At 39.0% G+C, this 72,089-nt stretch overlaps 1 protein-coding gene, 1 long non-coding RNA gene and 1 other non-coding gene across 8 annotated transcripts; 2 read left to right on the top strand and 1 right to left on the bottom strand.

Moving 5' to 3' along the window:
• Positions 1–16,598: 16,598 nt before the first annotated feature.
• LOC137210724 (uncharacterized) lies at positions 16,599–20,625 on the bottom strand. Its single transcript, XR_010936676.1, has 2 exons — positions 20,442–20,625; positions 16,599–16,879 (listed from the first exon to the last, which is right to left on the bottom strand). It is a non-coding gene; the product is annotated as an uncharacterized lncRNA (long non-coding RNA).
• A 70-nt stretch (positions 20,626–20,695) lies between these two features.
• Positions 20,696–63,981, top strand: NDUFAF6 (NADH:ubiquinone oxidoreductase complex assembly factor 6). Of its 6 annotated transcripts, none has more exons than XM_067711733.1 (9): positions 20,696–20,908; positions 25,531–25,630; positions 37,882–38,004; positions 42,801–42,857; positions 46,616–46,718; positions 50,103–50,236; positions 51,501–51,602; positions 54,110–54,166; positions 58,781–63,981. In XM_067711733.1, the coding sequence occupies exons 1-9, from the start codon at positions 20,712–20,714 to the stop codon at positions 58,907–58,909; spliced, it is 1,002 nt and encodes a 333-aa protein (XP_067567834.1). In that variant the 5' UTR covers positions 20,696–20,711; the 3' UTR covers positions 58,910–63,981. The 6 variants fall into 6 exon arrangements, with proteins under 6 accessions (XP_067567834.1, XP_067567835.1, XP_067567836.1 ...); XM_067711736.1 differs by having other exon boundaries at positions 20,768–20,908; positions 25,531–25,634; XM_067711734.1 differs by lacking the exon at positions 42,801–42,857.
• Positions 52,209–52,333, top strand: LOC137210809 (small nucleolar RNA SNORA14). Its single transcript, XR_010936738.1, has one exon. It is a non-coding gene; the product is annotated as a small nucleolar RNA SNORA14 (small nucleolar RNA).
• Positions 63,982–72,089: the final 8,108 nt, after the last annotated feature.

Genomic DNA, 72,089 nt, shown 5'->3' with positions numbered 1-72,089 from the left:
AGATGGAATTCAGACTCAAACCCTCCTTTCACCCTTGTGCCCTTTGTATCTTTTTTCCCTCTATTCTTCTCTAAGTGTCCTTAGACCAACTCCAATTGGTCTCAAAGATATAATTTCCCCACCCCAGCTAGGCAGCTGGCTTCATATTTCAGTCCCCAAATGGTTGTCTCCAGTACTCTGGATTGCAGCTGTCCCCAAACTTTTTGGCACCAGGGACCAGTTTCATGGAAGATAATTTTTCCACGGACAGGGAGTGGGGTGGGGGTGGGGGTGGGGGTGGGGGTGGAGGGGGGCGGGTGATGGTTCAGGCCGTAATGTGAGCGATGGGCAGTGACGCGGAGCGGCAGAGGAAGCTTCGCTGCTGCCCACCGCTCGCTCCTGCTGTGAGGCCCGGTTCCTAACAGGCCAAGGACCGGTACCGGTATGTGGGCTGGGGGCTGGGGACCCCTGCTGTACTGGATTTGCTGAAATAACTATGAATGCTTCCCCAGGAAACAATGCAGTTGTGGGAACTGGGCAGATGAGAGGAAGAAGTTCCCTTTCAAGATATTTATAATTCAAATAATGACCTCTGTTGACCTGCTACCCAGAATTAACCTTCCCTTCTAACTCAGGAGAGTTGACTTTCCTACTGTTTTAGTTGTCACCCCTTTCTCCTTTAATGCATCTCGGTAAGACTTGTGTTTCAAAGAATCTTACATATCAGGTTTTATTTTAGCACTCCAGGCTTCAGTGTTCAAGAACACTTCTCATCATGCAGTTTACTCTGGTTGAACATTCACAACTTCACACACATGCCATTTCTGTAAGATTACCAAGGTTAGTTGTGACTTCGAAATGAGAAAGCATGCTTTAAAGTTGTAAATATTGGATATATTTTTAATATGCATTGATAGGTGGCATAGTAAGACTTCTTGAAGTCCGTAAAATTCAGCATAGAGGAAAAACAAAAAGGTATGCATTGAGTTTTCATTTGATACATGTAACTCATTCTTTCCTACAATTTCCTTGTTTCCAGATTTCTTCATCACAGTTCCTTAGGCTTATATGAAAATGCTCCTGTACCTCATGGAAATATTTGCATTCTAACCAAATAATTTCAAGGCTTCTCAAAGGCTGAGGGAGATCCAGGCTGCCTCCATTATTTTTGAGGTTCCCAGTATATTAAACTTTTTAAAAATACTAAAATAAAGTTTTAAAAATTGGTGGTGTTTTGAACGCTTAAATTTTAACAATTGATTACCTTTAACACAAAAACTTTACAACACAAGACAGCTGTGCTGGTCAGAAGATAATTAAAAGATTTAACTTAAAAGTCTGTAGTACGCTAAAGGTGATGTGGTTTAGTAAGGGAATCTCAGTTTTGAATTTGGATGGGGGTATCTTCTTTCAATACCATCAGAATATTGTTGTGTTACCTCCTTTGGAGGTGAATCAAAAGCCTAAATTCCAGGCCCTTTATAAATGTGGGAACTAAGCCAGATAGCCTTCCAGCTCTGCGCTCTCTCCTCTTCCTCTCCCTCACATTATTATTTAGTAATACATCATGAATTAAAGATGATCACCGTTGAGTCTTATCCATTCCAGTGGTGTAAAGAAAAACTTTGAATAATCCTAGCTTGGGTAAACTCAATAAAGGGCAGATTCTAAGGCCAGTTTCTCCCCCCAAATGCGGAAGCCTAGGTTTTTCTAAGCTCATTTTTATAGGTATTGGTTTGCTATGTCTTACTTAGATCACAAGCTCCTTACAGAGAAACTCTATCTTACTAAAAAGGCAATTAATACTATTGGGTAATTCCCATTTAAACTGTTTAAGATTTAAACAGAAAAACAATTGTCTGTTTATTATATGGGCGACACTAAGATTTACACACATATATTTATAGTTGTGGGAATATCCTGAACCCCATGCTTCTGAACACAGACAGCATCACTGTTAGCCAACATATAATACACATATACACACATACATACATATATAAGTAAATATCATTCACTCAAGTGATTGCCTTTGATTTAAAAAATTCTGTCTCAATTTTACTAGCACAGAAAAGATACTTGACCATCTGCATGTAATTTGTAGCTGAAACCACCCTTTTGTGTAGACAAGTTGGCTGTTCCATGGGGTCAATAGAAACCAGATATGGTTGGACTTAGATCATCAGCCATTTTGCCCTGGGAACTACTAGGTCAGTGGGTCATAGAAGAGAGAGGGTGGATGGTGCAGCAGGATCCTCAAAGCAGCAACTGAAATGTCTAGGGACTTTGGTCTTCCTAAGACGCTGAGAAATCTCACCATAACCTCATAAGCTCCGGGCCAGCGCAGGTAGAAAGCCGATTAATGAAGGTTAAGCAGCCTGGGTCTGCAGGTGAGCTTCTCCTTTTTGTAAAGGAGAAAAAGCCAAGTGGAGATGTAATTTCAGCAGAGATGGCGAAAGAGGGCAGAGAAAGGAGTGTTTAGAGAATAAACGGAATTGACAAATATATTCCCTTAATAAACACTCAGAAAAACCATTTTGAATGTCAGCTTCCTCCTTGATGTATTTAAAAGTTTATTAAACAAGTAATAACTATCTGTTTCTTTTAAAAGTGACAGATTTTTAAGCTGTTTTGCTCTTCTTAACAAAACACAGAATGCCCCTCCCCCAATAAATACACTGCACTGAATTCGTATGATTGCAATTTCCCCAGCACATAGACCAGAAATGCCAAGTGGCCTCACGTGTTGTTTTTCTGAAAAAGAAAATGGAATTGCCCCTTTAACAAATACAATCGGTAAGTTGAAAACAATGAAAAGAAAAATATATCCAATTGAAAAAAACATTAGATCCTAAACACTGAGCTTTATCTACTTTAATAACATAAATGCTAGTTTATCTAGATGGGTGTTACCACCTAGTATTACAGTAATTCTGAATAATGCAAACCCAAGTTATAATTACCTGGAATGTTAACTGTTTTTACTAAGACAGTCGCAAAGTTTTTTGTTGTTTACTTGTTTACTTTTGTAACTGGAGATCTAGATTACAATTTTCAAGGGCTCTGTGGACCAACCGTCTGATGCAAAGCTAGGGTCTTTAATTAGGATAAACTGGGTGGTCCTTTTTTATCCTAAAGTTAGGACTCCACTGCTCATCAAAGTTAGAAGTTTTTGTAACAACGTTTGCAGGTTTTCTCCCCCCAGAATTTCTTTCATTTCTCTTTAACAACAAAAAAAGAAAAGGAATGTATTCCTGAGGGAATTTGCGATTGTTCCCCCAGACAAAGCCAGTCATCACCTTAAGTGAAGCAGTGACTGTGTGGGGGAGACAAACTGGCAATTACTTGGTTTTAATTCCTGAACTTGAAATTAAAATGAGAAGTATTTCCTTTCAGCGTCTTTTAAAAGAACACTCACTGGTGTGAAACTTGGGCAGCGGCAAATGAGGGGTCTCTGGCAGTGCCAGCCAGGCTCTCCAGGGGAGCAGGTACTGACAGAGGGAAGGGGTGGGAAAGGGGAGGGAAGCCGGCTGGGCAGGGGAGTCATCCGACCCAGGCGGACTTGACAAAAGCTTTGTCAGGACCAGGGGCGCTCAGGCCACCGCCTGCACGGTTAAGTAGTCCTCTATCTGGTGGAAACATCTGGGCCCTGTGCACCGCCCGCCTCACTCCCTGCTGGAGCGGCTGGGGAAGGGCTATCAGCCCCCGCGCTGCTCCGTGCAGGGCGCATGGGAGCACGGCCGCGGCCTCCGGTGTCCCGCTAGCCGAGGGGAGCCTTTGTTTTCCCTCCCAAACCCCTCAAACCTCTCTTGTTTCCCCGGTCCTCACCTCCTCCCTATCCCTGGGAAAAGTCTAGATTTTTCTCACTTTGTTAGGCAGAGCACTTCAGTATGATAAAAATAACTTTTCTTTTTTAGTGGGAGGAGTCATCTTTTCTATTCAAAGAGGCCAACCTGGTATCTTCCCTGGATATAAATATAAAATATTAAGCTACTCCCTTAGTATGAGAAAATAGTTGTGTCAATTCTTGTTCTAAGTAGCACCTTCCCCTTTTTATTATACACACAAACAACTAGGGATGCTGGGAGCAGAGTGACATTTGGAAGCAAAAGCAGAGACTTTTACTGCCTTACATGCATGCCCATTTGACTTCTCACCTTCTAAGCTCGCTTTTGGGGCTTAATGGTTCATGTACATCAGAGACTGGTTTAGGGTGGTTTAGACCAGTAGAAGCTGAGGAGTTACTTTCTTAAATAGTCATGACTAAACAGAATGCTAGGGAATCAAACAACACCCTTTGCCTACAACACCACCCTACAAACAACACCCTTTGCCTACAGTTGACATTTGATAAATGTTGCTTTTCTATTTAATTGGTAATTAATTCTGTTGAGAGCAGGAACTTTACTACACAAACTCAGAAGTACAAAAATATCATATTCTTGATTTGTTTAAAACCAAATGGTAGGACTTTCCCGGTGGCGCAGTGGTTGAGAGTCCACCTGCCGATGCAGGAGACACGGTTCGTGCCCCGGTCCGGGAAGATCCCACATGCCGCGGAGTGGCTGGGCCCGTGAGCCATGGCCGCTGAGCCTGCGAGTCCGGAGCCTGTGCTCCGCAACGGGAGAGGCCACAACAGTGAGAGCCCGCGTACCGCAACAACAACAACAACAACAAAATGGGACCCCTATGTCTTTCCCATGTTGAAATTCTGGAGCTTTATTGATATGTATGATCTTGAAGCTTGCCTTTTTTGTAGGATAGATTCCTAAAAGTGGGATTTTTAGGTCAAAAGGTCAGTGTATTTTGAATTTGAACATATAGTTCTGTGTACTATCTCACAACCAGAAGTATGAGAATGACTGATTATCCACACCCTCACCAGCCTGGAAGTTATCAATCTTTTCAACTTTTGCCAAGCAGATGGGCAAAAATTCAATTTTGCTATTATTTTAATTTGCATTTCCCTGCCTACTGGCAGCTGCACTTCCTTTGATCCATTGACTCATCTGTCTTCTTATTGATTTCTAAAAAACCTATGTAAGTAAGGGCTCTTAACTCTTTTTGTGTATGTGTATGCTGCAAATACATATACACTTAATTTATCACTTGTCTTTTGACTGCCTGTGGGCTAACAAAGACACAGACCCCTACCCCTCAGCTCATATTCCAATGGGGGCATCAGATGAAAGACAGATAATGATAATACAACTTGATAAGGTTGTACACAGATAGTACATCTTAATAAATGCCTGAGGGGGCACTTCTAATATCTGCAGCAGGCAAAATTTGTTTTCACATTAATATTACTTTTCAATTGGTAATGGAAACAGTGTAACTCTATTGAAGGCCACTGGCTTGCATTTATCATGAAGTCAGGCCAAAAGGTTGCTACTGTTAATTTTGCCAGAGCTTGACCACTCTTAACCTTATTCAACTTCTAACACTTCTCACATGTCCTCTCTCAACCTATCACTCCCAAATTCCATTCTTCCTCAGAGTGTTTCTATCCACCCTTCTATTTTCATAGGAATGGTATTTGCTAGTTTGTGATATTTTTTTAGACGTCTCCAGTGAGTGTTAGACTCTTAATATACACATTAAAGCCATCTAAGAAGCATTAATTTCTTCAAATAGCTGACTATCCAAAAAGAAGTTTCAGACTTTATATTTTAAAATAGGAGAGCCCATTTTCCTGTATAGTATTAACTTATTTAACAAAGTTTGATTACTTACCTCCTGTATACTAGGCACTGTTTTAAAAACTGTGGTTATAATATTACATCTACATGTTCATGGGACTTATGCTGAGGGAGAGAGAGACATTAAATCAGTATAAACATAAGTTCATAATGTCAGATACATACTATAAAGAAAAAATAAGATAGCATAAGAGAGTGTTATGGGTTGAATTGTGTCCTGCCAAAAGATGTTGAAGTCGTAGTACCTGTGAATGTGACCTTATTTGGAAATAGGATCTTTGCAGATGATCAAGTCAAGATGAGGTCATTGGAGTAGGTCTTAACCCAATATGACAGGTGTCCTTATAAAAAGGGGAAATTAGGATACAGTCAGTGATAGACACTCACACAGGGAGACTGTCATGTGAAGATGAAGGCCAAGATCTGAACGATGCTTCTGTAAACCAAGGAACACCAGTGATTGCCAGCAAACCACCAGAATCTAGGAACAAGGCATGGAACAGATTCTCCCTCACAGCCTTCAGAACAAACCAACTCTGCCAACACCTTAATTTCAGACTTCCAGCCTCCAGAACTGTGAAACAATAAATTTCTGTTGAATCAGCCACCCAGTTTGTGGTACTTTGTTATGGAGCCCCTAGGAACCTAGGACAGAGAGGGAAAGTAAGATTTTTAGATGGGGTGATGAGGGAAGTTCACATATGAACAGAGAACTGGGAGAAGCATGTACCAGGCAGAGGGAACCTCAAGTGCAAATACCCTCTGGTGGGAGCATGCTTGGCAGGTATAAGGATCACCAAGGTCAGGATTCTCTTTTTTTTGCGGTACGCGGGCCTCTCACTGCCGTGGCCCCTCCCGCTGCGGAGCACAGGCTCCGGACGCGCAGTCTCAGCGGCCATGGCTCACGGGCCCAGCCGCTCCGCGGCATGTGGGATCCTCCCGGACCGGGGCACAAACCCGTGCCCCCTGCATCGCCAGGCGGACTCTCAACCACTGCACCACCAGGGAAGCCCAAGGTCAGGATTCTTGATGCACAGTGAGCAAAGCGGGGGAAAGTGGGGAGGAGATAAGGGCAGACCATGTAGGGACCGACTGGCCACGTGTGGACTGTTGGCTTTTTCTCTGAGTAAGATGAGAAGCCATTGGAGGACTGTAGGCAGAGAAATGACATCATTGTTGTCACAAGTAGCATATTTAGTTTCTGTTAAGTAGAAAACAAGGTCCAAGTTCCTAATTTATGGTTTCAGTTATGTATCTGTATTAGCCAGTAGTCTTGGAGTTGTAAGTAACAGAGGTTCAACTCAAACTCAACTAAGCAAGGGAGGGAACTTATTAGATCACATAACCAAAAAGCCCATGAGTAGTTTAGGCAGAGCTGGGGATCAACCCCTATCATCAAAAATCTCTTTCATTTTCTCCTTCTTTCAGTTCTGCCTTCCTCTATGTTGATTTCACTTGCAGATAGGTTTTTATTGTTATGTGGCAAAAGAACCCCTAGCAGCTCTAGACTTTCATGCTTCTTAGTATTGGAAATCCCAATTTATATATAGTCCTACAGTAAGCAATCGTGATTTCTAGAGAGAGCTTTTTGTTTTGTTTTGTTTTGCGTTACGCGGGCCTCTCACTGTTGTGGCCTCTCCCGTTGCGGACGCACAGGCTCAGTGGCCATGGCTCACAGGCCCAGCCACTCCACGGCATGTGGGTTCTTCCCGGACCGGGGCATGAACCCGTGTCCCCTGTATCGGCAGACGGACTCTCAGGAAGCCCCTAGAGAGAGCTTTTTGATCGACTGGATTGGATCACATGTCCACCTCTTTGGCAAGGAGCTGACCCACAGGTTGAACGATATGGTGGTTGAGGAGAGTTTACCAACAGAAAGCGTTATGTCAGGGCCACCATTCTGCACAGCTTCAGAACTCTAATTCATCTTATAGTGTATGTGAACGGGACCTCTTGGAGTTGGGGAGTGCACAACCCAGGAGAGGCCACAGATGGTGGTCCTTGGTTCTGTAACCTAAAGAAGGGAGAAAGGAAGCTGTGTGGACAAAACCAGCAGGTATACCCTAGTACATCTAATTATAACTTTAAGAAAGGACTTATGTTTTTTTAAAGACTATTTATGGCAAGGTCTTGGCTGGGCTTTTCCCTTCCTGGAACAAAATATGACTCATAAAATGCAAATCTACAGTAGATATCTAAATACATTTATTTTAACTTATCTAGGGACATACTCTTGAACTTAAGGAATGCCAATAATCCACCTTTGATAACAGCAGTATAAATCGACTTATAATTCATAAATTCAATGGCTCTTCCTTTCTAAGAACTTTGTGCATTCATTTATTACATGACTATTTGTTGGGCCCCTAACATGGATAGGCACTGTGTTAGAAATTGCAAATATAGTGCGGGAACCAAACAAACTTGGTTTCTGTGCTCATGGGTGAGATGGACATTGGACAATGAACACATATATAAATATATACTTTATGTTGTGATAAGTATGAAAAAGGAAAAGAACTGGGTTCTATCAGAGAGACCTGACAGGAGGTGGGAGGTTAATTTAGATTAGGATCAGGGATTTATCTGAGGTTGTGACATTGAAGCAGAATGCTGAAGGGTAAATAGGAATTAGCCAGATGAAGAGTGGGAGAGGCAGGGAGAGTATTCCAGGCAGAGGGAATGGCATGTGTGAAGGCCTTAAAGAGTTTGGGTATCGCCAGACATCCCTGGCCAGCCTCAGGGACATTAACACAGACACTTATAATTCCATTGTTTGCTGCTTTCCATAAATTTCTTTTCTTTTTTTTAAAGTCTTTATTGAATTTGTCACAATATTGCTTCTGTTTTATGTTTTGGTTTTATGACTGTGAGGCATGTGGGATCTTAGTTCCCCGACCAGGGATTGAACCCTCACCCTGGAAGGCGAAGGCGAAGTCTTAACCACTGCACCACCAGGGAAGTCCCCGTTATATTTCAAATTAAATAAATCACACACATTCCCTTTTCATCATTATATGGTAGAATGAATATTTAGATTTCCCCCTCTGATTATTATTTGCATATATTAGTGTATTAAAATATGAAGATCACAAAGTGACAAAAAGTGATCAGAAGGTAGAATTTATTAAAGGATGATTGTAATTATATCATGCTGACAATATGTTTTCAAGTGTTTCATAGTAATTTAACATTTTGGCTTCTATAACTTTGTGGTAGGAAAGAAGATGATAAGATTTAGAAAGGAGACTTACCTGGTGGCGCAGTGGTTGAGAATCCACCTGCCAATGCTGGGGGACATGGGTTTGAGCCCTGGTCCGGGAGGGTCCCACATGCCGTGGAGCAACTAAGCCCGTGCGCCACGACTACTGAGCCTGCACTCTAGAGCCTGCGCGCCTAGAGCCCATGCTCCGCAACAAGAGAAGCCACTGCAATGAGAAGCCCACGCACCCCGATGAAGAGTAGCCCCTGCTCGCAGCAACTAGAGAAAGCTTGCACACAGCAACGAAAGCCTAATGCAGCCAAAAAAAAAAAAAAAAGTTTAGAAAGAGCTGAGGACACCAGGTATATACAGGAGTTTAGTATTTAAAGGTAATTCTCTGAAGTTCTCTCCTGGCATCTGCTAAGTGAAGGACAGAAACCTGGGTACTAACCACTGGTGAAGAGGTAGAACTTGGACGTGTGGTCTAGGCCCTTGATTAATCAGACTCCCAACGGAAAACAGACGGCACACTCAGAAGAGGCTAATTTGGGATGTTTTATATACAAAGGGACTGTTTTCAAAGGTGTGTGTGCGTGCAGGCATCTGGCTCTTCTTTTTTTTTTTTTTTTTGGTACGCGGGCCTCTCACTGTTGTGGCCTCTCCCGTTGCGGACGCGCAGGCTCAGCGGCCATGGCTCACAGGCCCAGCCGCTCCGCGGCATGTGGGATCTTCCCGGACCGGGGCACGAACCTGTGTCCCCTGCATCGGCAGGCAGACTCTCAACCACTGCGCCACCAGGGAAGCCCCTGGCGCTTCTTAATGAGCCTTTAATACCCAGGCCCAAAGAGATGAGGAGAAGAGATGTTTCCTGGACCCAAGAGACAGACACAGAGAGAGAGAGACAGAGACAGAGACACAGAGTCATGTAGCGCTGCCACTCTATATGAGAGGAGCAGTGACCTTTATTTGAGAAACACAGCCAGCTGGAGGCAACTTTATAGGAAGGAAACAAAGGAATTAACCAACCTGACCTCCTTCTCCTTCCCTTCCTTTGACTTCTAGCTGAACCCAACCAGAAAGCAGAGTCATGAGCAGCTACTAATGTGGTCCATACAGGGTCAATATTCCAGGCAGAGTGTAGGATGGAGAAGAGGAAGAGTAGACCTGTTTGGCCTGAAGGAGTAAACAGAGATATTTTTCCGTAGTTCTCAACAGGCTTTCTACCAACCCCCAGGTATATAGCTAGCCAATACCATGCTGCCTAGATCCATCTAGTTCTTATTAACTATATTTCATAGTTCATAGAGGCTGGATATGTATTAAAAAATACCAGAAGTGCTTACCTGATGATTCCTAGGATACGCTGCAAACTGGACAAGTAGTGTCAACTCCTGCTTTTCTAGGTTGACAGTTATTTGCTGCTTTTTTTTTAATAGGTAGCCAGTCAACTCCTAAAAATGCACAGTCCAATAGACTTCTGCAATCATGTGCTCTTAGAACAATTCCCTAATTAAGTGATGAGATCTTTGAAGAAAGGCATTTTTATCATAATGCTACCACCTTCATTACTCATCCTAGCTTTTAAATATTACAGAAAATTTCGAATATGAAAAATATTATGGAGAATAAGATAATGTATACTCATGTCTACCACCCTAATTTAGAAAATGTTAATATTTTGATGTTTGTTTCGGAATTTTTAAATAAACCATCACAGAGTGGAAGGCTTCTTGTCACTCATTACCTCCATTCATTCGTTAATGCCTTCATTCATTAACTTTCATTTAAAAAAGACGTATTGAGCAACTACTTACTCTACTATAAATCCAGGGAGTAAAAATAAATAAGATCGAGACTTGTTTCCTTTCCTGAAGGTGCTCCCAATCTAGTAGTGTGGGAGCAGATAAGAAAACACCTGGGGAGAATGTGTGTGGAAATGGGAAAGAAGGAATGTAGATCCCAGACACCGGGATCAAAACACATGTGTAAAGATGCTCTTTAAATACAAATTGTATTGAACTGATCTTGGAACAGTTGTGGGTGGCAACCCAATGTGGGTGCCAAAAGAGAAAAGAAGAAGAGAAGAAACAGGAAGAGATGAAGAAAGAAGACAAGAAGAAAAATAAATGACATCATAAGCTCTTGGGGTACTAACTATTTCCCCCTACCTATCCATGGCATTGTTCACAAATACGCCATTCCCACAAGGGCGCTTGATTTAGGGACTGTGGCTTAGGAAGGTATTTGCAATTTCTGGTACAAAACTGAAACTCCATTCTTTTCTCTCCTATATTGGAATGACATTATCATAGGGATAACCTGGAATCATCTCTAATATATATGAAAAGCAAACTGTTTTCAAACTTTGATTTTTTAATTCTGATTCAAAATAATTTGTGCAGAGGCAACTCACCATAACCACATGACAACCATGACAGGACATGTCTGCGTCCTGTGCAGGGGCCACCATCTATCTTCCTTCTTCACAGACATAATTTTGTGGAGTATTTAGCCGTGTTATCCCCAGAACGGTTGACCGTATATTTGTGGTAGGTGGGTGAGAACACAGAGAGAAACAAACAAACAAACTAAAGAATCAGCAGCTTCTGCGTTGAAAAATTGGCAATGTGAGGCCACAGTGGAAACTGAAGAGTAAAATGGATAAAACTGCAATTGCACTAACACAGTGACCATTTTGCCTCTTATTTCTCCTTTGTTTTGTTTTTTGTTTGACTTTGGCCAATTTGATTACAATCTCTAGTGCCTAGTCCATAGTAAGCATATAGCCAGCATTAAAATGCTCAGAAAAAAAATCAGTAGATAACTTTCTTTCAGGACTAAAACTGTATAGTTGTGTATTTAAAAAAATAGTAATTGAGGATAAATACACTACACTGAGAAGCATGATGCATTCAAGTTCTTCTTCCTCGTAATTGACAATAAGTTCTCCAAAATCAGGTTACCGGTTGACTATTAAATGAGTAGTGGAAACTTTTCACAAGGGGAACTGTTCCTTTCAAGCTTGAATTTCTTCACATTCTGCCATTCTTAAAGTGGCTGGTTTGCTCTTCCAATAAGGAAGAGTGCAAGTCTATACAGCATCTTGGTGCAAATTAGGAGATGCCCCCCTCGGGGCTCATGCAGTCCTGCCACATTGTGCCTGTGTGAGAGGAAGGCTCCCTCACTCTTGGCAGCCCCAGACCGCCATACACCAGCCCCACTCACCCCCACTCCCAGGCATGTTTACGCAGTGCACGAACTGCACAACCAGGTGCCTTGATGCCAGTGCCAAAAAAACATGGCACTGGCATCAGAACAATACACTGAACACCTCCCAATGCTGGGCACTCAGCCAGGTACTGGAAATAAAAAGAGGAATAAAACAGAGTCTACTTTTGGAGACTGGGAAGAGGGCCATGTAAACAGATTACCACAATAAGACCTAGTAAAGTGATCAAAGAGAAACACACAGAGATTGCTGTTGAATCACAAATGAAAGAACCACTCATTTCTCTTGGATGTTCCTGCGGTCAGGGAAAATTCAGAAAGGAAGAGGCATCTGAATTGGGGTTCAATGTGTGATGAGTGGACGTTTATGAGGTGGGAAAGGGGATTGGGACTTTTGGTGATGAGGGCGGGCTCGAGAGTTTTTTCTGGTACCCACAAACTCAATTAAGCTGCAGTTGCAGCTTTATGCTTTGATCTAGGTCTTGGGTCCCACCATTTTTGTTGGATTTGTCTATGTCTCTTTTTGCCTTTGAAGTGATCCAGACAAGCTCAGCAGTGGGGCTTGTATAAACAGAGTAATAAACAGTGTTCATTGGCCAGGACTGTCCCCCTGCATAGCTCTCTCTCGGGCACCTGAGGAGGCAGCAGGTGACTGGTCAAAGGCTGGGGGTTTGGGAGCGTGGCCAAATGGCCTCCTTGAAGATACAGCACACAAGGACGTTCCAGGAAGAGGGAGCAGCATAATCCCACAGTATTTTGTTTGCCAGATGGAAATATCCTTAGTGACAAACATTTAATTTGCCTGCAGGTGTGACCTTTGGTTATGCAATAGAATTGTGGATTAGCTAGAATGTAATTTTTGAAAGCCCTAGACTGCTGTTTCCCTAGAAGGATCAGTAAGTTTTGCCCAGAAAAGCTGTTCCAAGACCACAGATGACATTTCTAACTCTAGTAAACCTTTTCCCTTGTTAGCACATGCTACTGGTTGCTAGAAAACACAGCTCCACGCAAGCCACTGTCGCTCTCAGAGAAGCAGCTCTCTGTGTGTCCTTTTGGCAGGAAGTCAGGGATGTCTTTTCTGGGTCATTAAGGGAGAGCAGTCATACACAGGCATCAGACTGATTGTACTGGGGTGCAAGGGTCAGAGGCAATGAACTTTCTTTCTTCCCCTAGAACTTTATTTCTTCCTCTGACATTGCCATCATGTTCTGAAATGACGGTGTTCTCTGAACCTGTTTGTGGAGTTCAAGGCAGACTAGAAGCTTCACTGGGCACTGTTCTGTACAATAGCAACACCAACAATAAACCCGCTGACGCCGTTTTTACTGATTAGTTCCAGACTAGCTATTCCAGGCCACACACTCATAAACCAAGTTCTCCTTTGATGACCCTAATGTTGAAATAAAAGATGGCGGTGAGTCATACAGCACCAGCTCTCAGGAACTGCCCGAGGGCCCTCACTGCAAGAGGGCAGCCACAGAGAGTTGAGGGGTGTGTCAGTCCATATTTAAGGATGTTGCTAAAGGGGATCACATGTTGACGAATATCGTTGGGAAAGTATCATATACCAAAATACCCTTAATCACTCCATAAAGACTTCACATTCTTTAGCTCAGGAATGTGAAAAAATACCCCCATTCCACCAGTTGCTTATGCCAAAAATCTAGGCCATGATTTATTTCTCTTTTTTCTTCATTACCTCCCCCGATTGATCAGTCTGTAAGTCAACCTCCAAATTACATACTGATCTCTCCACCTCTTTTTATCTCTGTGCTACAATCCCAGTCCAAGCCACAATAATCTCATGCCCAGACAACCTCAGGAGCCCACCTACTGGTTTCTCCATAGTCGCTCTGCCTCCCCTCCACCTCTGACTTCTGTACGGGAATGTCTTTCTAAGTATAAACAAATGGTTCTGTATTATTTAATTTATTCAGTGAATATATGCAACTTTTTTTTTTTTTTGGCGGTGCCACGTGGCATGTGAGATCTTAGTTCCCCGACCAGGGATCGATCCCACACCCCCTGCATTGGAAGCGTGGAGTCTTAACCACTGGAGCACCAGGGAGGTCCTATACAACTTTTAAAATAAAAAAATTACATACAATAAAACATGCTGTAAACAACTAAAAGTAAACAAACTGGAAAAGTATTTGACAAAAATATGATAAACACTTAAAATAGATTTGATAGACATAATATATATAAGCTTCTATGCTCGAAAAGTAAAACATTAAGACCATCAGCATTAAAATGCATAAGGAAAGTTGTACTTTGAAATAAACTTTGATTTTTAACCAAAAAATGGGTAATGATGTTAATATCAAATCACTGAAAATTAAATACAAATAGGTAGCAAACAAAAAATTTTCTATCTCACTAATAATCAGATAAGTGAAAATTAGAAGTGAGATACCACTTTTTGCCTATGAGAGTAGCAAGACTTTTTAAAATATTTAATAAATCTATCATTTTCATCCACAGTTTGTAGGAGTATATAATTTCTTTGGTAAGAATTTTGGCAATGACAGATATCTCAAAAGCTCACCTTTTATTTCTAGGAATTTATCATAAGGCAATAATCACAGCTATGGGAAAAGATTCAACTAAATATAATGGCTTATCTAAGAATGATTTATAAAAACAAAAATCGGAGAAAATATAAGTTAGCTACAAATTTAACATAATTCCAATCAATATACCTTCAGAATTTTTTTGGTAGAAAAAACTGATCCAAAAAGTCAAATGAAAAAATAAACAAGAATGGCCGGGAAAACTCTGGGAGGGTATAAGAGCAATGAGGACTAATAGTGCCAGATATATATGGGAACATATTTTAAGCCATCAATGGTTAAAAGAGTGTGGCACTAGAATGTTAATAGAGAGACAAATGGAAGAGTATAGACAAAAAACACATACATGACTTTACTCTGTGAAAAAGGAAGCATCTCAAATCAAAGGAGGAAAAGGTGGGCTACTGAATAAATGATGGTAAGACAGCTAGATAGGTATAAAGAAAAAAGTTGGATCCATGCCTTTGTAACATTACTCCCTCCAAAATACACACACACACACACACACACACACACACACACACACACACACATATAAATTGGACCTGTAGAGCCCTGTAGAAGGAACCAAAGTACTAGAAGAAAACAAGAGAGAAAAATTATTTAAAAAAATTTAAAATCAGGAAGGCCTTTCTAATGATGACATAAAAGAAGCCATAAAAGTAAATATTGATAAGTTTGACTATATAAAAATATATTACAAAATTTCTACATGGCAAGATTCCACAAGAAAAACCAAAAACAAACTGGGAAAAAGCTGTGATCTACCATCTTAACCATTTTTAAGCATACAGTTCTGTAGCATTAAGTATATTCACACTGTTGTGCAACCTTCGCCACCATCCATCTCCAGAATTCTTTTCATTTTGCAAAACAAACTCTGTACCCATTAAACAGTAATGCCCCATTCCTCCCTCTGCATTCTACTTCCTATCTCTATGAATTTGACTACTCCTGGTACCTTGTATAAGAGGAATCATGTAGTATGTGTCCTTTTGTGACTGACTTATTTTGCTTAACATAATGTCCTCAAGATTCATCCATGTTGTAGCATGTGTCAGAATTTCCTTCTTTCCTTTTTGAGGCTGAATAACATTCCATCGTATGTGTATACCACGTTTTTAATCCATTCATCAGTCAGTGAACATGTGGGTTGCTTGGCAATTTTGAAAAATGCTGCTCTGACTATAGGTGTACAAATATCTCTTCAAGCCCTTACTTGTATGTATATATTTTTTATAGGAATGCAGATGTTGGTCCCCAAGAGAGAAGTAATTTGTCTCTCTCTTTTTTTTTGAAATGTATTTTATTTTTGGCTGTGTTGGGTCTTTGCTGCTGTGCGCAGGCTTTCTCTAGTTGCGGCTAGCAGGGGCTACTCTTCCTTGTGGTGCGCAGGCTTTACATCGCCGTGTCTTCTCTTGTTGCGGAGTATGGGGTCTAGGCATGAGGGCTTCAGTAGTTGTGGCTCGGCTTTAGAGCACAGGCTCAGTAGTTGTGGCGCATGGGCTCAGTTGCTCCGCAGCATGTGGGATCTTCTCAGACCAGGGCTCAAACCTCTGTCCCCCGCGTTGGCAGACGGATTCTTAACCACTGCGCCACCAGGGAAGCCCACTTGTATATTTTTATTTTAATTTTTTTGCGCTACGCGGGCCTCTCACTGCTGTGGCCTCTCCCGTTGCGGATCACAGGCTCCGGACGCGCAGGCTCAGCGGCCATGGCTCACGGGCCCAGCCGCTCCGCGGCATGTGGGATCCTCCCAGACCGGGGCACGAACCCGTGTCCCCTGCATCGGCAGGCGGACTCTCAACCACTGCGCCACCAGGGAAGCCCCCTATTTTTATATTTAAAATATTTTGTACCATGGAAATTGCATTAGGACTCAACTGCGGAATAACAAACCACCCCAAAACTGGATGACTTATAACAACAGCGATTTATTAATTCTCCTGGTTTTGTGGGTTGGCTGGGCTGTCCTTCTGCTTGTTCACCTGGCCTCAGTCATGTGGTGGAATTCGACTGGGAGATCTGGTGGGCACAAAGGTCCAAATGGGCTTCATTCATATGTCTGGCAGTTGGTCTTGGCTCTTGCCTGGTTTTCTTCCATGTGACCTCTTCTCCTCTAGTAGGTTAAATCAGTTTCCTTAACGGCAGACTCAGAGAAGTGTTCAAGAGGGGAATTCACAGGGGTCTGTGACCTTGAATAGGAAAAAAAAAAAAAAAAACGACATCTGTTTTTACTAACTGCTAACTAAAATTTAGAATTGGCTTCAGTTATGAATATAGGCAACAAAGCACAAAAGTATTGGGAATAACTGCGATCTTGTCACCAAATGAAATCACAAATTGTTTTTCAATATTGTTTATGTTCATCACCACTATGAAACTTGAAATTAGACTCACTGCTAAATCTTATTATTTAACAGTTAAAGAAGCACATATATGCCATGGCACAAAAATGATTAAGGAACTCCTATCTGAAAGAGAAGGGCATCTTGCCCCTTCCCCTTTCACTATCGCTGCTGGCTGGCATGTGGAACTAGCAATGGGCCATCTTGGACACGCAGGTGAGAATTACACCTCTTCAGATGATAGAACAGCCAGACTGGAAGAGCCTATGTCTCTGGGACCCTGGAATCTCCATGCAACCCCGAATTGCTTACACCCAAATTGCTACTTCAAAGAAGAATAATGTCTACTTTGTTTACAGCAGTGTTATTTTGTGTCTTTATTTGAGCAGCTGAACCTATTTCCTTATTAATACAACAGCAGTTATCATATTTTGTAATTATATATTGATTTGTGATGATTTTTGTTTGTTTAAATGTCTTTACCAGTAAAGAATAAGTTCTTTGAGGACATGGTAGGTATTTGTTCACTCTGGAATCCTAGCAACTGGTACAGTGTAGGCACAGAGTAGATTCTTAATAAATGTTCCAAAATGAATGAAATAATAGCATAAGAAAATGTGTATGAGCATATTAGGCTAATCAAATAACATTGTACAGGCAGTATGTAAAAACAAGCAAAAAGCCTCTGCATAGAAAAAAGGTTGGAAGAAAATACAAAATGTGAATAGTAACTGTTTGAATTATAGGTTTTAGCATGATGTTTTCCTACTTTTGCCTATATTTTCCAAATTTCCTTTAATGAGATTTAAGAAAAAGAAAACATATATATAATAAAAAACATATAACAAAACAAAATGGACCGAGGAGAAGTTAGTTGATCCCTGAGGGCCATGGAGAAGTTGGAGGAGGTGTGTGGAGTATTCCTGTCTGGGGAGATTTAACCAGCTGTGGTCTGGTGCAGACCCTCTCAGACCCTTTAGATACTCAAGGTGTCATATAAAAGCCAACAGGCCAGCTTGACTCTTAACATAAAGAATAAAACTCACTTCTTAACAGAGGCCATGGAAAAAGTAAGAGGTGGAGCAATATTCTGGAACAATAATGCATAGCTCTTTACAACGTAGCAACAACCATAGGACAATCTTTATTGGGCTAAAGCTTGGAAATAAATTTTATTATATTTCATTCACATTACACAGATGAATCAGTTATAGTCACCATGAAGAGAGTCATAAACTCAAAGATGACAGAGTAAGCAACTGCCACAGCTAAAGGCCAAGTTAACAAATTGTGCTTCTGTGGGCATTCATTTCTTAATGTTAATTTTTTGGTTAAGCACTGAGCTTCTGCCTTGATTATAACCTTGATTGAAGAAAAGTGTACGCATATTTCAAATACACTGATTTTAATACCAAGAAATTATACTAAGGAAGTATTTTCATGTATTCATAATTCTAAACAAAATTAACTTCAAGATTGGCAAATAATGGATGTTCAATAAGTGTTAATTGGTGACAGTGTGTTATCCATAGAATAATTTTAAAGGTTCTTAACTTTTCCTCTATTGCCATTAATTGAAATTCTGCCTTCAAGTTTAAATATCTAAAGGCTCATAACATCTTTAGTATGCATTTATGATTATGTGAATTATTAGAAATGGCTATATTTTTTTGATATAGATTGACTGGCCTGGAGACAAGAAAACAAATGAAAGAGGTCCATCAGAAAGATGTGAAATTGGGTACAGGAAATAAAACAAGAAAAGTTAATAATAGCCAATGATAACTGTTAAGAAATAATTTTTAACAAAACTGTATAGTCATGATCTCATACAGCTATAAAGTCCACACATGTTAAAAATTTCATTTAACTCATTAATTAGTGGGGGAACCAGTAAGATTTTGCAACCAATTCAAAGAAGTATTAAAAAAAAAAGTATTCAAACTACTAGACATCTATAGGCAGTCAGGAATGCTTAAGTAAATCTGCTTAATAGATATGAAACTGGCAAAAACAGATAATATCCATAGAACAATAATCAACTGAATCTCCTATGGATATAATTTGCATAAGTTATGGACAAGAATTATTTGCATTATTGTCAATATTCTGCAACTTACAGAATTGTAAAATAGTTCAAAGACAATGAAAGGCACAAAAACCCCATAAAATCAGATAAACTGGACAATGTCTAACTTTCCCTTAAGACACCCAACAATCCTTTTGGTCCCTTTAAACAGCCTTTCTTCATGGTTTCCCTACACAGATGACTTGTTTTGAGTGCTATTTATGGGCCAGGCATTGCCCTAGATGCCTTGAAGATATTAACTCATTTAATTCTCACAAGAACTTTATGAGGCAGGTTCTATTACTATTACCATTTCACAGGGGAGGGATCTAAAGCACAAGAAAAGGTAAGTCTGTCACCCAAGGTCACAGTGATAGTAGGAGGTAGAACCAGGATCTGAATCCAGGTAGTTTTGCACAAGTTATGCTGCCATGGATGTGACTATATGAAGATAAAAAAATTCACAGGACCTGACAAGTTAGATAACATTAGATATAGAAGCAGGAAGAGGTAATGGTGACTCCAAAGTGTTTCCCCTGGTTGTGAGAAGGGGGACGCTGTCCAGATAAAAAGACTAAGAAGAGGAGTTAGTTTAATTTGGTTTTTAGACATATACTTTGAAGTAATGGCAAGATGTGGAGATGGAAAAGTCCAGCTAGGCAGGAGGCCATAACTAGAGATGTAGATGTGATTTTTTTAAATTGAGCATGTTTATTAAACTTTGGTATCAGAAACACTAGTGTGTGTCTGTCAGAACTAAAGGACAGAAGCCCAGAGAGAAAAGAGAATATTATGCAGGAGGGACTGAGGTCCTGCATAGGCTGAAGAGAGCCAGTGTCAGGGAGTAAAACCAAAGCAGGGTGAATTGGCTGGAGTTCTTAGGTCCAGACAACAGAGTACTCTCCCATGGGTTTAAGGAGAAACATTAAAATGGAGTCACAAATGCAGATAGCTAGGGTTGAGGCTGAAAGGTAAAAAGAGGCTACTATCGTGGAGGAGCTTTATCCAACACGCAGTAAAACTGGTCAAGCAGGGAGGGGTCATGATCAGAGGCACCCTTTAGAAAGAACAAGTGTGGCTGCAGCGCGAAAAATCTGGTCAAATCTGGAGGCAGGAGGTGTTACTGGGATCCAGATGTAGGCAGCTGCTGGCTTGGACCAAGTCAGGTCGTGGCAACTAGACCCAACGATAATATTTGAGGGGCCTGATGGTAAGAGTGCCAAAGGAGGCTCATATACCATGTGAATAAGGGTTTAAAAGTTATAAATCAAGCTAGTAAACCGTCAAATTATTCTCTTTCCTACTGCCCCTCGATGAATATCAATACATCTTCAGAAGGACCTGGAAGGAAAGGGGAGAACCCGGGCGAGATCCGTCGAATTTAGGCGGGGCTTTCCTGGAACCTATAAGGCCGAGGAGCGAGGCGGCGGCGGCGCAGATGCAGGGGACCACAGCGACACCTGTCTCATCTCCGACGGGAGTCCCGCGGTCTCCTTCCCGCCGCTAAGAGGTGCGCAGACAGAGCTGCCGGGGGCGTGGCGCGGCGTGGCGAGGAGAGGCGTGTCCGCGCGCTAACAGCGCGAGGTCGAAGGGCACGGCGGCGTCCCTGTCATGGCGGCCTCCACGCTGCTGTCGGCGTGGGGCCCTCTACGGCCCGGCGTCCCCGGCCTGTGCCGCTGCCGGCAGCCCAGGGGCCTGTGGGCGAACGCATGGCGGCTTCCGGAGCCCGCGGGGTCCGGGCGGAGCGTGGCCGCGGTCAGCGGACCTGGCACCTCGGGCACTGACCGCTACTGCTTGGAGCTGCTGCGGTGAGCGAGCCGGACTGCCCCCGGCCGGGAGGTCGGGGAGCAGGCCGAAAGGGGCCCTGGTGGGCGCGGCGGGCCTCGGGGCGGACCTGCACCTTCCCTGTGTCCCTCAGCGTGTGAGCTCGGGTGTATGGGGGAGTGAGGCAACAGGAGCTTTCACACTGGTCACAAATTTGTGGCAAAACGCCTTCGTCTGTCACCTTGCCCGAGCCTTAACTTTACCTAATTACACGCTTTGCATGAATAGCTTTTTAAAATTCGAAACATGGCTAGTAACTAATTTTAATTAAGCAGTAGTTAACTTTGAGTTCTTCCTGTGTGTCAGGCACTATGCAAAGTAGTTTACAAGTAAATTATCTAATTTTCGTTACAAAGTATGAGGGAACAGTTGTAGACCTACCACTTACAGTTATGTGGATTAGAGCATTTGGAACAACGGCAACATTCCCATGCATTTCAGTATTTTGTTTCGTTTTTAATCACTTTTTGAAATAGTGTTCCTACCCCACCTTTTTTACTTGTTGATTGCTTGTAGGAGAAACAAGGTAGCATTAGTGGAAATCAGGTCATTAAGAATTGTAAAAGCCAAAAAGATTATATTCATCTATATAATTTTTAAGTTATCATTTTTTGATGATAAGACATGTAAATTACCAAAACATATACCATCCATATCCACTCATTCAGTGCAATTTTTCTTTGACACCAGTAGTATCCTAACTTTCCTATCCAGGGTTGAATCACTCTTACTAATTTCTTATATATTCTTTTAGAAATAGTCTGTGGATATCACATAACAGCTTTTCTCAAATATATATTTATAAATGGCCAGATACTTAATCTGTCCATATTGGTATTTAAGTGGAATGGAGACTGTTGACTCTAGCGATTTATCGAAAAGCAGGCAGCAGGCAGACCTTATCTGAGTTTATTAATCCTAGCTCTGTCACTTGGGAAAGTTAATTACTTTAAGAGTCAGCTATTTCCTCATATGTAGATTTCTACTTCTACTTTATAACATGGTTGTGAGGATTAAATTACATGATGTATATAAAAATGCTGTTACATAACAAATGCTCTATAGATAGTTTAAAATAAAAACAAAATGAACTTGAAAGGAAGATTAGAACTTTTAGCTTCTAATTGTCCATTAATCTTTGCAAGATTTGGCCTCGAAATTGTGTGTGCAGGGTTGTTTTGGACATGTATCTTATGCAAGGCCTCCAAATATCAGACAAGATACTAGACTATAACTTCAGATTAGCCAGCCGAGGATCTTCTAGGAATCAAGGTTCCTGGGAAAATCTCGAGCCTAATTTACATAGGCTTCTTGGGGTTTGGTTTGAGGAGCACCACCTCAGGCCTTGGGATTAGTGTTATAATAAGATGAGGAGGTGGCAGTGGTGATATCTGGAAGTGCAGTTCTCCAGCCTCACTGAGGAACCACTTCTTCCTTTGTGCTTCAGTGGCACAGGTCCATGGAATTAGCATAGCAGTCCTAGCACTAGATATGCTTACTTCTCATATGTCTGTCTCTCTCTGCTAGATTGAAGTCTATACCTATCTTCAGTGTCTAGCGCAGTGCCTGGCACGTGCTAGGCACTGAATAAATGTTTGAATGAATGAATGAATGAAAGGTTATTGACCCTGCTGCTGTATAAAGCCATCATAGCATAGCATTTCTCATTATGTGGAACGGTTCTTAGGTAACTGGACCTTGGTTAGCTATTTATAGGTTATCTTTGTATACCAGTAATCAACGTTGATAACAGTGATCCTGATTGATGAAGAAATGGTTAAATAGTATATCCTATTTAATGTAAAGAAGAGGGTAATATTGTTTAGAAAAATTCCCAAAGTATTTTAAAAATTGTTAACAGGGCAAACCATTAGCTGTGTAGAATATCTTATTTCCCAGAGACTGTTACAGTTCTGTTATGTCTTCATTTCATTTTTCATTTTCATGTAAGAAACTTGAAGTACTTCACATGTTGATTATTTTTAAGGAGATACGAAACAGGTAGACTATCAAGCCTCATTTTTCAAGTTAGGAAATAGACATGACTGGTATCATTTCTGTCAATAACTAGTTGAATGATGGAAATTAAGATTGTAGTTTGATTCCTATTCAATGTTTTCTTACTGTCTCATATTAACTTTCACGTGTTTTAAACACTTTTGAAGTTTAGAGACTGTTTATAATAAAATAAAATTTAGAAATGTTTACATCTATATATATTTACAAGTATAAGCTATAAAGTTTTGTCTGAACTCTCCATATTGTAGCTGAAACCGCATATGGTGAGATTTTTTAGTAGAGCTGTCTTGTGATAACAAGGTTACTGCTATCCATTCATGATCTCTCCCTTTTGTTTATGTGGAAGTTGGGGGAATTGTGAAGGTTTAAGTTCTCTGTTAGCCGCAGGACAAAGTGTGAACCAATTGAAAAGTGGGAGTAGTCTGAATTTCAAACCTAAACTCCGTGGAATGAGGTTGGACCCATTTTATACTGAGTACTGTTTTATAGGAAATACTGTTATATTAAGGTTCCAGTGTATTACAGTGAAAGTAGCCTTGTCAATAGGCAGTCTGGTAAGCACTTTATATTTATGTATGTATGTATGTATGTATGTATGTATGTATGGCTGCGCTGGGTCTTCGTTGCTGTGCGCAGGCTTTTCTCTAGTTGTGGTCAGCGGGTGCTACTCTTCGTTGTGGTGCATGGGCATCTCATTGCAGTGGCCTCTCTTGTTGCGGAGCACCGGCTCTAGGCACGCGGGCTTCAGTAGTTGTGGCACATGGACTTCAGTAGCTGTGGCTCATGGGCTCTAGAGCGCAGGCTCAGTAGTGGTGGCGCACGGGCTTAGTTGCTCCGCGGCATGTGGGATCTTCCTGGACCAGGGCTCGAACCCGTGTCCCCTGCATTGGCAGGCAGATTCTTAACCACTGTGCCACCAGGGAAGCCCTGGTAAGCACTTTATACTTAAGTCATCCTAGAATGAATATAGTTAAGGATTATATATTTTTAACTTTTCATTTTAAAGTAATTCCAAATTCACATAAAAGTTACAGAAATAGTACACAGAGCTCCAATGTACTCTTCACCCAAATTCCCTCACTGTTAACGTTTTGAACCACTTGAGAATAAGATGTAGATGCCCTATTACCCCCCTTATTATTTTGGTTAAAATTGATCCAGTATTACCATCTAATCCACAGACTCCATTGACATTTTGCTAATTAGTCTGTTATGTCTTCCGTGTATCCAGGATCACGTGCTACATTTAGTTGTCACGTGTCTTTAGTCTTCTCCAATCTGGAACAGTTTCTCAGTCCTTATCTTTCATAAACTTGACTTTTTTTTTTTAAGAGAACAGGACAGGCTACTTTGTAGGCTTTCAGTTTGGGTTTATTTAATGTTTACTCATGATTTACACAATTTTTGCAGGAATATTACAGAAGTTATGCTGTTCTTTTCTCAGTATCATGTCAGAAAGCACATGGTGTTGATTTATCCTATTACTGTGGAGTGAACTTTTTGTTACTTGGTTCTCAAGTGTCTTTCAGGTTTCTCCCTTGTAAATTAATAAGAATGTTAGCAAATAATATTTATTTTGTGAGAAGATACTTTAATACTATGTAAATATTCTTTTTCTATCAAACTTCCACCTGTTTAACATTTTCAGACATTTAGTGATATTTGCTTGAATCAGTTTTTACTTTGATAGTTATCAAGTGGTGATTTTAAAAATTCAATCATGTCTTCTAGGTTTATCAGTTGGCATTGTACTGGTTGTCAAATTTTTCCTTCTCTTTGCAGTTATTCATTCATTTATATTGGTATGAGCTCATGGGGTCCTGTTACAATCTTTTACTGTCATTATTTTTTTGATGCTCAAATTGTCCCAGACTTAGCCAGTAGAACTTCATCAAGCCAATTTCTTTGTCCTTTTAACAAGTCACTCCATTCTTTGAACATTTGTTTACTTTCTGCTCAAGAAGGTGTTTCAGGCTTATTTGGTATTTTCCTTCCACCAGCCCTGGAGACAGTCATTCCTTCAAGGAGCCTTAGTTTCTTTCAGTGGAGAAATCAAGGTGTGTTCACTGATACTGCGGGTATGGGGGCGGATATCATTGTTTCTAGGCTTTGTCAGCAGATGCTGTAGGGAAATAGAAGTAAGTGTGAGTGTGTGCGCATACACACAGGCGCACCCTCCCACACACCCCCCATATTGTTCTCTGTCTTTGTCTTATGTATATATCTATCTATGCATTCAAAGCCATGAGTTCATACCAATACTTGCTGGCACTGTTTTCTTGATTTCTACATCTGTAACTCATTTGAATTCTTACTAAAACCAAAGTGATTCTGAAACAGTTAAAATTATATATATATATATTATATAAGTCAAAATAAATTAATAGAGATTGATTATTCATTTTAACTGGTCTGGGATTGGAAGCAGATAAATTTTTTATCATTGTAGAGAAACAGATATAAAATATAGGAAACTTGGGGGCTATTTTGAGTTGAAGCCTTGTTTTCGGTTCATTTTGGTCAGTATTTGTTTGTGTGCAGTTTGGAAAGTGAAAAGTAATTATCTTTTTTTGCTTATTTATTGTAGGAAACGAGATTATGAAGGCTATTTATGCTCCCTGCTACTCCCTGCAGAATCCAGAAGCTCTGCTTTTGCACTGAGAGCTTTCAATGTGGAACTGGCTCAGGCTGGTATTAAAATACCTTAAAAATTATTTGTAAAAATAGTGATGTAATATGTTTAATGCTGAACAATAAAGAAATATAGTAGTAATTTATATGTTAGATGTGTTTAAGGTTTCTGCTGGTGATTTCTTTCTGCTGCTTAACAGTTCAATTCCAACAATAAAACTAGCTAATGAACTTAATGTTTTTGGAAAGACCATCCTGTAATTTCTTTTTTTAAGGATATTATAAAACTATGCAGTTAACATTGCACATTTGTCTGTTAATTGAATAGGTTAATCAGAGTATTACTGCTTATTCTTTACACATTTGCATAATTGTATATAGCAGTTCTTCAAAGCACTTTTTAAATTGAGTTTTTAGCTTTAAAGTGAAATGGAAATTGAAGCAATTATAGCAAACCCAGACCTTATATCATACTAACTTTTCTAAAGAATTACAAACAAAGGAGCGACTCTTCTTTTTCTTAAACTGGAAAGAATGTGTGCTGATATAAGATAAATTGAAATGGAGAATGTAAATGAGGGAGTTGAGATAGAATTGCATTGATCTTCTCAGTAAATGAAATGGAGAGGTTGGTTATTGAGAGTGAGGGAGCACGGGAGGGTTTGGAGTCTTCAAGAGTATGACAAGTTTTGACACAGTCTCTCTGGTGAATATGCTAGGACGTGAAGTAGGAGCACATGAAAGGATGTGAGTATAGTACTGAGGCATAATTGTGGTTAAACACTATAAATCTGCAGAGAGTAATAGAGTCTGGCTGTTTGTCCTTGGTGTATTTCTAGAAGTCATGGGTCTATATTTTTTTACTTCATCCTTTTTCAGGTATAAACTATACTTCAGCATCTTAAGTCAGTCACAATTTAACGATAAATAGTACCCAATGTGATCTTCCATTATAACTGTAAAATAATTAAAATTCCATTTTTAATAAATAAATCTTCCATATTTTCCCTGATTCTCTGTCACCTTATAGGAATGTCTTGCTTTTTTTTTTTTTTAATTTAAATAAATTCAACTGTGCAGGTAGCCTTGCACCTGTGTGCCACTCCAGGCAGTGTCCACCTGGCTGCCCCTTGGTCCCACTGCCCTGCACAAGATGCCACTTCCGTCTCCTGATGGCTGTCTGTCTTACTGCTTTTTTGTACACAGTCTTGTTCATTCATTCATTCAACAAGTATTGTCCAAAATATGCTAGGCACTATTTTCGGTACTGGGTTATAGCATTGAATAAAACATACAAAGTCCCTGTATTCAAGGAGCAAGTAAATACTGTACAGAAAAATTAAGGAGGATAGGGAAGGCTAGGTATAGCAGGGGTTCCTGTTTTAAGTAGGGTGATCAGGAAAAACCTCACTGAGACCGTGGCATTTTAGCAAAGATTTGAAGGAGGCAAGGGAGTGAGATATGTGTCTGAAGAGTCTTCTAGACAGAAGGAGCAGCAAGTGCAAAGGCCCTGAGATGTAAGTGTGCCTGACATATTCAAAGACAAGAAGGCCAGTGTGGCACAACAAAGAAAGGAGGGAGAGTGTGGGAGGAGATTAGGTTAGAGGTATCTGGGACAGAAAAGTAAGGTCTTGGAGACCACTTCAGTCACTTTTGCATTTACTCTGAGTGAGATGGAAAACCATTGGAAGGTTCTGAGCAGAGAAAGACATCACATCTTTGTCATGTTTCTAAAGGATTACCCTTAAAAAAATTTTTTTTATTAAAGTATAGTTGATTTACAATATTAGTTTCATGTGTACAACCATGGTTCAATATTTTTGATAGATTATGCTCCATTTAAAATTATTACAAAGTATTGGTTGTATTCCCTGTGCTGTACAGTGTATCCTTGTATCTTATTTATTTTATACATAGTAGTTTGTACTTCTTAATCCCTTATCCCTATCTTGTCTCTCCCCTCATCCTTCTTCCCACTGGTAGCCACTACTTTGTTCTCTATATCTGTGAGTCTGCTTCTCTCTTTTTGTTGTTTTATGTTTATTCATTTGTGTTATTTTTTAGATTCTACATGCAAGTGATAATGTATATTATTTTTGATTAATTTGGATATATATCCAGGATTGGAGTTGCTGAATCATATGGTAGTTCAGTTTTTAGTTTTTTGAGGAACCTCCATACTGCTTTCACAGTGGGTACACCAATTTACATTCCCACCAACAGTGTACTAGAGCTCCCTTTTCTCTACATCCATGCCAACATTTCTTAATTTGTGGTCTTTTCCATGACAGCTATTCTGACAGATGTGAGGTGATATCTCATTGTGGTTTTGATGTGCATTTCCCTGATGCTTAGTGATGTTCAGCATTTTTGCATATACCTCTTGACCGTCTGTATATCTTCTTTGGAAAAGTGTTTATTCAGGTCATCTGCCCATTTTTTAATTGAATTGTTTGTTTTTTTTAATATCGAGTTGTATGAGCTGTTTATATATTTTGGATATTAACCCCTCAACAGACAAACCATTTGCAAATATTTGCAAATGTTTTCTCCCATTCAGTAGGTGGTCTTTCCACTTTGTTAATGGTTTCTTTTGCTGTGCAAAAGCTTTTAAGTTTAATTAGGCCCCATTTGTTTATTTTTGCCTTTGTTTTCTTTGCCTGAGGAGAAAGATCCAAAAAAATATTGCTATGACATAGGTCAGAGGGTGATCTGCCTATTTTCTAGGAGTTTTATGGTGTCCAGTCTTACATTTAGGTCTTTAATCCATTTTGAGTTTATTTTCATATATAGTATGAGAAAATGTTCTAATTTCATTCTTTTACATGTAGCTGTCCAGTTTTCTCAGTACCACTTATTGAAGGGACTGTCTTTCCCCATTGTATATTTTTGCCTCTTTTGTCAAAGATTAATTGACTATAAATACATGGGTTTATTTCTGGGCTCTCTATTCTGTTCCATTGATCTATGTGTCTGTTTTAATGCCAGCACCATACTGTTTTGATCACTGTACCTTTGTAGTATAGTCTGAAATCAAGGAGTGTGGTATCTCCAGCATTATGCTTTTTTATCAAGATTGCTTCAGCTGTTCAGGGTCTTTGTGGTTCCATATAAATTTTAGGATTATATGTTCTAGTTCTGTGAAAAATGTCATGGGTATTTTTATAGGGATTACATTAAATCTGTACATTGCTTTGGGTAGTATTGACATTTTAACAATATTAATTCTTCCAATCCATGGACATGGGATATTTTTCCATTTCTTTGTATTATCTTCAGTCTTCTTCATCAGTATTTTTTAGTTTTCAGAATATAGGTCTCTTACCTCCTTGGTTAAATTTATTCCTATGATTTTATTCTTTCTGATGTGATTTTAAATGGGATTTTTTTTGCTTTTTCTTTCCTATAGTTCATTATTGGTGTATTAGAAAGACAAAAAATTTCTGTAGATTAATTTTAGATCCTGTAACTTTACTGACTTCATTTCTTAGTTCTAATAGTTTTTTGGTGGAGACTTTAGGATTTTCTTTCTTTAGTATCATATCATCTGCAAATAGTGACAGTTTTACTTCTTACCTTCCAATTTGGATGCCTTTTATTTCTTTTTCTTGTCTAATTGCTGTGACTAGGACTTCCAATACCATATTAAATAGAAGTGGTGAGAGTGGGTACCCTTGTCTTGTTCCTGATTTTAGAGAAGAAACTTCTCACCATTGAGTATGATGTTAGCTATGGGGTTGTCATAATTGGCCTTTATTATGTTGAGATGTTTCCTCTATACCAACTTTGATGAGCGTTTTATCATGAATGCATGAATGTTGAATTTTGTCAGATGTTTTTTTCTGAGTCTATTGAGATAATCATGTGATTTTTATCCTTTGTTTTATTAATATGGTGTATCATTAATTGATTTGTGGATATTGAACCATCCTTTCATCATTTTAGTAAATCCCACTTGGCCATGGTGTATGATCCTTTTTACATATTGTTGAATTTGGTTTGCTAATATTTTGTTGAAGATTTTTACATCTACATTCATTAAATATATTGGCCTATAATTTTCTTTTTCTGTAGTGTCTTTGTCTAGTTTTGGTATCAGGGTAATGGTGGCCACATAATTGGGAATCTTCCCTCCTCTGCAGTACTTTGGAGTAGTTTGAGAAGGATAGGTATTAGTTCCTCTTTGTGTATTTGGTTTAATTCCCCTGTGAAGCTCTCCAGTCCTGGACTTTGGTTTGCTGGGAGTTTTTTGGTTACTGATTCAGTTTCATTACTAGTGATCTGTCTGTTCAGATTATCTATTTCTTTTGGTCTAGTTTCAGAAGATTGTAGTTTCTAGGAATTTATCCATTTCTTCTAGATTGTCCAATTTATTGGCATATAACTGTTCGTAGTTTTCCCTTCTGATTTTTTTTGTGTCTGTGGTATCAGTTGTAATTTCTTCCCTTTTATTTCTTACTTTGTTTATTTGGGTTCTCTCTGTTTTTCTTAATGAGCTTGACTAAGGGCTTATCAATTTTGTTCATCTTTTCAAAAAACCAGCTCTTGGTTTCATTGAACTTTTTTCTTTTTTTTTCCTGGTCTCTATTTTATTTGTTTCTGATCTAATCTTTATTATTTCTTTCCTTCTGCTGACTTTGGGCTTTGTTTCTTCTTCTTTTTCTAATTCCTTTAGATGGTAGGTTAGGTTGTTTATTTGAGATTTTTCTTGTTTCTTGAGATGGGCCTGTATCACTATAAACTTTCCTCTTAGAACTTCTTTGCTGTGTGTCCTATAGATTTTGGAAAGTTGTGCTTTTATTTTCATTTGTCCTGAGGTATTTTCTGATTTCCTCTTTGATTTCTTCATTGACCCATTGGTTTTTTAGTCTCCATGTGTTAGTGTTTTGCCCATTTTTCTTCCTGTGATAGATCTCTAGTTTCATACTATTGTGGTCAGAAAAGATGCTTGATATAATTTCTATCCTCTTAAATTTTTTCAGACTTGTTTTGTGGCCGAGCATGTGATCTGTCCTAGAGAATGTTCCATGTGCACTTGAAAAGAATTTGTATTCTGTTTTTGTATGGAATGTCTTATAGATATCTATTAATTCTAACTGGTCTAATGTGTCATTTAAGACCATTGTTTACTCATTGATTTTCTTTCTGGATTGTCTGCCCTTTGATGTAAATGGGGCATTAAAGTCTTCTACTATTTCTGTGTTTTTGTCAATTTCTCACTTTATGTCTGTTGATATTTGCTTTATGTATTTAGATGTTCCTATATTACGTGCATATATGATAATGAATGTTATATCCTCTTGCTGTATTGGTTCCTTTATCATTATACAATGCTCTTCTTTTTCTTTCGTTATAGCCTTTGTTTTAAAGTCTATTTTGTCTGATATGCGTATTGCTACTCCTGATTTCTTGTCGTTTCTGTTTGCATGAAATATCTTTTTCCATTCCCTCACTTTCACTCTGTGTGTGTCTTTATCCCTGAAGTGAGTCTGTTGTAGGCAGCATGTTGAAGGGTCTTGTTTTTTTAATCCAATCAGCCACCCTGTGTCTTTTGACATTTAAAGTAATTGTAGTCCACTGACATTTAAAGTAATAGGTAATAGGTATGTACTTATTGCCATTTTATTACTTGTTTTCCAATAGTTTTTGTAGTTCTTCTCTGTTAATTTCGTCTTCATTTTGTTTCTTCCATTGTGGTTATATGATTTTCTTTTGTATATGCTTGGGTTTGTTTCTTACTGGTTTTCGTGTATCTATTGTAGGGTTTTTTTTTTGTTGTTTTTTTTTTGTGTGTGGTACGTGGGCCTCTCACTGTTGTGGCCTCTCCCGTTGTGGAGCACAGGCTCCGGACGCGCGGGCTCAGTGGCCATGGCTCACGGGCCCAGCTGCTCTGCGGCACGTGGGATCTTCCTGGACCGGGGCATGAACCCGTGCCCCCTGCATCGGCAGGCAGACTCTCAACCACTGAGCCACCAGGGAAGCCCTATTATAGGTTTTTGATTTGTGGTTACCATGGGGTTCATATATGTTGACCAATAATTATATCTACGTGACTTAAACTGATAAGTCTTGTAAGTTAAAACGCATTCTAAAAGATCTACGTTTTTTACTCCCCTGCCTCATATTTTGTGTTTTTTATGTCATATTTTACAACTTCATGTCTGTCTCTTTACTGTTTATTATAGTTATGGTTGCTTTTACAGTTTCTTTTTGTTTTATAATCTGCATACTGGCTTTAATATTTAAGTGGTTGATCCACAGCCTTTACTATATGATTTGTCTTTATTAGTGGGATTTTTTTTCGCCTATAAATTCTTACTTCTTGTAGCCTTTTCTTTTCCACTTAAAGAAGACCATTTAATACTTCTTGTAAGGTTGGTTTAGTACTGATAATCTTTTAGTTTTTTCCTTATCCAAGAAGTTCTTTATCTCTCAGTTCTGAAAGATAACCTTCCTGGGTAGAGTATCCTAGGTTGTAGGTTTTTTCCTTTCAGCTGTTTAAGTATATCATGCCACTCACTCCCTTATGGCCTGCAAAGCATCTGCAGAAAAATCAGCTGATAGCCTTAGGGGGATTCCCTTGTATGTTTTTCTGCTTTTCTCTCTCTCTCTTTTTTTTTTTTCTCTTGCTGCCTCTAAGATTCTCTTTAACTTTTGCCATTTTAATTATGATGTGTCCTGGTGTGGGTCTCTTTGTGTTCATCTTGCTTGGGACTCTGTGCTTCCTGTACCTGGAAATCTGTTTCCTTCTTCAGCTTCAAGAGTTTTCAGCCATAATTTCATCAAATACATTTTCTACCCCTTTCTCACTCTCTTCTTCTGGAATCCTTATAATGTGAATGTTAGTACACTTGATGTTGGCTCAGAGGTCCCTTAAACTATCGTCATTTTTTAAAATTTGTTTTTCTTTTTGCTGTTCTGATTGGGTGATTTCCATTATTCTTTCTTCCAGATCACTTATGTGTTCTTCTCTATCACCTAGTCTGCTGTTCATTCCTTCTAGTGCATTTTTCATTTCATTTATTGTATTTTTCATCTCTGACTGGTTCTTTTTAATATTTTCTAGTTCCTTGTTAAAATTCTCAGTGTGTTCATTCATTCTTTTCCCAAATTTAGTTAGCATTCTTTTTACTATTGCTTTGAATACTTTATGTGGTAAATTATTTATGTCTGTTTCATTAGGGTTTTTTTCAGGGTTTTTTTCCTTGTTCTTCCATTTGAAACATATTCCTTTGTTTTCTCATATTGTTTAACTTTCTCTGTCTCTATGAGTTAGGTGATAAGATTGGTTACCTGTCCCAATCTTGAAGGGGTGTCCTTGGGTGGGACTGCCCCTATGCAGTCTGCTTGCCCAGTTACTTTGGTGGTAGGGCTGGATCTGAAGTGAGCATAGGTCATGTCTTCTCCTGGGGTGTGCTGGCAGCTACCACTTTGGTGGGAGGTAGGGCTGTAGATGAAGGGGCTATAGCCAGAGCCAGGTGTGAGCTGAGGCTTTTCCTTTGCTCTTCCAGTGGCAGTCACCATCCTGTCTGGGTGGGGTCTGGCGCCCAAGGTGCTGGAGCACAAGCCCTGAGGGTTGGTCTGAGCCAGCTCCCATCCTTCTAAGTGTGTGCACTCCTCTAGCAATGGCACCTCAGCCCTTGTCGAGGCACCTGGTGTGGGCTGGGGTGCATGCTGGAATGGTCTGGGAAGCCAGTCAGAGCCCCAGGCAGTTTTCAGCCTGCAGCCTGATGTGCGTGCTATTAATGGCTGCCTTCACTCTATTCAGAGGCAGAGTCAGGTCCAAGCTGGCTTCCTTTTCTTTAAGTGTGTGCACTCCCCTTAGCAATGACAGGCTTCGCCCTAGTGGAGAGCAGTGCTGGAGCAGGAGAGGCTGGAGCAGGCAGCTGGTCAGAGCCGCAGGCAGTTTTCAGTCTGCAGCCTCCATGCTATTCCCGGGAATAAGTAAGTGTGTGCATACTCTTCACAAGCAGAGTCTTGGTTTCTTACAGCCCTCCAGTAAGTCCCACTGGTTTTCAAACCAGCTAAGGGTAATTGTGTTACCGGTGTCAGATCCTTGGGCTGGGGTGCCTGGTGTGTGGCTCAAACCCCTTGCTTCCCAGGGTGGTTCCCTGAGCCTGTGTGTGATATCCCCCTCCTTTTCTGTGTCCCCTGCTAAGGGCCTGGGTCCCAACCTAACTGGTTCTCCTCCCTTCCTCCCCAACTCCATGTGCATCTTTCTTCACAGCCTTGGTTGTAGAAGAGCCTTTTTGCCAGTTTCCACGTTGTTTTCAGTGATGTAGATGTATTTTTGATGTGTTCATGGGGGCAGGTGGGCTCAGTGTCCTCCTACTCTGCCTTCTTGATCTCCCTCCTAAAGGGATTAACTCTTTTTTAAAAATGTATTTATTTTTTCTTTTCCGTTATGGTTTATTACAAGATACTGAATATAGTTCCCTGTGCTATACAGTAGGACCTTGTTGTTTATCCATTCTGTATATAATAATTTGCATCTGCTAGTCCCAAACTCCCAATCCATCCCTCCCTCTTGGCAACCACAAGTCTGTTCTCTATGTCTGTGAGTTTGTTTCTGTTTCATAGATAAGTTCATTTGTGTCATACTTTAGATTCCACAAGTAAATGATATCACTTTGGTAAGTAGTAGTTGTCTTTTTTCTGACTTACTCTATTTAGTATGATAATCTCTAGGTCCATCCTTATAGCTGCAAATGGCATTGTTTCATTCTTTTTTATGGCTGAATAATATTCCATTGTGTGTGTGTGTGTGTGTGTGTGTGTATACACATATATATACACATATATACATGCCACATCTTCTTTAAAGGATTACTGTTGATGCTGTATTGAGAATAGACCATATGCCATGGGATCTGAACACTAAGCATTGCTAAGAGACCCACCCAGCACCAAGACCATAAAAAAAAAAAACAAAAAAAACCCCAACTTTTTATTTGGAAATAATTTCACATACACCAAAGTAAGAATAGTACAAATACCCATATACCCTTTTGTTAATATTTTGCCCTATTTGCTTTATCATATTGTGCCCCTCTCCCCTTCTCCCTCTCTCTCTCCCTCTCTCTCTGTGTATACGCGTGCACACACACACACACACACACACACACACACACACAAATATGCACACACATACATGCACTGGTTTTCTTATGAATCATTTTACAGTAACTTGACTACACCATGGCCCTTATCCCTGTAAACTTGAACTGTATTTCATTACCATAAGAATATTCTCTTACATAACAGTTATCAGTTTGAGTAAATTTGAGATTGATACAGTACATTTATTTAATCTACCTTCTGGTTTCCACTTTTGTCAGATGATTTCAATGATGTCCTTTATGGCATTTTTTAACCTTTCTGTACAGGATCCAATCTAGGATAATGTATTGCATTTAGTTTTCATGTCTCTTTGGCCTCCTTTAATCTGGAACATTTCCACAGCCTTTCTTTGTCTTCTCTTATTACATTGACATTTTAAAAACAGTACTGTTCCTTTTCAAAAATTGAGTATTTCTCATTTGGAGTTTATTTTTTGTCATGATTATATTTATATATATCTAGTCTAATGCTTAACTACCTAAACGGTGTATGTCCTTCTCAGGGAATCACAAGGAGGCATTACATGTCTGTATGCCTCTTATTAGCGATACCAATTTTGGTCACTAGTCAAGATGTTAACATTTTTTTCCTTGTTAAATATAAGGAAACATTTTAAGACCATGGTCCTCATCAAAATTTACCTCACATATGGCAAATAGGTATATGAAAATGTGCTCAGCATCACTAATATCAGAGAAGTGCAAATCAGAACCACAATGACATATCCCCTCACACCTATTAGGATAGCTGTTATCAAAGAGACAAGAAATAACAAGTGTTGTAGAGTGTGTGGAGAAAAGGGAGCCCTTGTGCACTGTTGGTGGGAGTGTAAATAGGTGCAGCCACTGTGGAAAACAGCATGGAGGTGCCTCAAAAAACTAAAACTAGAACCACCGTATAATCCAGTAATTTCATTTCTGGGTATTTATCCAAAGGAAATGAAAATATTAACTTGAAAAGATACATGCACCCCCTTGTTCATTGCAACATTATTTACGATAGCCAAGACATGGAAGCCACCTAAGTGTCCATTGGTGGATGACTGGATAAAGATGTGGTATATCTACACAATGGAATATTACTTAGACATAAAAAAGAAGGAAATCTTGCCATATGTGACAACACAGATGGACCTTGAGGGCTTTATGCTAAGTGAAATAAGTTAGAGATAAGTCATAAGTCATCTCACGTAAGTCATCTCACGTATATGTGGAATCTAAAACAAAAACAAAAGCAAAACAAAAAAAAACCCAAACTGATAGATACAGAGAACAGATTGCTGGTTGTCAGAGGCAGTGGGTGGGAGATGGGTGGAATGGGTGAGGGTGGTCAAAAGGTAGAAACTTCCTGTTATAAGTAAATAAGTCATGGGAATGTAATGTACAGCTAATACTGTATTATGTGTTTGAAAGTTGCTAATAGAGTAGATCTTGAAAGTTCTCAACATACACAAATTCCTAATTATGTGTGGTGATAGATAGTAACTAGACCTATGGTGATCATTTCACAATATATACATACATATACAAATCATGTTGTACACTTGAAACTAAGATACTGTTATATGTCAATTATAGCTCAATTAAAAAGTAAAAAATTTACCTCCTAGATTTAGCATGCATTGGTGATTCTTGCTTGACCCAGCGCCATTCTTAATCAGTAGTAAGTGAGGGAGAGAGTCTAATAATCTTCTTTTTTTTTTTTAATTTTTTTTTTTAATAATCTTCTTTTAAAAAGTTACTTAGTGAATAAATAAATGAGTTTATTTAAATGTACCACAGTAAAGTTCACTTTTTGTGATGTACAGTCCTATAGGTTTTGAGAACTGCTTCGAGTCACGTATTTACCACTAGAGTCGTGATACAGAGTAATTCCATCAACCCTTATGTGACCCTTTGTAGTCAACCCCTCCCCTCTCCCACAATCTTTTACATATCCTTCTGGTTCCATTATAAGAGCTGTGAGTATGCAGAGCATGGGATAAACTTCTACCTTTTTGAGCCATAATTTCTGTGTTTGTAAAGTGGGTGTATTCGTAAGGACCCTGTGAGTTTGTTGTGAGGATTGTGATCAGATAACCTCTGGTACAGTACCTGGTACTTGTTGACTTTTTTTTTTTTTTTTTTTTTTTTTGCGGCACGCGGGCCTCTCACTGTTGTAGCCTCTCCCGTTGCGGAGCACAGGCTCCAGACGCGCAGGCTCAGCGGCCATGGCGCACGGGCCCAGCCGCTCCGCGGCACGTGGGATCTTCCCAGACCGGGGCACGAACCTGTGTCCCCTGCATCGGCAGGCGGACTCTCAACCACTGCGCCACCAGGGAAGCCCTACTTGTTGACATTTGATAAATAAATATTAGTTCCTTCTCTGCTTCCTCTAAAAAGCCTCTGGTTCTATTTCCTAGGTTTATCTTCAGACTCAAAAATATTTTTACTGTCACTAACCCAGTGAGAATTGTTTTTCTTCTCTTCCACTTATTATTGAAAAACTTTGTTTTGGAAAACTTCAGTCATATACAACATGAAGTATATTCATATGTAGAGAGAGAAGCATAATGAACCCCCATATACCTCATTACCCACCTCCAACTGTTATTAACTCATGGCCAATCTTGTTTTCTCATCTTTACTCCCCACCCCCCTCATCCCCACCTCCAGGTTATTTTGAAGTAAGTCTCATATTTTTCCATCTGCAGATATTTCAGTTTGCATCTCTAAAAGAACTCACTTAAAAAAATAACCACAATACCATTATTATATATTAAAAATTTAACAATAATTTCTTAATATCATTAAACGTCTGGTGTTCAGATTTTCCTAGTTGTCTCTGTCTCTTTAAATTAGGATTCAAATAGGTCTACATGGGACTGGTTGATCTCTTTCTTAAATTTCTTTTAAACGAAATGATCCCCCTCCCTCTCTTTGTTTTTTCTTGCAAGTTTTTTCTAGAAGAATTGCTCCTATTTTTGAATGCAGACCTCGAAAATATTTTTCAATAAGCACCAAATAATTTGTAGCTTTTACTTAGGAAACTCATAATGATGATAATTTAAATGATACATAACTTCAAGGAAAAAATTAAATGTAGAGAAACTTAATTTTTGGCTGAATTATATGATTATGCAGTTACAAATGCTGGTTTTTGAGACTGTGAACAGTGCATTTATTAAAGTTTTAAACACTATTTACAGGTTAAGGACTCTGTCTCTGAGAAAACAATTGGACTGATGAGAATGCAGTTTTGGAAAAAAACTGTGGATGATATATACTGTGACAGTCCACCACATCAGCCTGTGGCCATTGAACTATGGAAGGTAAAAAAAAAACAACCCCCCAAAAAGACCCCTACTTTTCATTTGTAAGAATGTTATTTGAGCATACTTTTTGTTACATACAATTTGGATAGTGTCAATGAGGAATCTATCCTGAAAATAATTTTAGGCTCATGTAATGTTCAGATATATGTTAGATTTGACAGAATTTAAAATCATCCACGAATAATTTGCACACATCTTCAGTGTATTTCTTTATAAAAGGAGGAAGGAGAAATCTGATCTCTATATGTTATAAGTTATTTTCCACATATTTGATTGCAGAATTTAAGCCCTACAAATTTTGAAGCAGTGGCAGGTACATTTTCTGTCTGCCCTGCAGCTCCTTATTCCAGTGCTTTAATCCGTACTCTGGGCAGTAGAAAATCACGCATTGATCTTTTGTGACAGGAGACGTGCTCTCATCATTGTCCAGACACAAATCTAAAACTGCCTTGTCTAGTTTGATAGAATTGCATATTTGTTGATGAATTTTAGGTGTCCGAGAATGGAAACCTATGGGCTAGGGTATTATTTGTAAACTAGATGTATTTAGTAATTAGTTTTACATTAAAGCTGTATGGATTCTTCATTCACAAACAGCCATGCACAGTTTAGAAATACGCTGAACTGTGAACAGAGAAAGGGAATTAGGTACCTTTCATCACTGATCTGTGTCCCTATTGTAATATGATGAATGCCAAAAGATAGTTTCCATCACAGGAGCCACTGACAGACCTGACAGTGGTACGCCTCTTCTCAGGTCTGCGCCCCAGCAGAGGCAGGCCCCATTTGTGGGCCCCAGATTGACTTCACAGAGCCTCAGTAAGGATGGAAAGCCAGGCCCCTCCACTGGGGACTGAGAAGAAAGAGTGGATGGGAAGCTTGTGAGTATTAGATTAGTTGTTTACCTTTATTCATCCCACTTCAAGAATCTCATCCTAGGTGACTCAGTTTAGAGAAAAGTTTCTCTAAAAATCCAGAAACTCTTATTTATTTTATATACAAACCTGACTGCATTAGAGGTTTATGTATGCTAAGACGTGCACTGAAGATTCTGACCTTTGTCAGGAAATAATGTGAAAGGTCAGAGATTTCTTTAACACAAATTTATCTTGCCTTCGCTTCTCTTAAAAAAATTCTGGAAAACATATCTAAATTACACAATGCTTACATATATGCCAATTTGTCCAGTTTTAATAGCTGCTTAAATTTTGTTGATTAATGTTGACCAGCTTTCTTTTTTTTTTAATTTATTAATTAATTTATTTTTGGCTGCATTGGGTCTCTGTTCCTGTGCACGGCTTCCTCTAGTTGTGGTGAGTGGGGGCTACTTTTCGTTGCGGTGCGTGGGCTTTTCATTGCAGTGGCTTCTCTTGTTTTGGAGCACAGGCTGTAGGTGCATGGGCTCAATAGTTGTGGCTTGCGGGCTCTAGAGCGCAGGCTCAGTAGTTGTGGCACATGGGCTTAGTTGCTCTGCAGTATGTGGGATTTTCCCGGACCAGGGATTGAACCCATATCCCTCGCATTGGTAGGCAGATTCTTAACCACTGTGCCACTGGCTGGAAGTCCCTGGCCAGCTTTCTGATATGACAGGTATTGAAGGTTGATACGAGTATTTGAAAGAAGCAGGTAGTGTTCAGACCAGTTGTCCTGATTGCATATTCCCTACCCCTCCCCGTTCTGTTGGAACATACCCTATTGCGCCACTGTCCAGTCAAACTTTCAGTTGATTCTTTGAAGAGTTTCAGCTTCTTTAGAAGATTAAATAGGGAAACAGTGACATGTTGTCCAAAGAGTACATTCTTGCCACACTGTTTCATTGGTGCCTTTAGGGTACAAAATAGTTGAATATCTATAATTTCTAATATTTATAGCCAAGGTTTTGGTTCTATTTGGCTTCTATTTCCAAAGTTTTGATAGTTTTGTTCAGCAGGTTTTCAGCTTCTTATAAATATTTATTTTTTATCTTGATCTCCGATTTCCTTCAGAATCAGACAAGAGAGCTATATTTTGTGGTCAAGGAACTGCAGCTGTTATAGCGTCAGTCTTGAGTAAATAGGAGTCTGACTTTTCAGTGGTTAAGTATTTATTGAGTACTTTTCTATGCCAGGAATGGTGCTTGATGATGTGGTTACAAAGATCAAACAAGTCCTGCCCTACTCAGACATGTGCAAAATAAAACAAGAGCAGAACTCTAATGACTGAGGTATCCCAGGCTGATTCCTGGGACTGGGGAGAGAGGCCTGTAGAGAGTCGTGCTATGTAATTGTAATAATGCTGAGAGCACTTCGAAACCAACTCCATGTAGCCCTTTTAGCTTCTGTTAAGTTCCTGTAGGGCAAAGTGGGCTCCATTCTCCACAGATCCACCCTTTGTCACATAAATGTGTATTGATGATCATGTCAGCCTTTACATTTTAGTATCAGTGACATCGTAGAGTCTCAGTTGAAGTATAGGATATATTCCTAAGACTCTGTTTCACTACTATATTTATTTATTGTGAAAATATATTATACTTAGTGTTGACTTGGTAAGAAAACAATGTTTTAAAAACTTATTTGGAAAAAACTTCAAAATTTCAGAAAGGTTACAAAATTAAAAATAGTATAAGAACATTTCTATATCCTTTGCCTAGAATTACCTGTTGTTAACATTCTATCCCATTTGTTAATCATTTTGCGTGCTCACTCAAGTGTGTGTGTGCTAGCTTGCTCTCTCTGTATATATTTTCACACTCATAAGTTTTTAAATCATTTGAGTATAAGTTACATACATCATGTCCCTTTGTCCCTAAATACTTTAGTATTTCCTAATAGAGACATTCTCTTATATAACCAGAATAGTTATTGACTTTAGTAAATTTAACTTTGATATAACACTTTTCATCTAATTTTCCATTCATATTCCAATTTTTTTTTTTTTGGCGGTACGTGGGCCTCTCACTGTTGTGGCCTCTCCCGTTGTGGAACACAGGCTCCGGAAACGCAGGCTCAGCAGCCATAGCTCACGGGCCCAGCCGCTCCGCGGCATGTGGGATCTTCCCGGACCGGGGCACGAACCCGTGTCCCCTGCATCAGCAGGCGGTCTCTCAACCACTGCGCCACCAGGGAAGCCCTCATATTCCAATTTTGTCACTTGACCCAGTAATATCCACTAATGTATTTTTCCCCTCCAGTGTAGGATCGAGTCAGGTACTTTTTTTTGTTATGTCATTTTAGCTTTAATCTGGAACATTTCCATAGCTTTTCTTTGTTTTCTATGACATTGATATTTTTGAAGAATGTAACCCTTTCTTTTTTTCTTTCTTTCTTTTTTTTTTTTGGTAGTAGAACATTCCTCATTTTGGATTTGTCTGATGTGTTCTCATGATTAAATGATTCAGGTTATGCATTCTTGGCCAGAATACTGCATAGGTGATGTATTCTCAGGGTACCACATCCGGAGACACATTTTGTCCATCTTTCCTTTATTGGCATTGTTCATTTTCGTTAACAGTCAAGATGTTGCCTGGTTTTCCCAATGTGTAATCTACTGTATAATTATAGTTCCCTTTGTAACTAACCAACTTTCAGACAATGCAAATACACTGTTCCTCATCAACTTCTTGTGAAATTTCCTGCATTCATTGATGGTTCTTGTCTTATCCAGTCTTTACTATTATGATTGCAGAATGATAATTTCGCAACTCTGATGCTCTGTTCACATTTACCACTTGGCACTCTACTATAGGCAAATGCTCTCGTTCTCCTATATTATTTATTTGTTTATTAATTATTGGTATAAACTCTACTGTTTTTTTCAGTAGTTTATAACTTATTACTATACTTAATTATTTTGGTGTTCAAATAGTCCCAGATTTGGACAGTGGGAGTCCCTTCAAACTGGCTTCTGTGTCCTGACATGCCTCCCATTGTTCTTTTGAGCACTTTCTATTTTCTGGCGCAATAAAATAGAATCATCTTGAATCTCCCTTGCTCCAGCTCTGGAATCACCCATTTTCTAGACTCTTGTTTCCTTTGCGGGGAGTGGTATTAGAGGCCAAGATCTGAGCACTAGGTGTTCTCTTTCCTACTAGAGTGTCTTTACTTGTAAGATAACACTGTACCCTGCAGATTGTTTTCTTTGGAGCTTTATTACTGTTTTCTTTTTGGAAAGTGTTTATTTTCATTAAATAGAGTCTTCATTTTTATGGAAAAAAGTCTGTGTGTAATAAGTAAGCATAGAAGTTGGGGCATATCACATAGCAGAGAAGCTCCGCTCTGCTTAATTCTTGTTTCGTTTTTGTTTTGAAAGTGGAATCACTAAATTACCAATAATATAAGAAAAAAAAGACAAATTAGTGGAAAAGTTTTGGATATATATTATCCTTACTTGGAAATGTTTTGAAATGTTTTCTAGGGACATTCTCTTTTTTTCCCTAGTTCTTTAACATAGCTATCTATCTGGTGATGCGTTATTACGAATGCTCCCTTACCTAGTTTTTTTTTTTTTTTTTTTTTTTTTTTTTTGCGGTACGCGGGCCTCTCACTGTTGTGGCCTCTCCCGTTGCGGAGCACAGGCTCCGGACGCGCAGGCCCAGCGGCCATGGCTCACGGGCCTAGCCGCTCCGCGGCATGTGGGATCTTCCCGGACCGGGGCGCGAACCCGTGTCCCCTGCATCGGCAGGCGGACTCTCAACCACTGCGCCACCAGGGAAGCCCCCTTACCTAGTTTTGTATTTGGTTTGTTTATGTTATTCAGGTGTACAGAAGTCGTTTCCACTACTTTCTAAAACTTACAACTCTTGTTTTTTTTAGGCTGTCAAAAGACATAATCTGACTAAAAGATGGCTTATGAAAATCATTGATGAAAGAGTAAGTTGAAATTGCTCAAGTCTTAAGTTTTTTCTTCCTTTTTAATCCTTAAGCTAATCTTCAGGGAGGAAATGTTTTAGTATGTATATTAATATTTGGAGAAAGGAAACTTTTAGAGAACTGTACCATTTTATCCATTCTCCATTACTGCATGCCACCCACCTCAGCCGCCCACCCCTGTACCTAGAGACAGACAAGCAAAGACAGGCACCCAGGCAGAGGCATGCGTGTGCACACCACACTCTACTAGTTTGTTTTTTTAAAAAAGAAAGTTTTTAAAACAGAAATTTTCAGGCTTATATAAAAGTAGAGAGAACAGTGTAATATACTTCCATGTGTATGTCACCCAGCTTTAATAGTTATAAATACATGTCCAATGTTATTTCATTTATATTCTACCAACTTCCCTCCCTAAACCCTATTAGATTATTTTAAAGTAAACCCCAGACATGTTATTATTTGATCTGTACATATACATGTATCTTGAAAAGATAAAAACTTGTATAAAACAGATAATCAACAAGAACCTGCTGTATAGCACAGGAAACTCTACTCAATATTCTGTAATAACCTAAAATGGGAAAAGTGTTTGAAAATAGATGTATGTATATGTATAACTGAATCACTTTGCTGTATGCCTGAAACTAAACACAACATTGTAAATCAACTATACTCCAGTATAAAATAGAAATTTAAAAAAAGAGAGAGAAAAAAACTTGTATAAAACATAACTATAATATGATTACCAGACCTTTAAAAAGTATGGATAATTCCTTAATGTCATCAAAACTTGAGTAGTTGTACACATATCATTATGCATACCCAGTGCTTGGATCTCTGTCCAAATAGAGGGAATAAGGAAAGTTCAACAGTTCTAGCAAATGGAATCTTATACTGAGTTCTTAGAACTAAGTTCTAGTTCTAACCAAGCATGCAGATTGCTTGATGACCTGGGCTGATTTGTGTAATCTTTCTGCCACATTGTTGGCTAAGTGTCCTTGTTGGCCTGATATTTATCACATATTGTTGTCCTGAAAATGTAAGTTTACTTCGTTTATTTGGATACAATCTATTAGTAACCATAGGCTATAGTAGTAATAATATAAGCAAAAATGAGATAATGACTTTAACATTTAAAAAATTGCTCAGTTGGCCTATAGAATTAATTAGTACTAAGAAAATGTATTTTTCAGGTGTCTTCAGTTTTCATGAGGTAAAGAAAATTTGAGAACTCAAGACAGAGATAATGGAAAATCTCTCTTTTTTTCTTAATGAAAAAATAGCAGTTTTTCCATTGTTTAATGGAAAATAACATTTGGCTTTTGTATGGAGGGATATTTAAAAGTAAAGGACTGGGGTCAATCTCCCTGCATTGATCTGAAGATTCAGTATAATCCTTATAAAAATTGCAGCTGCCTTTTTTGGAGAAATTGACAAGCTGATCCTAAAATTCATATGAAAATGCAAGGGACCCAGAATCATCAAAAGAATCTTGAAAAAGAAGAACAAAGTTGGAGGACTCACATTTCCCAATTTTGAGACTTAAGTATAAAGTTACAGTAATCAACTGTGTAGTATTGACCTGCCATAGACATATAGATCAATATATACTGATCATATAGATCATCTGTATTGGCATGGAATAGAATTGAGAGTCCAGAAGTAAACCTATATGTTGATAGTCAGCTGATTTTTGACAAGGGTATGAAGATAATTCAGTGGGGGAAAGAATAACCTTTTCAACAAGCAATGCTGGGACAACTGGATATCCACATGCGAAAGAATGAATTTGAACTCCTATCTCATACCATGTACAAAAACTAACTCAAAATGGATCAAAGCCCTAAATGTAAGAGTTAAAGCTGTAAAAGTCTTAGGAGAAAACCTAGGCATAAATCTTTTTAACTTTCTGTTGGGCAGTGACTTCTTAGATATGAGACCAAAAGCACAAGCAATAAAAACAAAGATAATTGGACTTCATCAAAAGTAAAAACTTCAAGAAAGCAAAAAGACAATCCACAGAATGGGAGAAAATATTTACCAGTTATATATATGATAAGGGACTAGTGTCTAGAATATATAAAGAACTCTTATAATTCAACAATAAAAAGACAAATCACCCAACTTAAACATGGGCAAAGGATTTGAGTAAACATTTCTCTAAGGAAGATATACAGATAAGTAATAAGCACCTTAAAAGATGCTCAGCATCTTTTCATGAGGGAAATGAAAATCCAAACCACAATGAGATACCACTTCATACCAATTAGGATGGCTATAATAAAAAGAATGAACAATAACGAGTGTTGGTGAGGATGTGGAGAAATTGGAACCCTTCGTACGATGCTGATGGAAATGTAAAGTGGTGCAGCTGCTTTGGAAAAACTGTTTGGCAGTTCTTCAGAAAGTTAAACATAGAGTTATCATAGACCTAGCAATTTCACTCCTAGGTTGGTATGAGAAATGAAAACGTATCCACACAAAACTTGTACACAAATGTTCACTCGTAATAGTCCAAAAGTGGGAACAACTCATAGTTGAATGAATAAACAAAATGTGTGTATCCATACAGTGGAATATTATTCAGATTTTCTTCAATTAAAAGGAATGAGATACTAAAAGATGTGCCAACATGGATGAACCTTGAAAACATGCTAATTGAAAGAAGCCAGATACAAAAAGCCACATATTGTATCATTGCACTTTTATAAAATGTTCACAGCAGACAAATCCATGGAGACAAAGTAGGTTAGAGGTTTGTCAGGAGATAAGGAAAGGGAGAACTGGGAAGTGACTGCTTAATAGATACAGGATTCTTTCTGAGGTGATGAAGAGAAAACATTCTGGAATTAGTGGTGATAGTTGCACAACTTTGTGAATACACTACAACCACTGAATTGTATACTTCAAAAGGGTAAATTTTATGGTATATGAATTATGTTCCAGTTTGTTTTTAAATGTAATGGAGCTGGAACATATTTTTTCCCCTGGGATTCATTGTTGGTGCCAGTTTCTCCTGATTGTAAAAAAGGAGGAAGGGGTGGAGGAATAATATTACCTTGGCCATCAAGTCTTTGTAAATGTATTACTATAAAAGTTGCTAGATGTTCTAAGATTTACATTTTTCTGTTTCTTGAATATAGTGTGTTCTGGTAATCAACCGTTGGTTTACTGAGCATAGTTTCTTTTATGGGGAATGGGGTGCAGGGCCTGCTTGTGATCTCCTTTCTTTTTCTAGGCACCTTTTCCCTATTAAGAGCACGGGCTTAATGGTCAAAATATGTGGGTTTGAATCTTTTCCCCACCACTAATTCGCTGTGCGACCTTGGGCGTATTCCTTAACTTGTTGGTAACTCAGTTTCTTCATCTGCGAAATGAAAAAAGTATTAATTCCTTTTGAGGGAGTTGTTAGGATTAAGGAGATAATGTCTGAAGTACTTAAGTAAGAGCTCAGTTGTCAATTTCTCATGCTACCTCAGGCTTTTAGAAGGAAGTAAAAATTAAGCCAACCCCATGTCCGTGGTGATTTGTGCATTGAGGTTATTCCTGAGGTATTATTTTGAGGGGCGATTTGTAAGTATTGAACATGCAGGACTTTAATATTTTAATTTTATTTTAATCTTATTTTATTGTGTAATAAACAACTTATACTAAAAGTTTTTATTCTTTATTACTCAATTCTTTAGGGCAAAAAAATTGTGCCTTTTAAAAATAAAATATTGACAATTCGTCAAGCAAATAAAGCATTTTGTTTGTAGGAAAAAAATTTGGATGACAAAGCATATCGTAACATCCAGGAACTGGAAAATTATGCTGAAAACACACAGAGCTCTCTTCTTTATCTAACACTAGAAATATTGGGTAAGTTTTTTTTTTTAATACTTCTCTTTTTTAAAGAAAACACCTTTTTTTTTTTTAAATTGAAGTGTAGTTGGTTTACAGTATTGTGTTAATTTCAGGTGTACAGGAAAGTGATTAATTTCAGGTGTACAGGAAAGTGATTCAGCTATACATATATATGTATTTCAGATTCTTTTCCATTATAGTTATTAGAATTGTGTTAATTTCAGGTGTACAAGAAGGTGTTAATTTGTGTTAATTTCAGGTGTACGGGAAAGTGATTCAGTTATACATATATATATATGTATTTCAGATTCTTTTCCATTATAGTTATTAGAAGATAATATAGTTCCCTGTGCTACACAGTAAATCCTTGTTGTTTATCTTTTTTTTTTTTTTAACATCTTTATTGGGGTATAATTGCTTTACAATGGTGTGTTAGTTTCTGCTTTATAACAAAGTGAATCAGTCATACATAAACTTATGTTCCCATATGTCTTCCCTCTTGCGTCTCCCTCCCTCCCACCCTCCCTATCCCACCCCTCCAGGCTGTCACAAAGCACCGAGCCAATATCCCTGTGCCATGCGGCTGCTTCCCACTAGCTATCTACCTTACTACGTTTGTTAGTGTGTATATGTCCATGACTCTCTCTCGGCCTGTCACAGCTCACCCTTCCCACTCCCCATAACCTCAAGTCCGTTCTCTAGGAGGTCTGCGTTTTTATTTCTGCCTTACCCCTAGGTTCTTCATGACATTTTTTTCCCTTAAATTCCATATATATGTGTTAGCATACGGTATTTGTCTTTTTCTTTCTGACTTACTTCACTCTGTATGACAGACTCTAGGTCTATCCACCTCATTACAAATAGCTCAATTTCGTTTCTTTTTATGGCTGAGTAATATTCCATTGTATATATGTGCCACATCTTCTTTATCCATTCATCCGATGATGGGCACTTAGGTTGTTTCCATCTCCGGGCTATTGTAAATAGAGCTGCAATGAACATTTTGGTACATGACTCTTTTTGAATTTTGGTTTTCTCAGGGTATATGCCCAGTAGTGGGATTGCTGGGTCATATGGTAGTTCTATTTGTAGTTTTTTAAGGAACCTCCATACTGTTCTCCATAGTGGCTGAACCAATTCACATTCCCACCAGCAGTGCAAGAGTGTTCCCTTTTCTCCACACCCTCTCCAGCATTTATTGTTTATAGATTTTTTGATGATGGCCATTCTGACTGGTGTGAGATGATATCTCATTGTAGTTTTGATTTGCATTTCTCTAATGATTAATGATGTTGAGCATTCTTTCATGTGTTTGTTGGCAGTCTGTATATCTTCTTTGGAGAAATGTCTATTTAGGTCTTCTGCCCATTTTTGGATTGGGTTGTTTGTTTTTTTGTTATTGAGCTGCATGAGCTGCTTGTAAATTTTGAAGATTAATCCTTTGTCGGTTGCTTCATTTGCAAATATTTTCTCCCATTCTGAGGGTTGTCTTTTGGTCTTGTTTATGGTTTCCTTTGCTGTGCAAAAGCTTTGAAGTTTCATTAGGTCCCATTTGTTTATTTTTGTTTTTATTTCCATTACTCTAGGAGGTGGGTCAGAAAGGATCTTGCTGTGATTTATGTCATAGAGTGTTCTGCCTATGTTTTCCTCTAAGAGTTTGACAGTTTCTGGCCTTATATTTAGGTCTTTAATCCATTTTGAGCTTATTTTTGTGTATGGTGTTAGAGAGTGATCTAGTCTCATACTTTTACGTGTACCTGTTCAGTTTTCCCAGCACCACTTATTGAAGAGGCTGTCCTTTCTCCACTGTACATTCCTGCCACCTTTATCAAAGATAAGGTGTCCATTGTTTATCTATTTTATGTGTAGTGGTGTGTTATCTGTTAATCCTGTACTCCTAATTTATCCCCCTCCCCTTCTTTCCTCTTTGGTAACCATAAGTTTGTTTTCTAAGTCTGTGAGTATGTTTCTGTTTTGTAAATAAGTTCATTTGTATTATTTTTTAGATTCTACATATAAGTGATATTATATAATATTTGTCTTTATCTGATTTACTTCACTCAGTATGGTAATCTCTAGGTCCATCTATGTTGCTGCAGATGGTAATATTTCATTCTTTTTTATGGCTGAGTCATATTCCATTGTGTGTGTGTGTGTGTGTGTGTGTGTATACACACACACACATGCATGCCCCACATCTTCTTTATTGACTCTTCTGTTGATGGACACTTAGGTTGCTTCCATGTCTTGGCTATTGTAAATAGCACTACTATGAACATTGGAGTGCATGTATCTTTTCGAATTAGTTTTCATCTTTTCCAGATATATATGCCCAGGAGTGGGATTGCTGGATCATGTGGTAACTCTATTTTTGGTTTTTTAAGGAACCTGCATACTGTTAAGAAAACACCTTTTAGACTTCACTCTTTCACAATTTGACAGTCTAACCAGTTTAACACTGAAGTTTTTCTTTGCACCAACTAGAAAGGAATAGCTTTTTTTTTTTTTTTTTTTTTTTGAGTAAGAAGGGGAATATAATATATACCTTTCTTTGGAATGGAATGTAGACTAATCACAATACCCAGGCTCTCATAAAAGGACTTTAGCTACCTCATGAGAATGCTGTAATTAATAATCTGGTAATTGCAGATGATTCTATTTTTTTATGCATCTCCTACAATTTGGAAGGCCCATGGCCTGACTCCTTCCTTCTCTGTCAATAATACTTCCCCATGTTTAAAAACAAAAGGTAGAAGAAATAAAACTGTATATCTAAAAGTTTTATGAGATTTGTCTTAAAAAAAACCAATTATGCCACTTAGATGGTATTTTTCCTACTTTGATTTTGTTCTAAGTTGGTGAGGTCTTATTGTAATGAGGAAATTATTTGGGACAAGGACAATATCATCCATTTGAGGAAGGTAATATGTCTTTATGTCACCCTAAAAGAACAACCCAAGTCCCTACCAAATGTCCCAGGCCTGTTCTGCCTGCACATTCAGTGACATGTTTGCCAACACAATGAAAGGAGGGAGCAAAGAGCAGAATGTTTGTTAAGCATATACTTAAAATGAGGTCATATGGAAATTGCACTGAGGAGAAGAAATGAAGACTTGCAGTGTTTTTCCACGATAGCTAATTAAAATTCCAAATGTGCTCTTGGTGTGCTGTACTCTGAGGAAAACTCTTTTATTTAAAAGTTGAAGTTCAGAAACCTGTTTATGGTAAATGGTCAGCTTGTCTTTGTGCCCAGTTTTGCTCTCATACATGCTGTTTTTCAGATATAAAACATGGGAGAAACACCTTTTACATGTTTAGGTCATTTCTCTATGCTGCTTCTGTTGACTTGTTACGCATTTAAAGAGAAAAGAGCAGCCCAGTTGATTTCTAAAATCATAGGTATAAAGGATCTTCATGCAGATCATGCCGCAAGTCACATTGGAAAAGCACAAGGCATTGTAACTTGCTTGAGAGCAACGCCGTATCATGGTAGCAGAAGAAGAGTATTCCTTCCCATGGATATTTGTATGCTGGTAAGGCCGTTGTTTGTACCCTCTAATTATTTACCTCAAGAATATGGGGAGGGACGTCCTGTCTTGGTTCTCTGCTTAGTCTATTCAAGTGACCGTTTTGAAACACATGCTTATTGCTTTTTTGCTCCAGAGTTATCAAGTTAGAATTTTATCAGTCAGGCATTTTAGGTCTGTGGTGGAGCTATGAGTAAGAAGGTTCAGAGAACCTCACTTGGTGTACTTACATGTTGATGCCTTACTCCCTTTCAAGCAATTTCAGTAATTATTCCTAGTGGTCACCTTAGCCTGTTCTTTATTTTATTTTAAAGGAGGAAATAATCCATTAAAAAAGAATACTGTTTATGAGAACTTTTGTTTTCTGGAGGAGGTTCATTATTGTCTGTTCTGTTAAACTTCTTATCTGTTTGTTTCTTGCTTTATTTTGTTTCACCTACAACTGTCATTAGTTAGCATCTTGTTGCATATTCTTCCAGGAGAGAGAGTGTCTGTGTGTGTGTCTATATACGCACTCACATACATATAGATATATTTTATTTATTTATTTTTTTTTTGCGGTACGCGGGCCTCTCACTGTTGTGGCCTCTCCCGTTGCGGACGCGCAGGCTCAGCAGCCATGGTCCACAGTCCCAGCCGCTCCGCGGCATGTGGGATCCTCCCGTACCGGGGCACGAACCCGTGTCCCCTGTATTGGCAGGCGGACTCTCAACCACTGCGCCACCAGGGAAGCCCCTAGATATATTTTAAAAAATAAAATAGGGGACTTCCCTCGTGGTCCAGTGGTTAAGAATCCGCCTTCCAATGCAGGGGACGTGGGTTCGATCCCTCATTAGAGAACTAAGATCCCACATGCCACAGGGTTACTAAGCCTGCATGCTCTAGAGCCTGAGCGCTGTACCTACTGAGCCTGTGCGCTCTGGAGCCCCTGCGCCGCAACTAGAAAGCTCTCGCGCTGCAGCTGCTGAGCCTGCGCACCACAACTAGAGAGAAGCCCGCACACTGCAATGAAAGAGCCTGCATGCCACGTGTGCCACAACTAAGACCTGGTGCAGCCAAACAAAGAAACAAACAAACAAATAAATAAATATTAAAAAAAAAAAGAAAGAAAACTGACATCATGCAGGCTGCACGGCGTGGCCAAAAAAAACCAAAAACCAAGAAAACAAAATAGGCATTATACTGTATATACTGTTCTATCACCAGTTTTCTTGAGCTAGTTTTAATTGTGCTTTTTGAATCCTGATGTAATGTACATTTTCCCACACAGCATGGTGTTTCACAAGAGGATTTTCTACGGAAGAGCCAAGATAAAAATGTGAGAGATGTAGTATATGACATGGCCAGCCAGGCACACTTGCACCTAAAGCATGTAAGTAGCCTCTTTTTGCCAAATCATTTAGGAAACTATCATTTCTAGCTGTGGCTACTCCTAGAGCATGGTTGTAAGTGTTCCCTGTTTGGCAGTCCATATCCATCGCTCACTGAAATCCCAATAGATTTATCTCAGGGATTATTATAAACTTTTTCTACTTTAAAAAAAATCTCCTTCTCCCTCTCAGCTTCCTCAGTTAGGCTCCTCTCTGATCCATCCGCTCACTATTTCTCTCTCAGGGGACAGTGTGTCTTTCTGCCTTGTTAAGGCTGATGCCTCTTCTACTCTTCCAGGACCTTGCATCGTCAGCAGTTCCCAGCTGGTATTTTCAGTTGGCCTTTCTGATAACTTGCCCCTTTTATCTTCTGGTTTGTTGCTATTGCCTTCTGAAGTTACAGGCAGCCCATTGGACCCTTCTGTTTCTTATTTTCCCCTCCCAATTAACCTTTTTTGCATAAGTGTTCTACCTTCATTTTACCTCAAGGCCCTCACCACCATGGTACCATTCACCATACTATAATTTGGCTTTCATCCTGCTTACTCTGATAATAATCTCTAGTATATAATCTCCTTACTGCCACATTTAAAGAAGTGTCTGCTTTGTTGCATTCTTAAACCTTCTTGGTAGCTTTATTCTAAATGCTTCCAAGATGTGAGCGAATGTAACTTATCTAGGTTGCTCAGTCAAAATAGTTTTCTGAAACTAAAATTTACATGTAATTTATTAGAGCCCAGAAAGTACAAACAAGTGATTGCCATATTTAATATAACTTAAATATATTAAAGCTATAATACTAAAACTTACCAACTAATTAAGCTATAATAAGTCATTAAAAAATAAAGAGTGATTTAGAGAGGGTAGATGTTTTATATGTATATGTATGTATGTGAATGTGTGTGTGTGTGTGTGTGTATATATATATATATATATATACACACACACATACATATACGTACACACATATAACAGAGGAAGAATCAGCTGGACTTGATAACTGTTTGGATTGTAGCAGAATCAGGAAGCAGGAAAGTCGCAGGCTGCATGGAGTTCAAATATAGATGGTGATGATGCCAGTCAGAGACTACAATAAAAAAGCAGTGGTGTGCTGGGTGCTGATCAGTAGCTGCTGGACATCATTGAATGTAAGGGGATTAGAGGGCATTTAGGGAGGTGGGCTAAAATGCAGATTGTAGGATTGTGACTTTAAGAGGAGGTCAGAACTGGAGGTACAGATTGGGGAGTCATCCAGGTGGAAGGCTTATGTTTAAAGCTCTAAGTGTGGCTATGCTGTTGTCCAAGGAGAATATACATTTAAACCATAAGACCAAAGGCAGAACCTTGAGCCCACCTCCATTTCTCAGGTAGGAGGAGGAAGGGCCATTTAATAGGAAGAAGCAGAAGGAAAGAATGATCAAAAGAAGTGGGAGAACTCAGAGTCAGTGTCTTGGAAACCTAGGGAGGAGCAAGTTCCAAGAATGGGGAATACTGAAATTTTGCATTTCTTGGAGAGATTGAGAGAAAAGATAGGTACGATGATTAGTAAATTGTGGATGGTCTTGAAGAGAGCAATTGTAGTAGGTGGGGTAAGTGAGTCAGGAGTAAGAAGCAGTATCTGACAGTATAAGCAAAGACCTTCAGACAGAAGTGGGCGTGGTGAGGGCTGGACGATGGGCGCCAGCCTAAGTGCATCAGGGCTGTGTAGTCTGGAGTAGTAGGGTGTTAGGTTGGATAGATGAGGTTAGATTCAAGATGTGTAGGCCTTTGAATTCCAAGATGAATATTTGGGACATGATCTATCAGGGAGTTAAGTTAAAGAAAGAAAAGGTAAAACAGTGACTTTAGGACATGAATTTGGCTGGCTCTGGCTCTGGGGCATGAATTAAAGGTTGGGGAACACAGAGGCAGGAAGATCAGCTAGAAGGATCTTATATTCATCAAGACAGGAGGGAGTGACATCCAAGCTGGGAAGGTGCTGGGACTTCCCAGGGAAGTCCCAAGGGACAGTTGACCCTTGAACAATCACGGGGGTTAAGGGCTCCAACCTTCCACGCAGTTGGAAATCCATGTATAATTTATAGGTGGTCTTCTGTATCCAAGGTGGATTCAACCAACCAAGGATCATGTAGTGCTGTAGTATTTACTGTTGAAAAAAATCTGCATGTAAGTGAACCCATGTTATTCTAGGGTCACCTGTATGTCTTCATTTACCCCTTACCACAGAGCTGGGGGGGGGGGGTCAAAGTTATAAGGCAGTTGGAAATGTCAAAACTAAATGTAAGAAAGAAGAGAATTCTTAATATAGTACCTTTTCCTGATTCCTTTAGGTTTGGCAAATTAATCTCAACCGACAGGAGATGAGAACTATTTTCTTGCTTTCGAGAGCGTCCCTAGCAGTGCTGATTTAAACTACTGGTGTTGCTTTATGTTCACTTTCAGAGGGAGAGTGTTTATTTCCAGAAATGTTTGTATTTCAAACCAGTTTCCTTTTGTCTTCCTTTTTTAGGCTAGGTCCTTCCACAAAAGTGTTCCTGTGAAAGCATTTCCTGCTTTCCTTCAGACGGTAAGTAGATTAACAGAGAAGGTTGTTTAATTAATGAAGCAGATGTGTATAATTTTTTTTTCTATTTTATAAGGTTCCCAGTGCAGATCTTTAGTTTGGAGTCTTTGTTTGTTTTCCTCCCTGTGGTATGTTTTGTTAGTTACATTCTGCTTTTGGTGAAGGTCATGCCTCTGTTCCCCAGAGGCAGGTGAGTGGAATTGTCATTAGCACTGGCTGCAGCCATACTGCATCGTTTTGAATCTGTTTTGCCACTTACTAGCTGTGGAACAAGTTCCTTAATCACTATGTACCTCAGTTTATTCATAGGTAAGATGGGAATCATAGGAGAAACCACCTCATAGGAGTGTTAGGCTACTTATAGCCATATAAGTATGACTTAATAGTCTATTATATTTTTTCTCCTTAGTGACCATATTGTAGCACTGGTTCCCAAAAGTGGTTCACAGACCAGTGCCGAGCTGGCTGCATCAGAATAATCTGGAAGGCTTCTTCAAAAATACAGATTCCTGGGGTCTTCTTACTAAATAAGACTCTTGAGGTTGGGGAGGGGAGCATTTCTAAGAGGATCTGTGATTTTTAAAAATTCCCCAGGTGATTCTGATGTGTAGCCTGGTTCAGGAACCATTGTGGTAAAATGCATAAAGAAATGAGAATAGCTTCCGGTTAGTAGCACCTACTGTGGGACAGGTTCTGAGCTAGGTCATTGCATACGTTATTCCTAGGTGTGGTTTACTTCATTTTATAGATAGAAACCAAGGTTCAAAGATCTGTGATGTTTGAAAATGGAAAATTCATGCATTTTCTACAGTACCAAACATACCTTCTACATTTTTCCCTAAAATATATTTAAAGATTCATTTCTATCCTTTCACATCTTCTATCCTGGGTCTCAGATCTGAGTGTTTGAAATCATTTTCTTTCTTTTCTGGGTTCACTTATTATAAAAGTAATATGTTAATGTTTTAGATGTTCACATAAGAGGAGGCAAAAGAAATTAGAATGCTCTCACAATTCTATCCTTTCCAGAGATAATGTCTGTTCATCTTTCTGGACTTCTTATGTTCACGTAATTATATATGTATTTTTTGTATAAATGAGGTGTCGAGCATCTCTTTCTGTGTCAACACATTGTTCTGTATCACCATTTTTAATTGTTATTTATTTGGTTATTTGGTGATGTACTATCATCTCTTTTGTCTCTCTTTTTTTTTTTCTATTTTTTTCTTTTCTTTTCTTTTCTTTTTTTTTTGGCTGCACCACACAGCATGCAGGATCCTAGTTCCCCAACCAGGGATCAAATCCACACCCCATGCAGTGGAAGTGTGGAGTCCCAACCACTGGACCTCTGGGGAAGTACCCATCACCTGTCTTGACTTATAAGCTCTAAGAAAGTTCAAGACTTTGTCTGTTTTGTTCACTTTTGTGAAATAGGTTGTTCTCAACTCTGCTTGTCCATTAGAATCACTTGGGGAACTTTTAAAGCAAAACAAAGCAATATTGGGCCTGTCCCCAAACCAGTTAAATCATATCAAAGAGGTTGGATCTAGGCACTGATACTTCTTAAAAGTTCCCCCAGTAATAATGAAGTGCAGCTAGGCCTAAGAACCACTATCTTAGGCTAGTGGTGTGGTCCCCGGGCCAGCAATATATGCCTCGGATATTGTTAGAAATGTAGATCTTGGGATCCACCACAGACCTAATGGATCAGAAACTCTAGGGGCTGGAGCCCAGCTCTGTTTCCGTCCTGTGCCAGGAGAAAGTAGAGGGACTACATGGTAATTTCCGAGGAGCTGCTTCTATCCTACACCCTCATTCCAGCTGGGGCACATCTCTTCTCATTTGTTTTATATATGGAGCATCTGTTAATTACTTTGTTCAAAGAAAAGGTTTTGCTGTTTAAAAATGGTTTGAAAATGACTAGTCTAGGGTAGAGTATGTTGTGCTCTATAGATGAGGTTTTAAGAAGCTATATTCAGAAATTGTAACATCTTTTTTTTTTTTAAGTGTTGGTTCATTGGTTTATTTATTTATTTTTGGCTGTGTGGGGTCTTAGTTTCTGTGCAAGGGCTTTCTCCAGTTGCAGCAAGCGGGGGCCACTCTTCATCGTGGTGCGCGGGCCTCTCACTATCGTGGCCTCTCTTGTTGCGGAGCACAGGCTCCAGATGCGCAGGCTCAGTAGTTGTGGCTCACGGGCCCAGTCGCCCCGTGGCATGTGGGATCCTCCCAGACCAGGGCTCGAACCCGTGTTCCCTGCATCGGCAGGCAGATTCTCAACCACTGCCCCAGGGAAGCCCAGAAATTGTAACGTCTTTGAGAATTTTGCAATGAATTTGTTACTTTGAACAATTTATTTACCATTAACCATGAACCAAATCCTAATTTGTGAATGCCCAGTTGAGCTCTAATTTTGAGGTCATGTTTCATCTGTATTTTAATGGAATTTTCTCCTAATTATAAAAGCATTACATTCTCATAATAGAGATTTGGAAAATATAAAAAGAATATTAGAAGAAAATAACAATCACCTACAATTCCCAGACCCAGAGGTAAATGCTATGTACACTGTTCTTTCTTTTAAATGAATTTCTGTGTATATTTAAAGTCACACTTTATATGGCAGTGTCCTATTTATCAAACATTTAACCACATCATTAGAGATATTAATACAATATTTGATGGCTGTATAATACTCTCGTGCTTGTATCTTAATTTCATTAACTATTCTTTATAATTGGATATTATAAAACTATTAAAATGAACATAATAAAGTTCTTAGAGATGGAAAGTTAATAACAGTATATGAATTAATTTTTTAAAAAAGCAGGTTACAGAACATTATGAATAACATGAGCTCTTTTTTCCAAAAATAAAAGAGAACATGTGAAAGTACACTAAAATATCTTCAAAGTTTTTTCTCTTAACGTGTTTTTTATTTGATATCTACAAATGAATATATATGTATGCATGTATTATAAAGGATAACATAATGAACACCCATGAACTCACCACTTAATCCAGAAACTAGAATGTCACCATTAAATTGCACTCATGTGTTTTCCCAATCTCATCCCCTTGACTCTGCCTTCCTCCTCCAAGTAGCTATCCTGAATTTTGTATTTATTATCTTGCTTTTATTCTAGAAAAGCTTTTCCCTATTTTATGTATTCCTAACCAAAATGTTGCTTCTTCTTGGCTGCATTGGGTCTTCATTGCTGCACGTGGGCTTTCCCTAGTTGCGTAGAGCGGGGGCTACTCTGTTGTGGTGTGCGGGCTTCTCATTGCGGTGGCTTCTCTTGTTGTGGAGCACGGGCTCTAGGCATGCGAGCTTCAGTAGTTGTGGCATGTGGGCTCAGTAGTTGTGGCTTGTGGGCTCTAGAGCACAGGCTCAGTAGTGGCACATGGGCTTAGTTGCCCTGCGGCATGTGGGATCTTCCTGGACCAGGGATCGAACCCATGTCCCCTGCATTGGCAGGAGGATTCTTAACCACTGCACCAAGAGGGAAGTCCCTTAGGTTTTTTTTTTTTTTTTGAGCTGTTTATGTCTTCTGGGTTACACACACACACACACACACACACACACACACACACAGAGTGTTTCTAAGATTTATCCATATTATTGCATCTAGCTACATTTATTTCATGGCAGCTTAATATTTCATTGTGTGAACATTTATTTTTTTGTCAAAGAACTTCTGGATTGTTTCCAGGTTTTTTGCATTTGTGCACATTAATGCACATGTTTCTTGCCATACATATATATAAGTGCAGGGTTTCAAAAGTAGAGAGTGAATTTGTATGTACACTCATCCGTTTATAGTGTATAGAAGTCTGGGAGAACACACAGTCCTTTGGACAAGCATATGCTCTCTGTGGGTCACACAGGTTGCGCTGCAGAACTCTAAGGGGAGCTGTACACGTGGGCTGAGAAGGCGGTGGGGCCGCTTCACATTGTGCAGTGCAAAAGTAGGTGGCTTCTCTGTTTAATAAAAATTTACAAATTAATAAGATTGAAAAACATAAAGAGCACTGCCCATCATCAGTGTTTTCCATCGTGGCCCCCGGTCCCAGAGAAAGCTTTGTCAAGTTTTGTGTGATGGGGGGAGCATGGTGTGACGTTTATAGGGACCTGTGATTGTTCTCTCTGGCTGCAAATTGTTTTCCAGCAAGAACATGGACACCCTTTAAACTTTTTCACAAAATAATTTTTTAAAGAAACAACTTGAGCTCCCCCTCATGGCACTGTGTTTCTGTGTGTGTGTGGGGGGGGGTTCATTTTCCTCAAATGAAACACCCCTTTTGTATTCTACAGAATCTAGTAATAAGACCTGGCAAATAATTTCTCTGTCACATTTTGACCAGAACACTAAATTATGATCAGAATTGGCTTGATGTTTCTAGTACTAGATCTGTGACATAGTTTTACTGGCTTCATAGAAAACTTCTTAGAAGATGTCTTTATTCTCTCTCTCTTTTAAAATTTTCATTTACATTCTTAGTATGTAGAAGACCATCTCAGGAAAACTAAAATAGCCTTAATACCTGCTGGGTTTGTTTTTGTTTCTTTTAAAGACTTAATCATTCTGTGATCTAGTGACCATTATTCTCTTTTTTCAGGTTGCTCTGGAGGATTATTTAAAGAAAATTCAACAAGTGGATTTTGATATATTCCACCCATCTTTACAGCAGAAGAATACTTTACTTCCATTATCTTTGTATATTCAGTCATGGAGAAAAAGATATTAAAATAATTTCGTGGCACTGATATTTACTTCTATTAGTTTTACAAAAGTGTACTAGTTTAGGGTTCTTGTTTACAAACAACAGGAACTGTTTACTGTTTAAGGAGAAAATTCACTTATTGGATGAGTGTGTAGGTCACAGAATTAATGAGAAGTTGCTGTGGGGCCGTGATGCCCAGATTCTGCTGCAGGCACTGCCCTTGTCACCAGCAGCCCAGACAGTGTCTGCTGTGCCATCCCTGCAGAGTCCGAGCCCCAGGAAGGAGTATCGTTTTAGCTGTGTTTAGGCTGCAGGCCATGCTTCAGCCACCAGAGGGCAGGGGGAAGCACGTCTCCTCCCGTCCTCACCCTTGGAGAAGAATGGGGAAGGGGCTCAAGAAGTACTAGGTTTGCATGCTGAGCAGCCAAAACCCAGGCGTCCAGGACAGCTGGGAAATGCATTTATTTAGGGATCATGAAGAGTGAAGTTAATATTTGAGGAGTGTCAGTCGCTGTGTTGAGGGCCTTGTATCTCTAACATTTAATCTTTACCACCCTGTGAAAATTTGTCCATGATGATAAAATAACTTCTTTCAAGAGCTCGAACCCTAACTTGACTTTAGATCTGGCCGATTTGAAGGCTTTTACTTTTTTGTTTACCCTTTTGCTTCACTCTCTATTACTGAGCATTATCATCATGAGCAAAACTGTATTAACAAAATGTGTATTAATGTAGGGCTTCCCTGGTGGCGCAGTGGTTGGGAGTCCGCCTGCCGATGCAGGGGACACGGGTTCGTGCCCCGGTCCGGGAAGATCCCACGTGCCGCGGAGCGTCTGGGCCCGTGAGCCATGGCTGGTAAGCCTGCGCATCCGGAGCCTGTGCTCCGCAACGGGAGAGGCCACAACAGTGAGAGGCCCGCGTACCACAAAAAAAAAAAAATGTGTATTAATGTAAATTAAATTAACAAAATTGTATTGAACATTCATTAAGGGGATACTACATTTTTAAAAACTACTATACTAGTTGAGCTTCCCACTAAAAAGCTCTGTGCTGTGTACTTTACAGTGTTCTCATCTGATCTTCAGAACTGTGAAACAAGGAACATTTTTGGTAATTAAAAATTTTTAATTATAACATACATACTAATTGCAAAAACCAAAATTGTTTACATTGCTGGTAGTTGGCAGATCTGGACTCTGAGTCTCTGACTCCTAAAACCAGAATTATGCCCTAGTTTCCTTTTCCTTTCTTTTTAGTGGTCATGTTTCCTGCGCACTCCCACCTCCGCTGTACCATTTCTCTATGCCATCTCAAGCCTTTGGTTTCAGCTATGAATTAGTGCCTACTTCAATTGTGAATTAATGATGGCTTAAAGTATTACACTTTTGTAAATAAAATTCAAATGGAGAACTGCCTGAGGGCAAGAATACATAGTTTTATTCATCTTAGGATTCCCCCAGCACCTCGTATGGCTTCTGATTTAGAGCAAGTGGAGATTAATAAATATATAAATGAATGAACATACAGTGCTGTTGTTTATGTTAGTGTACTTTTGGTTTATACTGATGCCGAAAGAATATCCTCTTATTTAATCCTGTGGCTTTAGAGAGCTTAAAGCTTATCTAAAAGAGGAAAATCCAGGGAAGTGGGACACATTTCCTCTTGGGATTCTGAATGGTCCAGAGTTGAAAATTCATTAGACATAGTCTTTATTAGTAAGAATTGTCTGTGGCTCTTAGCAGGTTAAATCTGGCAGCAATCAATCGCTAAGCATCTTAGTTCCTATCTAAGAAGGGTTAAAAAGAGGGGTTTAAACACTCAACTGGATTACTGGATTTTTTACTGGCTCAGAAGCCAATTTACTTTAAGTAAATAATTTCAAAATAGTTTCTAAGCTGTTTGAAATTTGATGCTTAGAGAGTTGGATGAACTGACGTTTCCAGTCTCCTAGAGATTAAGATAGGGTCTTATTCGGTGACATTTACTGTACTATTAATTTCCTGGCATAAAAGATACTCCCGTTGATGGTGCCAACATTGTTTTTCATTTTTCAGATCTCTTTTTTAGAGCATTTAAAGGAGTCAGATACATTTTCAAACCATTTAAGATGTATTTTGATATTGAATAGGTAGAGAGCAACAGATAACAAATGTTAAGTATTAATCTCAATGTAGGTAAAGTTGCTTATCATAAAATGCATTTGAGTAGTTCCAAATCAGCTGGCATTATTTTTTCTATTGGTTAAATCTCTCCTTTTGATGAAATTAAATTACTCTTGAGAAATACAACAGCAGTTAACCCTTAGCACGAACTTGGACAGGTGATGTGCTCTTGTGCTCCTAAGCTTTAATATTCACAGAGCAGTAGGTCTTTATTTTCCAAAGGATAAAACTGCCTCAGTTCAAGGTCACACAGCCATTAGAACTAGAGCTGGATGCCAAACCCACATTAGTTCAATGCCAAAGCCCACAACCCATATATTTTTACTATTCTTGAGATTGTAAAATGAACAGCCAAGTTAAAAAGCTCAAGGGTACAACTTTTTTCCAGAAATAAGTGTTACTGCATAAATTTCAGGTACAAATTAGGTTAAGAAGTATAATTACTACATAAATTCCAACTACAAATTAGAGAAATAAGTAAACAACTGAAATAGATATTAAGTGCTGGTCACTGGGTATATATAGGAAGGACACGTAACCACTTTGGAGGTCAAAGTTTTCTCAGAGGAGGGGGCGTGTGAGGAGTTTCAGGAAGGTCGGGTAGGAAGCAGGGTTTGAGAAGGGGGTGCAGATGTTGTGGGGAGGTCCTGGCCGAGGAAGCAGTCGCAACAAAGGCCAGGAGGCCAAACCAATAGCCTCTCTAAGATTTCATGTTTTGGCTTCAACTTACCTAAGTAAAAAGAATATAATGTAACGTCCAGAGTTCTTAGGAAAGTTTGTGAGTAAAAAGTGACTACATCTCCTGGTCTAGTGAAACATTTTGACTTAAGATCACAGACTTGGGAGTTTATATTTTGCCTGTTTCTCCAAATGCCTAGGTGTCCTTGGATTTGTTTTAGCTCATATAAATAGGACTTCCCTGAAGACATGGCCTGATTGATTGCCTTGTCCAGAAAGATCCACAGAGTTGTAAACATTATGCTGACAATTATTGAAAACAAAACAAAACATTGTCCTACTGTTTGGAGGACTAATAATCCACATACACCCAGAATTGGGAAGGATGTCGGAGGTAGACTGGAGGGAACGGAGAGGAGATGGGGAGTCATTGTGAAAATACCTTAAATAACACTTAACTCTACCTGCTTTCTCCTATAATGAATATGTATTTCTTGGAGTATAACTGCAAAGTTCTTTCTAAAGAATTAAGATCTTCAAATGAGAAAGATGGTGGTAAGCAAGGACTGTAATGAAATTTATGGAGAGGTGAACAGATAGATGGTCAAATTTTTACATCATGTCTGTTTATACCAATTTAAAAAGTTTGATCCAAAAGAATAATGTTTGGCACATTTTAAAATATGTAATTCATTATGTAGTTTAAGCTGAATAAAGGAATTTTGAAAGTTTAGATACAGAGCAGTATAGTGCTATGAAGTACTTCTTTTAAGAGTGTGGGCTGTGAAGGAGCCTGACTGGGTTCAGTTCCCAGTTTCACCACCCTAATAGATGTGTGACCTCAGCAAGTTATGAGAACCCTCCTGTCCCTAAGTTGTGCCTTTGTAAAATGGGCAAAATCATAATATCCACCTACACAGTTGCTGTGAGGAGTAAGTTAATACTTGCAAAGTGCCTAGAAGAGGGACCTACACGTAGTAAACGTTAAACGACGTTGTTAATCTTAGTATACAGAAGTCGCAGACCGGCAGCCTGAACCAAGTCAGGCCTTCAGGCATATTCTGTTATTCGGGCATGGCATTTGAAAAGGAGTGAGAAATTGAATGCCTTTAGACAGGACAGGTACTCTCCATTTGGCTACAGGTCTCAGCATGAGCTACTATCTCACACCCCACCTGATTCATAAATCCGTGTTACCTGCTTACTCTGTAAGCACTCGAGTTTGCAAGCAGTGATTTAGGAGAATTTGTGGATGATGGATTAATAAGTGATCACCAACCAGAGGCTGGTTTCACTAAGCATAGCCGTGCTTTCTCCCTGCAAGCCAAGTGTATTTTAACTATTGTTTACACATCTGTCCCTCACTCAGCCAAAGTTCTTTTGAGTGCAAGACAATGTTCTATTCATCTTTGTGTCCCCACAACCTATCATAGATCCTGATGCTACTCCATAAACCTTTATGGTCTGAATGAACATACCAGAGTATAAGGTGGGATAGTGGGATCCGAGGAAATGGGTTGGGGCTGATATGTATAGGGCAAACTGGAAGTTCATGTCAAAGATGTGGTGGGCAGGGCTTCCCTGGTGACACAGTGGTTAAGAATCCTCCTGCCCATGCAGGGGACAAGGGTTTGAGCCCTCGTCCGGGAAGATCCCACATGCCATGGAGCAACTAAGCCCGTGTGCTACAACTGCTGAGCCTGCGTGCCACAACTACTGAAGCCTGTGCCCCTAGAGCCCATGCTCTGCAACAAAGAAGCCACTGCAATCAGAAGCACATGCACCGCAACGAAGAGAAGCCCCCATTTGTCGCAACTACAGGAAGCCCGTGAGCAGCAGCGAAGACCCAATGCAGCCAAAAAAAAAAAAAAAAAAAAATGTGAGTAGACAGTGTATATGGTGTTCAAGCAACTATTATCAGGTATAATTGGAAAGCAGGGTGTGAGGAAAGAAAAGTAAGGCTGGAAAGGTAAATCATAGACATATTAAGGTGTTTGGATTTGAATAATGGCATGAGATTTGGAAATAAATCACAAAAGGTCCATAATACATTTTGTGTATATGCTTATGAATATTGTTTGCGTTATTTCTAGTGTAATTGTATCTTTGATAAGCGTACCTTTTGAATCAGATATGAGATAGAATATTTTTGTTCTTATTTGATAAGTCTGTGGGTTGACTTTTTATTACCCTGTACAAATACTGTTTTCCTTTGAGTTACCCTTCTCTCATTAAACAAGTCCTGCCTTGGTGTTCTGTGTGTTTTCCTTTTTATTTTTAATCACGATTAATCTTCCCAGCTGCTTAGTTATATAATAATAACCTGTGTGTTTAAACACAGGCCTACAGATTGAATTTCTCGGAGAGCAAGTTTTAGAGCTTTTTAAAACCACAAGATCTCTTTTATGGGTGCTACAAAGATTCTTTAGGACTCAACATTAATGATTTGAGAAGCTATTTTACTATATCTTACATTTGTTTCTTGCTGCAGTGGTTTTATCCTATGTTAATCTTCTAAGTGGACTAATAAGCTGAGAAAGTTCTCAGGCAATATAAAGACACCTCCTCCACTCCTTTCTTATAAGCTATTCCATGTGGTCGTTAGAATTAGATCTGTTTGAGTCTTGGTTAGGGAGAGTGTGTAATTCTCTCTTTACTGAGAGATCATTTTCTAAAATTAATGTTTTTTTTTCTTTTTACACAAGTAACTTACATGTGCTCATTGCAGAAATCTTGGGGGAAAAATAAACACAAAAGCATAAAGGAAAACCTTTAAAATCAACTATAATTTTACCAGGTAAGAAATAACCACCATTAACGTTTTAGTCTCTGTCCTTCCAATATTTTCCTTGGCATACATGGAATATCACAAAAGGTGATAATTGGTATATTTTGTGTAGTTTTTTTTAGTCTGCATTTTAGCTTAATAATACAATTTGAAAAAGATCATATTGGAAAAATATTCTTAATTTTTATCCTAAGAACATTATTTTAATTTAGTGGGAATATGTTATCTTTCTTATTTTGCAATTGTAATCCAAATACAGCTAAGGCCTCCAGCCTTCTGAAGTCAAACCTTCCTTTAATAACTGAAGTCATTTAAGCCACCATTCCATGTAGTGTTCTGTGAAAAGCCAGCATAATAGCCTTTGTCAATATTTATAAGGATTTCCTGGGTAGAATGGAACACAGGATTTATGTACTTACATCACTTCTCAGAATAGTTTACTTTGTCTTATTACGGATGAATTTGAACACCTTTTCATATATGTAAAAGCCATTTGATTATCCTTTGATTTAATTCTTTATATTCTTTGCCTACTTGAAGATTATAAGAAAATCTTTTCTCCCATGATTTCTTTTAGTATTTTTTGTGTTTTGATTTCTTACATGGAATGAATTTGAAGCAAGATGTGAGGTATAGATTCACGTGAACCAATATCATCAGCCATCTTAGGCATATATTCAATTTCCATCTGTATTTGACTCTGAAGTGTATTTTAAATACATTAGAGGAGGTCACTTCTTGAAGAAATGTTCTCATAACCCCCTTTTATTAAAAATAAAAAACTCTTGGAGAAGTGAGTGGTCACACTTGATCATTCTTCATAAATCTTTTTTTTTAAAGTACTGTTTGTCCAAAATGGTATATTCTGAAGCATCAATCAAACTTTAGTCCACCCCATCAGCTTTCTCTTTCACCCTCTTGGTTTCCTTTTTTTCCCCCTCCTCAAACAGTGAAGAGGCAACAGAAGAGAGGAGGAGAATAAATTAGAAGCCAGTAAACCACACTGCAAGTTACCATGCCTCTGAGCAAAAACTTGAAATAGAGTTCTAAATCATCTTGACACTCTTTTAAAATTTTTTTTTCTCTTGGCTTTGGACAGATACGAAGTAAAACAAGATTTCCATTTTGTTTTCTGATTGGTTAGCTCAGATATGAACCATAATAAACAAGAGAAGTGGGCACTTGTAGTCGACCAAGGAATATGAGGCAGACTAATAATTTAGCCCGTCCAAACTCATATTCATTTAAATAAATTTTCAAGATTAATTTAGTGTGGATGGAGCTGGTGCTGGTGAGGACTATTTTCCCCACTTTTTCTGTGGACGTGGGACCAGTTCACATCTACTGGTTATGTGAGGAATTGCTTGTGGGACCTGAGTTAATAGAAACGCATTTCTGAGTTATTCTAGTGATGTCCTGTGTGCACTGATGCCCCACACAGCTGCTCAGCTCACCTTGTAAACTTGCTTTGGGGAGCTAGTTCTTATTCTCTCTGACTTTTTCATGTCTGTGCCTGTAAGTGAGAGTGAGAGAGGATGGATGAGCAATAGAGGAATTTATGCTGTGTTGCCTGAACGTCAGAGGGAAAATTAAGCCACTGTGTGCCTTGGAGTATGGGCTCTGACGGACCAATCCAGCTAGGTCCTGGTGAAAAACTGGAGGTCAAAGATACCTATTTTGCTCCCACCAGAAAAGATTTACTATTGCAACTAATCCGCCCCCCAAGTCAGCTGCACTGGTCCAGGTTCATAGAATGTTCCTAGAAAATGCATCGAGCAGGATGGAGAAACAGGAGGGAAAAGGAAATTGGGGCAGGCGTGGCTCTGAGGGATGGCTGCTTTGCTGAAAGGCCACTCTCCTGTCTTATCCACAGAGCAGTCCATAGGCCACTGGGAGGCCTGAGCTTGGTTCTGCAGTTGCCCAGAGCTCCTAGATGTGGAGAACTTATTATCTGGGGCAAAGGGCATCTCTCGTCCGTGGTAAATTTTCTCCCACTATTAAAGAAAAAAAAAATCACTTGGCTCTTCCTTCATCTTTTCCCCTCTTTGTTCAAAGGGGAAAGGGGAAGGGTCCTTTTTGCTTTGTGTGTGTGTGTGTCTTGAGTTTTGAATTTTTTAATCTTGATGCAGACTCCCTAGATGGGAATTTTTTTCAATGACATTTCTGGGATGTAACTGCTTAGATATTTAGTAGTGATTTAAATCACCATTGAGGTTGACATGACACTTTCTGTTTGGAGTTTTATCTCTCCTGAACCAAGGAAACCACACTAGGGAGTAGAGAATGCAAATTAAATGCTAAGTGTGACCCTAGCCTGGGGCAGGCCTTTTCATTCTTCCTGGGTGAACATCAGCGATTTCTTCTGCTACTGTAGTCACTACTTCATGCACATTAGTGAGCACATTGGTGGTTCCAACTACTCATTGTCTACACCTGGAATGAGTTGTGCAATGGGTTTTGTTTAAAAAAAAAAAAAATCGTCGGCAGTCATTCAGCAAACTAGCTGCCCTGTTAGGGTGGGAAAGCAAAGATGTCTATGATGCCAGGGTCCAGTAGAAAGAGAGCTGTAAACAAATAAGCAAAATAAAGCATCACCGGATCCATGATAGAGGTAAATACATAGAAGGTATGTAGGGATCCAAAGAACAGTGTTAATCTATATTGTAAGGAGAAGACTCTAGAAAGGAATTTCTTAGAGGAAATGATGCTTAAATGGAACCTTTAAAGTAAACTAGGTATTCACCATGGGGATTAGGGTTTGAAGAGGTGTTTGTGGCGGATGGAACCGTGAGACTATAGCATACATCTACCACCTGCTGTCTTATGAACCAGCATCTCTCTCATTTCCCAAAATTATTTGAGCTGGAGCTGGGAAAACAGACACATAGATGGCAAGAGATGTGAGTCTCAAGAACCACTGGTGGCCATGCTTTCAGCCACGTGGAAATCTGAGAAATGAAATTCCTATTTAGAAAGAAGTAGAAATAAAGGAAAGAGAGTGGAAGAGAAAGTCCTGAAGACATCTAATTCATGGTTCCATTGTACCTGATTTCCACTGGCACCCCTTGTCCTGCCGACAGTTGGGTTTTATGGGCCTTCCAGGAAGTTCCTCCCTTTCCCTTAAGCAAGTTTGATTTGAATTTCTGTCACTCATAACCAGAGCAGTCTGGTCAGTTGAGGGGCTGAGAGCTTGAAGAAATGAAATGTATGTGCATATATCCTTTGCTGAATAACAGGCTCAAATTTCATCTTGCTGCTGTGTGACAATAGTGATCAAATGTGTGCTTATGAGTTTATGTTTGTGTTCCCAGAGAAGGTAAATGACAAACTTTCATCAGAGCCACTGTACATGTGCTTTAATGTAGGAAACTGTAAACAGTACTATTCAGTTAGGAGAGAGAATTTAGGCTAAAATTGGGGAGCTTCCAATAAAACAATATTTTGGCCAACCTTTTGCGAAAACATCTGGGAATGTGAAAGTATCTTCTCTGTAAATCCAGATTTTCATAACTTTTGTTTATTTAAAGTGAGTGCCTCCCCTGCCTTAACTTGCTGTGCCCTCTCTGGGCAAGAAAGAAAGAAGTTATCGGAGATGGCAGATGCAGTCAACATCATTCCCAATAAACGTGAAATAAATTTCATTTGAAATCTTTGCTTTTGATAAAATAACTCCAAAAAATCCCAGTATTTATATCTAGATATTTAAAGTATCAATAGATCTGATTAGTGGATTTTTTTAAATGTGAAATTTGGATATAATCCTATCTTTGCGTATGTTCTATGAGCACTTGAAAAGAATATGTATTCTGCTCTTGTTGGGTGAAATGTTTTATAAATGTCAATTAAATTCTGTTGCTTGATGATCTATATTCTTGCTGACTCTATGTCTAGTTCTATCAATAGTTGAGAGAGGGATGTTGAATTCTCCAACTATAATTGTGTATTTGTCCATTTCTTCTTTTAATTCTATCTTTTGCTTCATGTAGTTTGTAGCTCTTATCGTTTGGTGCTTCCATCATATTTAATATTGATATGTCTCCTTGGTGGATTAATCCTTCTGTCATTATGTCATGTCCCTCTGAATCTCTGGTAAATTTCTTTGCTCTAAATTGTTCTTTATTGATATTATTATAGCCACTCTGGCTTTCTTTTGATTAATATTTGGATGATATGTCTTTTTCTATCCTTTTACTTTCAACCTACATATATAGTCATATTTAAGTGAGTTACTTGTAGACAACATTCGATTGGGTCATATTTTCTAATCCATTTTGCCAATTTCTGTCTTTTAGTTGGTATATTTATTTTTTAATTTTTTTTTTATGTTTATTTATTTGGTTGTGCTGGGTCTTAGTTGTGGCAGGAGGGCTCCTTAGTTGTGGCTCGAGGGCTCCTTAGTTGTGGCTCAACGGCTCCTTAGTTGTGGCATGCAAACTCTTAGTTGCGGCACGCATGTGGGATCTAGTTCCCTGACCAGAGATTGAACCCAGGCCCCCTGCATTGGGAGCATGGAGTCTTAATCACTGTGCCACCAGGGAAGTCCCTCAGTTGGTATATTTGGATCATTTATGTTTAATGTAATTATTGATGTTAGAATTTAAATCTGCCATTTTATTTTCTGTTTGTTCTATTTCTTATTTTTCTGTTTTATTTTCCTTACTTTTTTATGGATTACTTGAACTTTTTCTTGAATTATGTTTTATTTATCTATACTGTTTTAATTTTAATTTCATAATTACGTTAATCTGTACATTTTCCTATGGCTATAGTGTTTTTGAGTGTATCTCTTTGTAGCTTTTGTAGTAGTTGCTCCAGGTATTACTTTACATATGCATAATTTATTACAACCTAATGGTGTCAATACGTTATCAGTTCAAGTCAAGTGTAGAAACCTTATCTCCCTGTACATTTCTTTGCCTTCCCCTGCTTCTAATTGTCTTAAATATTTCGTCTACATAGAAGAACATCATACAGTGTTATAATTTTTGTTTCAATGTTCAAAAGTAATTCAGAAAACCTAGGAGGAGGAGGAAATGTATTTACTCATATTTTTTACTCTTTTTGTGCTATCTTCCTTTTTTATATTCCAAGATTTCTTCCTTTTCCATTTCCTTTCTGTTTAGAGAACTTCCTTTAGCCATTTTCTTAAGATAAGTCTGCTGCTGCTGAACTTTCTTAGTTTTTCTTCAGCTGAGGTCTTGATTTCCCCTTCATTCTTGAAGGATAGTTTCACTAGATATAGAATTCTGGGTTGACAGTTCTTTTATTTCAGCACTTCAAAAATGTTATGCCGGGCTTCCCTGGTGGCGCAGTGGTTGAGAGTCCGCCTGCTGATGCAGGGGACATGGGTTCATGCCCCGGTCCGGGAAGATCCCACATGCCGCGGAGTGGCTGGGCCCGTGAGCCATGGCCGCTGAGCCTGCGCGTCCGGAGCCTGTGCTCCGCGACGGGAGAGGCCACAACAGTGAGAGGCCCGCGTACCGGAAAAAAAAAAAAAATGTTATGCCATTTCCTTCTGGCTTCCATGGTTTCAGATGAGAAATCTACTATTATTCAAGTTGTTTTTCTTCTTTATGTAAGGTATTGTTTCTCTTAGCTTTCAAGATTTTTTGTCTTTAGGGGTTTTTGTTGTTGCTGTTGAAATTTTATTATTATATTCAATGGCATAAAATTACATTTAAATAAATATAAGAAGAAATACTGTGTTTAGTTTTGAGAAGTGTAGCTTGGTATGGGGTTTCTTTGGGTTTATCCTGTTCGTGATTTACTTACATCTTGAAACTGTAGGTTTATGTCTTTTGCCAAATTTGGAAAGTTTTCAGCCATTATTTCTTCAAGTGATTTTTCAGCCTTGCTCTCTTTCTTCTCTCCTACTGGGATTTGGACAACATCACTGTTAGAGTTTTGTTATGGGCCCATAGGTCCCTGAGCCTCTGTTCATTTTTTTTTTCCCAATCTATTTTCTCTGTATTGTTCAAACTGGGCAGTTACTATTGCTCTATATTCCAGTTCACAGATTTTTTTCCCCCTCTGACCCTTCCATTCTGTTGTTGAGCCCATTCACTGACTTTTTAACTTTAGCTGTATTTTTCAGTTCTTAAATTTCCACTTTGTTCTTCTTTACATTTTCTATTTCTGTGCTGAGACGTTACATTTCTTTGCTCAGACTATTTTTTCATGTTTTAAGCATGTTCATAATTGCTTGTTAAAGCATTGTTGAGATGGCTGCCCTAGAATCTTTGTCAGATAACTGTAATATCGCTGTCATTTTAGTGTTGACACCTATTGATGATCTTTTCTCTTTCAAGATTAAATTTGCCTGATTCTTGGTGTGATGAGTAATTTTCAGTTGAAAACTGGACATTTTGGATATTATGTTATGAGACTCTGGATCTTACTTAAACTTTCTGTTTTAACTGGCTCTTCTGATTCCTGGCAGAGGAAGGGAGGGGCACTGCCTTGTTGCTTCCAGGTTGGGGTAGAAGTCCAGATTCACAACTTGATCTCTGTTGACACTGGAGAGGAAAGGGGCTCCTAGTTACTGCTGGGCAGGGGTGGGAGGTTTGGATACCATGAGGCATCCACCAATATATATTACCCTGGCTGGGAGAGGTAGGACTGCCTTGTTATTGTTCCCCATGTGGCCACTACTGACACCATAGAAAGGTGGCCTCATTATCTCTGGGCAGCAGTGAAAGTCCTGACTCTCCGCTGCCTTTGACACCACCCCAGCAGGGATGGAGAGGGGTGCCTTGTTACTGCTGCTGTGGGTGGAATTCAGATGCCCCATGTGGTCTCTACTGACATCATAGGGGCACAACCCATTACTGTCAGGTGGGGATGAAAGTCTGGCTCCCTATGGGCTTCTCTGATACCATTTCAATGTGTGTGTGTGGCGGGGGGTTGCAGTTGCGGTCCTTTGATATACCCTGCTGGGCAGGAAGTCTAGGCTTCCACTCCCCCTTTGCTGGTGTGGGTGGGAGTGGAGCCACCATTCTTTCTGTGGCTCTTGGCTGGGGTAAGTGGTTACAGTTTAAAAGTTTTTACTCTTGTTAAGTTGCCCCTTTCCTGGTCTTTTGACTTTTGTGGGGGACTTTTTGTTTGTTTGCTCCTTTGGGCATTTCTAGGGGATGCCAGCTTCTTCAGCTCCAGATCTGAGAACCACGAGGCTAAAAGAAAACCCAGGGAACTCATCACCAGGTTGTGCCTCAGATCCCAAAGTCCCTAGCCTGTCTGTCTTTTTCTCTCCACCTTTCAGAGTCTTCTCATGTCTTATATACAATGTCCAGGGTTTTAAGTTTTACTTAGCAACAGGGAAAAGTATATCTACTCCATCTTCCCGGAAACAGAAGTCAAGATACAATTTTAAAATATTAGTTAGCTTCATGTTTTTGGAATAGTACCGAGATCTGTTTATTGCTGGTGTGTTAACTCCCTCACTAGAATTGTGTCTGGCACGTGGTAGAAACTTAATAATATTCAGTGACTGAATCTCTACTTTACCAATGAGAAAACTTAGGGACTTAAGTCATTTCTTCTTCTTCAACTGGTAATAGGAAGAACTAGGATCTGAACC

This window comes from Pseudorca crassidens, chromosome 17 (genome assembly GCF_039906515.1).
Source record: "Pseudorca crassidens isolate mPseCra1 chromosome 17, mPseCra1.hap1, whole genome shotgun sequence".
In the NCBI taxonomy this organism is placed as follows: domain Eukaryota; kingdom Metazoa; phylum Chordata; class Mammalia; order Artiodactyla; family Delphinidae; genus Pseudorca; species Pseudorca crassidens.
The sequence above is the reverse complement of the archived record's forward strand: the minus strand, read 5'-3'. Positions and strand labels throughout refer to the sequence as shown.

Coding starts and splice junctions, on each gene's coding strand:
- NDUFAF6 (XM_067711733.1), top strand. CDS start 20,712: ATGGCGGCCTCCACGCTGCTGTCGGCGTGGGGCCCTCTACGGCCCGGC. Junction 38,005..42,800: donor TGGCCATTGAACTATGGAAG/GTAAAAAAAAAA, acceptor TGTTTTTTTTAG/GCTGTCAAAAGACATAATCT. Junction 42,858..46,615: donor TGAAAATCATTGATGAAAGA/GTAAGTTGAAAT, acceptor TTTTGTTTGTAG/GAAAAAAATTTGGATGACAA.